At 40.1% G+C, this 72,089-nt stretch overlaps 1 protein-coding gene and 1 long non-coding RNA gene across 2 annotated transcripts; both read right to left on the minus strand.

Moving 5' to 3' along the window:
* Positions 1-216: 216 nt before the first annotated feature.
* On the minus strand, positions 217-10,606 carry LOC110473715 (uncharacterized). Its single transcript, XR_002465915.1, has 3 exons — positions 10,589-10,606; positions 1,743-1,833; positions 217-232 (listed from the first exon to the last, which is right to left on the minus strand). It is a non-coding gene; the product is annotated as an uncharacterized LOC110473715 (long non-coding RNA).
* An 11,311-nt stretch (positions 10,607-21,917) lies between these two features.
* On the minus strand, positions 21,918-41,802 carry TMEM170B (transmembrane protein 170B). Its single transcript, XM_021536525.3, has 3 exons — positions 41,591-41,802; positions 34,096-34,266; positions 21,918-30,150 (listed from the first exon to the last, which is right to left on the minus strand). The coding sequence occupies exons 1-3, from the start codon at positions 41,685-41,687 to the stop codon at positions 30,020-30,022; spliced, it is 399 nt and encodes a 132-aa protein (XP_021392200.1). The 5' UTR covers positions 41,688-41,802; the 3' UTR covers positions 21,918-30,019.
* Between the last annotated feature and the right edge of the window lie 30,287 nt (positions 41,803-72,089).

Here is a 72,089-nt window from a genome sequence, read left to right on the forward strand (position 1 = left end):
GAGGAGAGATTTTTCCACCACACAGAGCCACCCATGACCTAGGGTGAGCTCCGGCAGTACCCATCTAAAGTGATGTTGGGACAGGGTGACATGGGTGTACCTTGGCAGCCACATGGCAGTAAATGATATTACAGCAAAGACATACCACTGGAAAGGACAAAGCACATGGAGTTAAACATCAAACCAAGTTGCTTGTAGCCAGTAGATGCAAATGATTGTCTGAGAGCTCTCCCTGTGCCAAAACAATAATGAGAGATTAAAAGGGATTTGGACATTGTTCCCCTTTCAGTCTCAGCCAGAATCTGAAGAAACAAGCATCACACGTGCACACGTTCAGGTATTTTGAAACAAAAGTGCACACAGAAGATTGAAATTGTGCAACCAGCTCTGTTCTTAGCATCACTGTCAGTAGTTGTGTAAACTACTATGGCTATATAGCTATATATGGCTGTTTTATTTATATTTCACCTATCTTGGACTGTGTTGTTGAATGAGACCATTTTACTTTTATATTCATCTTGTCATGTTTTTGGTTCTAAGAAGATAACATGAGGTTGTTATGCTCAGATCACAGTGATGAATGCTGATATATAAAATTTGCAAAAGGTTAGTTTAAAATAGCTTATTAATTTAATTAGTTAAATACCTGGAAACTATTCTATGGATAGTGTTAACTGTTTAAGCTCTGCTTGGTTCAGTTTTATTGTGCTTCTTAGAGATTCAGGCTATTGATAAGTGTGATCTGCCACCACACTCTGCTTTTTATGGACTTTAAATGCCATGTTGAAAAATTGTGACTTTAAGAGTACTTCAACTTGGGGTTCTTTTTGTTTGTATTCTGCCCAGAGACCCCTTAAGCCCTATGCTGTTCTCAGAAACAAAATTATGTCTAGAATCTCTTTTTCTGCCTTTTGTGCTCTATTTATGAAAAATCAGATTTCCTCATAATTAAGTGACACTAGAACAGTGGACTCTAAACCAAGATGCCACCTGCATTCAGAGAATTAGGGGCTTCCAGCATGGCTACTGCACTCCATAGAAGCAGTCTGGTACTACAACCTCTTCCAAGAGACTGTCTTTTGTTCTTTAACTTCTCCCACTAGCTTATTCCTCAACAGCTTCTCCTACAGAGGAACCTTAAATAGCTCTTCTTGAGCTCTCTAGCTTGAGAAAAAAGGTTGCCAGCTATCCTCAAATCTAGCAGTGATCCTCCACCAAAATTTGTAAAAAGCAATTTGCAAGTTAAAGGTTATTTGTGGGACACACGGGTCTGTTGTTACCCAAATACTTTGTGCTTGTCATGGAGTGGTAACCTCCTTTCTCATAAATGCAACCACAGAAAAAATCACATTCAGTTTAATTAAATTGTAAGATTCATCCTCGTCTCAAGAATTAAAGGTGTTTCAAATATGGTGGCGAAAACAAACTTTTCTAGATCTCAGAGCAAATTAAACCAAGTTCTTGGAATACTCCAAAATTAAGGGAAAAAGATGCAGACAATTCTTTCATACGAGGCTAGAGGTCAGATCTGATATAGCAAGCAGAAAACTTTTGTTCTTTCTGAAAAATAAGGGGGGGGCGATCTGGTTAGGATTCCTCAAAAAATTGTGCTAGAACTGATGTACACAAAACATGGTAATTCTGCTCTTCTCAAGCATCTGTTTTGCTTTTCCAGGTAATGTATTGTTGAGCACAGTATTGATTAACTTTGATTTAATGCAGGTTCTCCTGTGACTACTTACCCATAACAATGAAGATGTTTCTTCCCTAAATGGAAATCAGAAGCAGTAACATTTTAGAGCAGTAGGCATCAAACCCCATGGTGGCTTATACCTGGAATATAACAGTTCAGAATTTAAAATAAAAAATAATGTTCATTCCTATTAAACCAAAACTTAAATATTCCCTTTATTATACCCGCTTTTCTATTTCCCTTCCCAACTTCCATGTTAATAAAGGCTGTAGCTATAATAAAGTCTGGGAAGCTAATGGAGACATAAAGTACCTTCAGAAACAGGTTAGCATGGTAAATATCAACCATATTTCATTTGACTGCATGTAAGAGAAACACTTAGTTTGCCTTTCCCAAGCAATTTTTGTGGCTCTTTAGGAACACAGAAAAGTTTGCATTTTGTTGAAACTGGTACCACTCAAGGAAAGAAATGAGAGTTTTCTAATATAGTGATTTCTAATGCAATTCATCTGTGCCTGCATGACATTCATATTGCAGTGAAAAATGAGTGGCATAGATTAGTTGTACACTGGAGACTTTTTACTAGCCACTTTGTTCCCAAGCTCTGAAAAGGCTTACAATTAAATCTGGCAGACACAAGAAATTACATAACATGAGGCTCACACAACACAGAGCTCCTGAGAAAGGCCAGAACAGCAGGACACAACAGGGGACACAGGAGGTAGGATGCCATCAGAAAATGCCAGTTTGTACAGGGGCACTTGACTGCTGAAATAAAGGTGATGAAAGATCATGCCCACCTTCTACTTCTTCTGGCAATGACCCTGAGTCCTGTTTCATGTTTGTTCAGCTGATTGTTCACTGTTAAACACGCAGAGAGAAGGAGCAGCAATGTAAAGCCTTGGTTGGCATTTTGGAAAGGTCTTTGGTTGGGTTTGTTCCCCCTGCCCCACCCCAAGAACAGTATTTCTATTTCTGTCTCTACCACTTCTACATCTCTAATGGCATCTTTAATGTCAGACACAAAGTAAGAAAGAAGTATAACAGAGAGATTTGGAAGGTACTACAAACCAAACCCTTTTGCTAAATCTGTCTCTGCATTCCCAATTTCTATGAGTATGGGTTGAGACCAACATGAGGTTGAATAAGCATCTAAAAGCCCCATGTTACTTCACAGCCTTTGACCCATGTTTTCAATTTTCTTTCTTTTTATGTGAAAGTGTTCAATGAACCTAAAAGAGCATTTTTATTAGAAATTTTTAAAGTGCTTAAAAAACCACAGTGGTGCGAGGACAGCAGTCGGAACTCTGTGTAATGGATACAAAAATATTTTAACACCAGAGCTGGTGTTATAGACTTACTTTCTATTCCACAACTTGCTCCTGCTTTCTTCCTTTTTGGTCTCCTACATGTTGTACATATTTATGGCAGTCTTCCCATGGTGAGGTTGCAGTGAGAGTGCAGACAGCAGCCCTCACCTGCAACAGAAAATGAGCTTCTAGTTATGCAATGAATATCCTATGCCATTTATAAATGCCAAGTTGTTTTGTTGTGGGTTTGGCTTTTTTTTTGTCGTTGTTGTTTTTGGGGTGGGGGTTTTTGTTTGTTGTTTTGTTTTGTTTTGTTTTGTTTTGTTTTGTTTTGTTTTGTTTTGTTTTGCTTTGTTTTGTTTTGTTTTGTTTTGGGGTTTTTTTTTCTTTTTTTTTTGGTGTTTTTTTGTTGTTGTTTTTATTTGGTTTTTCTTTTCCTGGGATATATGCATTTTGGAAAACATACTTGCTTGCTTAAAATGCTAAGCAGCTTCACAATTTCCTCACATAGGGAGGAAGTATAACTAATAGTCATCTTTTAAAAAGTGACAACTGGCACATGAGTAGCAACTGTGCCTCATGCAGTATAATTGCTGGTATTTCAAAAGGTGACTTTGTAAGCAGGGATGTTTATAAGGCACCCTGCTGTCTGCATGCTATTTGAAATTTGCTGTGAATTTGTGTGATTTTATTTTAAATTTTTGTTTGTTTTGAGATTTTATCTTCTCTGTAAAAGCAACAGTTTGACATTAAAGCAGAGTTTGGCAGACAATTTAACTCTCAAGTAACAAAACTGGTATCATATAGTGTCTGATATCATAATAAAACAAATGAAACATGGAGATAAATTCTGAAAATTATTTTAAAATACCTACTTCTAAAATACTGTCTCCCTGTGAAAAAACAGCTATGCAAGAGAGAAGCATAAAATGAACTTCTACCAAATAATTTTTTTACTGAAATTTCCTCAAGTGATGCATTTAGATTACCTGCTGTCACCTCAAGCAGGTTTATAGGATCATGGACTAAGCCAGGTTAGAAGAAGCCTAAGGAGATCATCCAGTCCAGCCTCCTGACAAAACAGTCAGCTGTGAACATGGGGGTTTCAAAAAACAAATCTCTCAATTCCTTTTCTTTATATCTTAACCACCTCTTAGGACTGGAAGGCAGCCTACTCCTCATCAAGCTTCTGAAAACAATTACATATTAATTTCTGTTTCTTCTTTAGATACAAGGGTATTTATTTTAATATGAAGCCTTTTCCATCGAGCAGTGAACAAGGCAGGGAAAGAAAAGCCTCTCTTGGCAAATAAATACATCAGCACATAGAAGCAAGGATTTGTGGAGACAGTGGAAATGTGGACATCTGACTTGTACCAGTAAACTCCAGGGAAAAGAGGTAAAAAACAGTATTGCCCATCTATAGTTATAGCTTTGCCATATGGAATTACAGCGATGTAAGATCAGACTAAGTGAGCTCATAATCAGGCTTTTCAATCTAGTCAAAGGAGGTGTTGGGGAGAGGTAATGCTGACAAGTAACTAAAGTATAACTGAGGCAGCATCGTGAAAAAGAAGTAGCAGAAGAAATCAGAAAAAATATTTTTGCCCCCCACAAACCTCCCTCAAAACAATAATTTTACTTTCAGGTCTGACTTTGATGCTGTTGTTCACATGCAGTGACCTTGAGTTTAAGCCCAGGACAGCTTAAGCGTTTCCAGGAAAGAAAGTGCCTCAACAACAGAGTAATAAAATGGTAAGGAAGTCCACATCATGTGCTGAGTTCTGAATGTCTGCTCGAGGAGTGAGCTAATGTGCAATGTGACGAAGTAGGAAGCTGCTAACGAGAGACAAGCACCAAACTGGATTGTTCCTGGGGATTCCCAGGTGCCTATCAGATGAAAAAATAATTGCAGAAGGGAAAATGCAAAAAAAATTATAAAAAAGAAGAATATTCTTATGATCTCTTGGTTGTGTAACAGTCTCCATAGCCTCATCTTGAGTCACTTTTCCAAAACTTTGTCAAGTCAATTGTAAATACACCTCCTGAAGAAACAGAATTGCACTGGCAGGGAGAAAGATGTTGTGATCCAAAGGGTCTTTTCTATCTCTAATTACCATGACCTCAGCTGGATATGCCCAAATTCTTTTAGAGATGAATGTGTGTTAACACTTCCATGAGGACATGGGCCCCTGGGGAAGGTGAATGTGTAATTGCTCCAGCAAAGAAACATCATCTAACTAGTCAGGAATGAAAAGTTATTGTACACTGAGCCAGTATTAGACCAGTTGAGAAATTCCTTGTATTATTTTTTTTCCTTTATCATCAACAATTTCCTGATGTGATCCATTTCAACTAGGCTTTCTATACCTCTTAGCAAAGAATCTCCCAGATTTCAAATATTTTTAAATTTCAGAGGAACAGTTTAATTCAGCAGTATATTTTATAATTTTTTTTTTAATTCTATCATTATCAGATAAGCAAAATTTTGTTTTGGGAAGAAATGGCAACGTGTTTCAGATAGTCTCTTCACTGAGTATGCCTCCTCTCTAAAAATCAGTGACTATAGTAATAACTAGAAATGCCTGTACTGCTATTGTTAACACTACCTGAATGAAAAAGAACTTTTCAGGAAACTTTATAAATATTTATATGCTGGAAAGTTTTTAACTAAAAAAAACGCAGGTTTTAGAAAAAAACTTTTTTGTTAAGTTTTAAAATAAGAAAGATTTCCTTTTAAATTGTTACAAATTTTTTCAGCAACATTATAGGCAAGTTTTTTATTTATCTTTCTATTCAACAGTACATTAAAGTGTCATAAGAGATTTTAAAAAATAACAGTAAATGTCAATCATATCCATCTATTTCCTGTGAGGGAAAAGGAAATACCAACATTTTAATGTTGTTTTATTTTAATAAAAAGAAGCACAACTGGTCTGTTTTGATAGCAAGTCCTGAGAACTTATCAGAACAAATGTTACTAATGACTAAAGTGGTGATAGTTGACTGCAATTTAGATTCAGCATTCCCAGAAGAGCTTATTGCATAATCAATTTGAACCTCCATGGTTAAACCAAATCAAAGGATTAACATAAAAATCAGCACAGGAGCATATAACCATGCCAGACGTAGGCACACTTCACCTCTGCTTTCAGTTTTTGAGGCAAAGACCTGGGAATAACACTGAGAGTGGAGCTATTGAGAAAACTGGGGAGGCCTCAGCTTGACGTGGAGCAGCAGCATGGAGCAGGGTGCCCTCTAAGTCTGAAATCAGGGAAAGATGTTGTACTTTAGGCCTTTCTCACCCCAAAAGCTGCCCACCACAACTGATGTAGCACTAGTTTAAAACTTGTTGAGACTGAGAAGATTGGAAAAGCACATACATGTGGACATATGGCTTTTCATATCAGTTTTGTTAGTGCTAAAGATAAATATTTGAAGAGAAAAACACTTTTAAAATTTTCTTTGCTAAAACAATAAAGGAAAAATCTCCTGCTTCTTGCTCCACAGTGATGTGACTTAGTTTGGTCACTAATAGCATTCAAATTGCCTTAAGGGCTATGATGGGAAAAGGCTACATTTAAAATAAGGTTTGAAAGAGGCATGAACTGCTACCCAATCTCTGAGAGAAGTGGAGATCTTTTTATCATCATCATCATCATCATCATCATTACTTTGTTATTGTCTTGAGATTAGCCTTAAAAACAAGAGCTATTTTTGAAACTGAAACATGGGTGAAAAATTCTTGGGTACTGAGCCAAGGTTTCCTAGGGCACTGTTCCTTAGCTGGGTTTTTAAACATTGTAGAAAACAACTTCAAAAAGTTTATTGTTTTTAACTCTTTGGTTTTTTTTTTTTTTTTGTTTTGTTTTGTTTTTTTTTTTAGGTTATAGACATAGTACAATGCTCCTTGACAAGGCTAAACCAGCCCTGGAGATGCTCGAATGCAGCTGGAGGCAGTCAGGGCACCCCCTGCTCCAGCACTGGGGGCTGCTCACCTTTGGGGCACTCAGGGGAGACACAGCCATGCCAGAGGAAGCTGTTTCTGTGCCTCAGAAATCCCCTTGTCCTCCAGGTAGGTGAAAGGGCTGCAATCAGAAACTTGGTTAATCATGCTCTGTTAGGGTCACTAATTAGCAGGGACATTAACCCCACACGTGGAGCCCAGCTAGGACTGCAGTAAATGGGGGAAAACTGCTCCTTTCCTCCCTACAGAGTGGCTTTCCTTAAGAGCAATGCTCTTCTAGAATGCAGCTTGGCTGTGTTTGTTAAAAATACCAGACTGCATGGACTGCACATACAGATCCCTATCAGCAAGGAACTTGAGTGTGTGCCCCATCTTTAACTTGTTAAAAACAACCTGTGTGCAGCTGCATGTGCATTTATCCATCTTGCTGAATTGGAAAGGGTAAGATCTGCAAGAGACTGCTACAATATAAATCAGGTATATATTGCTCCATTTTCTCAAGTAGGAATGTGCTGTTAAAACTTGGAATACCAGTTTAATTAATGTAAGATGAAAGAAATGTTTTTCCATGTTGTTAATGTTGAAAATTCTCATTGATTAAAAATAAATATATTACAATTGACATTTTTTCCTGAGGTAGTTAAGGAAAGAAGAACTTTTCCTGTCAGCAAAGTGTGATTTTTAGGCAGCCATTACTTGGTGGAGAGGAGATAGTGGGTACCTGTTTCCAAAAATGTGACAGCTTCACTGTGTCCTCAACTAAGATAATTGATTAAATGCATATTGGATTAAGGATTACATTCTAGGAGGATCCTGTCAACTGTACAAATGCCTTACAGTATTATCATGTGAGAGCTGCAAGATGGTTTGGCAATGAATTCCTAAAAAAGGATTATTTACTGTTTTCCTCTCAAAACTGAGTTCTTAAAAAAAAATAAAAAGGCAGAATCAAAGAAAACTTGGCACCTGCCCAGCTGTATGTTGGAAATAACTTATGAATTAGCATTTTGTAAAGTACAAACTCAGCCTGTGTTTTGGAAGGGTTTTCTGCGTTGCCCTTTGTTTGTCACTGGGCTGCTCTGCACCTGTTTCATACTGTACATATTTGGAATTTTTCTGTATTCTTCATCATTTCAAAGACAGGAACATAAACAGCTTAGCTTTTCCTGAGATGACTGTGTGTGTGTGTGTGTGTGTGTGTGTGTGTGTGTGTGTGTGTGTGTGTGTGTGTATATGCATCACTGAAACTTCCTAGACTCAAATGCTGTTTTCTCTTGCCAGACTCGCCTGTGGGTCTTCCTGAACAGCAGGCACTTTTTCAATAGCGACTTGGAGATACTGAGGGAGAATAGAAGGTCATTTTCTAAGACAGGATGCCAAGAGGACAGGAATTGAATGGTGCTGGCTGGCCACTAGACGCCATGAAAATCAAGAATGCAGCGTGGTCCCCAGGGAAATAGTTCATGAGCCTGGAGAATATGATAAACCTGCAACCAAAGCCTTCTTAGGCAAGTGCGATAACAATGTGTCACATTCCAGAGGAGTCAAAAACAAAGGTTGCAAAAGTCCTTGCAAAGCAGCACTCCCTCAAGACAACTGTGCTTTCAAGGAAAAGGAAAGATTTGGCAGGTTCTGTCACTTCTGGCTATTTTCTGAAAACAACACCGAACGGTTTAGGATTAGTCTGTCTTGAAGCCTCTGTGTAAGTGACAGCAGAAAAGAGATGTAAGAATCTCTAACCTTTAAGAGGTTAAAAAATTGATATGCATATGCAGCCACACACTGAAAAGAAAGTAAATGCCACAATAAGGAGGTGGTAAACAGATATTTCCACAGTACATTACAAATAATTACCTGTTTTAATATAGTGTTAGCCATCGGCTAGACTAAGCCATCTCTTTAATTGCTTTCTTACCTTTCTCACTTGCATATTGCTCTGCTTTCATAAATAAGTAGTCACTTCATTGTTGCTGATAAATTGAGAGTAAACAGTTCAAGATATGTACTCCTGTTTGCCACTGTTCAGGGACGAGTTTGTGCAAACAGATCATGAAATAACTGCACAGAGGAGATGTTATTTACTATTAATTACTGATGTTGGCTGACTGGCCAAGTCCCATGATCTGTGGGAGAGGGAAACAAGGAATGGGAGACCAAATAAATCACCCTTGCTAAGGTGACAGACAAAATCCTGATGTGTGTATGAAGCACAAAATTCCACAGATAGAGCATAACTTATGGTGTCCTGAGAATCAAGGAAGAAAAGATCAAGTGTGCCCCAGAATTCAGAAAGTAACTACACTGTTCTTTAGTGAATCAGATCAAGCTTACTGCCTCACCCTGCTTTCAAGTTTGAGGTTTGCTGCTCCTCTTTCAGATCTGAAGGTTATCTGAGCTCATATGCTCCTCTGTTCCAGATATTCCTGCCAATAGCAGTACAAACAACACAGATCTTTGTGGTGTTGCTTCATAAAAATTCTTTGATATCATCAAAGATCCCTTCTCCCTAGCAGAGTATCACAGTGCACCTCACAACACACCACTTCAGCAGCAGGATAAAGGCCTTTGTGCCAAGCTCTAGAGACAGAGATGATTAGCTGAATTGCAAAGAAAAAAAAAAGTAGAAAACCTGGAAGAAAAAAAGAAAAAAAATAGCAAAACTGAAGGCTTGAAAGACTGCCAAGATCACAGCTGAGCTGTCTGTAGCAAGGCCGTGTTTTTCACGTGGATCCCCAAAAGCTGTTAAGTCAGGCTAAGGTAGGCACTGACTCCTTACTCTCTAAAGCACACAGCATTCACACATAGGTGAACATGAAACACACATCCACAGCTACATCAGAAAACAACAACAAAGAGAGCCTCTAGAACAGGATCTGCTGTGCACGAGTGTAACACCATACAGCCAGGAAACCAGCAGTGCTCAAAACCAGGTAGATGTCCTGTACAATGACTTCCATTTCTGGCACTGTTTCTTATGGCATTTTTCTGCCTGTCTTACTGTTTATGTAGTGCTCCATTTTCTGACTACAGTTACATGACAACCTCTAACAGCCCTCAGAAGGAACTGTTTGAACCACCATATTTTAAAAAATTAAATAAAGGCTAGCAAGTTACCAGTCATTCGTATCTTGCAAGGACCAAAAATCATCCTCAAGCACTCCAGAAGCTTCTAACTAAGAATAGAGAAAGTGTCAGCTGGAGCATAGGCAGTGCTAATAAGCTCTTTAACAAGTGCAATTTGCCTTCATAACTGTCTTGTAACTGAAGAAAATTCAAAGGTTGCCATTAATTTTACTTTCTCTTCCCAGAAGTGCATTAAAGACAATCAGCTTCACTGGTAATCCACACACTGAAAAAGCTTTCCCTTTCCCCGCTGCCCCCATCTGTGCCTCTGAGGAAACACAGAGCCTTAGAAATTAAGTTTCTAAGAAAGTTGCAATGTCAGTCCTTCACTTTCACAGACCTCCCCTCCCTCCCAGATAATGTCTGCTGGCAGTAGTCTTCCCACTCTGGATAGACAGAAAAAGTTATCCATCAACTGGCCAGAGCATTACAGGGGTTTGGGAAGCCAGGACATATTGTTTCTGCAGCTACAGAGAAAACCATCTTTGTGAGTACCTGAGCTGTGCAACAATCACAGGTTTCCTTTGCTCCATCTCTTCGCTATCCTGGGCAGTTATCCACTTTTCCAACAAAGATCAAATCTCCAGGTGATATTATCTCTCAAAGTCTCACACATACCAGAGATGAGTATGAATCTCAGGTTGGGATTTGTAGCCTGAATTTTCCCCATTGGTATAAATTGCTCACATTTAATCTTCCAGTTTAGGGTCACCTGCAGGGATTAATACATTTGGGAAAAACAAGAATACAAATTAGAACAGTGATTCAAAGCCTGCCAACTAAAAATAGATCAGTTTTCTATGCAGATATCACTTATAGCTGAACATATGTATTCATCACAAATCTATATAAATCCTGGCTCTTATTTTCTGTTTCCTCATACTTAAAACCTCCTACACAATTATTTCCTATATGATTCTTTCCTTCCTACCCACCCCAGCCACTGCCCTTCCTGGTAGTGCGCCAGTTCTGTTATTGTTCAAAGGTGAAAAACAAGACCTATCCCAGGAACTCACTCTGGCAAAGCTTAACCCAAAATGATTAATTTAAGAAGAGGAAAACAGCTCAGTGCAGGGGCCTCTGAGCAGGGCTGGTAGTGCTGATATGGCACAGAGAGCCACGTGCACGGCTCCGCTGTCCATTGCTTCACAGTGGCAGAGGGGACAGTCCTGCAAGGACAGAAAGCCCATCATACTCAAGGAGGCCACAAGTTACATTTAGCAGTAGCTTCCCAGCAAAGTAATAATGAGGTTGCCATGAGGATGATCTGGGGTTTGAGAATGAAATGGGGGGTGAGCCATTAAGTTGTGCAGAGAAGCAGTGCTTCCCTCCCACGTAGCTGGAACGCAGAGCTAATGATTTTATCCATTTATACCTTTTGTGGAACATTTTTATCCATTTATACCATTTGTGGAACAATTTGACTTGGCATCTGTGTTGCCCAGGGGCAATCTACAGCTTCTGCAAAGCCACCTACAAAATTAAGCTGAATAATGAAGTTCTGAATATTTGTACCAACTCTCTGAATATTTGTACCTGCTCTCCCAAGGATTACTGGCATTCCATAAAATTTCACTGTTGAAATTTCACACTTCTCTTTCCAGTTTACAAGATCAATTCCCTGTACTTTGCTTTATTGTATTATTTTTTTTTCTTACTGAGAAAATAACCAGCCACTATATGGAAATGAATTAGCCTTCATTCAAAACATGTTTTGCAAAAGGTTTGATTTCATTCAGTGCCAACCAGAAGACAGACAGTGATCTTATTTATGAGGTCTGGATCTATTGTCCAGGTGTAATTAGCTGATTATTACACTTCCCATTACTGTTATTGTAGATCCTTAGTTCTTTATGTAACCTGATGTTCTTTGATGTTTTTCAGAGCAAGCAAAAGACATTTCTAATTGTTCTAATTGGTCAGGAAATTAAAACTGCCAATATTTTTTTAGCTAATTAGAGTGAAATACTTTGTTTGTTACTCCCAGAACTGACCTGTAACATCTTTGTTGCTTTCTGTCTAAATCACCAACTGCTCGTTTGCTTCCTTTCACCATCCTACATCACTCACCAACTTTTTCCACAGGACATTTCCTCTCACCAGTTATTCATTTGCCCATAACAAAATATATCCTAATGGACGCATTGAGCTTTTTTTCCCTCCAGATATGACATAACAGACTGCTGTTGACAGCAGAAGTCACTTCTGCAGGAATAGAGGTTGCTGCTTCACGTAGGAGAAGAGGAGTAGGGGTGTGCAACAGGGTGTGCACTGCAGGCACGGGTAGGTGGCATGGTGATCAGCTGCTACTTCATGTTCACTGTGTTCTTTAAATAAGAAAAGAAAAAAGGAAAAAGTTTTAGGGCTTTGTCACTGCTGCTTTAGCCAGTAATTAGTGCAATCACTTTTTGTAAGTTGTAAGGGTCTTTAGATAGCTGTCAGCACCATACAGGACCCATCAATTAAGTCTTTCACATGACACATGAGTTTTAGAGGCCTGTTTTAACAGCACTTGTCTACACTTGATCTAGGCTAACCACTCCCATGTAACTTTCTGTAGACCCTCTTCCTTCAGAATTAATTACTTTTCCACCTAAACTTCATAATGTGAAAGTCATCCATAGGAAGCCAGGCCCTACACATCTTACCTTGCAAGCCTCTGGTTTTTGAAGTGTTTTGAGATTGTGCCTATCCATAGGCAATTTGTTTCTGTAGCCATTGCAGCTGGTACACCTCATCATTTTTGAGATCTAGAACTGCTGTCACAAGGCTAAGCATTTAAAACTAAATTGACCCCTTCTTCTGACATTGGGTTGATACCCCTGTGAAGTGTGCTGCAATGAAGAATCATGAGTGAAATGCATTCCCTAATGTATGGTTTGCTTTTACTGCTGCTTCAGTGAAACACGGAGCACTTACTTACAAAGGTCAGTGGCATGAAACATCTATCAAAAGTTTTTCTATGAAAATAAATCAAAACATGCTTAAAATAACAGTATTTCTCCTAAAGGGCTGACAAATACTACTTGGTACTGAGACAGGGAGCACTCTCTCTACCCATCAATCAAGATGCCACAGAAAAAAGCAACAGGACTTCTTCACATTCTCATTCTCTACACCTTCACCACTTCTCTCGTGATATCATTGCTGCAGGAAAATGATGAACACTTCTTACAGGAAGAAAGCTGTTCTACTGCCAAGCCTGTTCATTACATGTCATCCTTCAGACTGTACTAATAGCTTGTTCTGGTGGCATTTGCAATATGAACAGCCATCTGCAAAGCCTAAAATCATCAATATACTCTTAAATATATCCTGCATAATCAAAAAGTTTTGAAATATCCATGTCTGGGTTTGGGGTTTTGTTTGTTTAGGGTTTTAGGCATTATTTGTTTGCTCGCTGTTGTTTTTTTTTTTATTATTTGGTTTGGTTTCTTTTTATTCTAAGTGTCTTTTGGCTTAGAAAAAAAGATATAAGAGATTTTAAGATATGCATATCTACAAAAGTAAATTTAAAACCCTGTACATGTGCTAACTAAAGCTGTGGTAGTGCTCATTGAGATAAGGATTATTGCTAACTTAAGCTGTTATCCAAGAATTGCCATTTTCTAAAATAACTCCGGGTCTCAGAATAAAAGATTGTACTACACCAGTACATCTTTCCCCTTTTCTTCACTCTAGTTGCAACACTAAGTCCTCATGGCAGGAAAGCAAATGAACAACAATATTCTGTAAGATAGACACATTTGCAATAATATTGCTCATCCTCAGCTTGAAATTCCTTATTGCTCCCTGGCAGATTGCCTTTCCTAGAGCACCACAGAACAAGAAGGAGAGGAGATTTTACTGTTGTGCACCCATATGTTTCCCCTCATTCCTAAAATCCAAGGCACATTCTCTGTACTGGTGTCCTTTTGTCTGGCATAAGTCAGTTACTTCTTTCCTATTATATAACTAAATGAGTCATAAATGCATAGAGTCAGACAGATGCTGCATGTCCTTAAAGCACCTGGAAAAATTACTCAGGGGTATCTTGGGAAAAAACAGTAATTTTGCTTGCCCTTAATATAATGGTGGGATTTTTCATTAATTTTAAAAATATATTTCTAAAAGATAGTTATAAGCTGCATAAGTTCTATCTCAAGCTGCATGAACATGAAGTTCTCTTTTCCACAGCTCATTTAAGGAATCCAGCCAAAATAAACCTAGGTGGAAAGGAATATCTGACAGTACTTATACATAGCATCATATTTGTAATATCTACTATCCCAAGCAGTTCAAGTCAAATAATTTTGAATATTTTGCAGCAAGCTTTATTAGAACTGGGGATGGAGGGGAGAGTAATGCAGGAGCATGCTAAGGCAGTTGCAATTTCACATCAGAACATAAATGAAAACATTAAAAAAATGTGTCACCTTAAATAAAACAGAGCATGTCAGAGAGAAGTCTCCGGAAGTATTAGAAGCTCTTTGAAAGAAAAAGAGGCATATAGTCAGCATGTGTGCTGGCAAACATACAACATGTATATGACCCAGCAGACTACTGAAACTTAGAAATCCTTTAAGTGCTCTGTTAAGAGCAGCTGAGTATTATTGTGTGTGATGCAGGACTGAATTACTCCTTCACCCCAGCTTGTGTTGCTCTAATAAATGTATGTACGTATGAGACAGGGCATACATAGAGGATTATTGCTTTGTATCAAAACATCTCAGCTGACTATGACAATGAAAAAAATGGATCCCGTATTTTTTCTTAATCTCATGCTCACTGTAAGGAGTGAGTTACTGGAGGCCAGGGGGACCAGTAGGGAGCAGGAACCAGTGCAGATAGGTAGCCTTTTAGAAGAATCCTGCTGCAAAAACCACATCAAGAACCTGTGAAAGAGAAGGCAAGAGAGTAGCAGCTGTTAGTGAGCAGGAACTATTGAGAAAGAAGCTAGCCTTAAAGCTACTCACACCTGGAATTTATGGCAGGCTACCACTAACCACTGCCTACACACAACTCCCTGTACTGTTTACACAACAGCAGAAACTGTGCAGGCAGTGGGGAGATTTCACAGAATATTCACTGCCACAGAAAGGAGCACCTAAAATTTATACCATATTTGGTTTTTGTTGTTCACTTTGTTTTCATTTTGGTTTTCACTACAGACTAACAATAAGCATTATGACACTCCACCCTGTCCTCCCAAACGGTGGATGCTCTGGTGTTGAGCTCTCAGCATTTATTTTTATATAACCATAGGAGCCAAGCAATTCAACTGTGCCCCCATTAAATTACATGATGTGAAACTGAGCCTGGAAAGAGAAATCTGGCAAATACAGAAGAGAAGCTGGAAAGATCAATTGATATAACCTGGTTGTGATCCATCTGTTATTCATAGGAAGCAATTGGGTAGGAATTGTTGCAATCACTAATACTTTCACACAGGTGCAGCACCATCTGCTTCTGCTCTTTTTGGCATGGGGCTATTAGATGTTCAGTCCTAGCTCCTTGATTTAGGTATAGGATGAAATTGGTACATTGAATCTTTGCAAACCAAGGGAGACCAGTGTCAAACACTTGAAGGAAGATCAGAACAGAGACCTATTAAGAAGCTGGAGACCAGACCTTGCAGACCTGTGGTATAAGATTTGTAATAGCCATTTTATCAAACAGCAGATAAAGCCTCAAATGCCCATTTTTACAGGTGAATAGGGCTCATTGTTTAGCTAACACGAAGACTTCACTAAAGGAGGCTGTCCCCTTCTCTCACCTGGAGAGAAAAGTCAGGGAAACAGGCTCTTGTGCAGACACAGTTGCACATGTCCACCCTGAGTGCTCTGCTGAGGAGCTCTGGGTGTTCAGAGGGTTGGGCTGGGCTCTGCTCTCAGATGAATATTCATGCTCGTCCCTCCTGCACTTCCCGAGCTCAATCTGACCTTTGAGTATGGACTTGTTTTGCAATAGCTCAGACTATTTAGCCTTTTGTTTGCTTGTTTTGTTTTTAAATTAAGGAATGATGTCTTCAAAACTCATAGCCCTACAAGTTTCAGGTTCAAAAGTGGAACTATGTGAACTTAATGGCTCTTCTACCACTTGTAAGTTTGTGTTTTGACATAGAACAATGATCCCTCATGCAATCTCTGGCATTAAATACCTGCTTGCTTTACTCTTTCTGTTTAATTACTGAAGTAATAAATCTCTCCTTTATAGTTTATTTAAAGTACCTTCCAAGCACATGATCCACGCACTACATTGTTTGTGCTTAGAGGCCCCTCAGCAAAAGCAAGAGCATTCAACTACTATTGAATTGTAAAATTACTAGAAAACTCACTCTTAAGACTCATGGCAAAAGGCAGAATATTGCTGTTATTGGCACTGTTGGAAGTTTACAACAGGGACTCAACATTTATTTTTTCAACTGGAAGTTTCCATGGGATATCTAAATGATGTTTATAGCTTAGATTTAACAGAATTCACCGTGTTGAAAGAATTAGTTGGATGACTTCAGTTAGAAGAAGCACTCCAAAGACTCTTTAACCTACTTGAAAAAGAAAAAAAGGGGGGGGGGGGGGGGACTCCAACAAACAGCCCCTACAGCTTTTAAATTTGGAGATTTGAAGTCTTCTTTATCTTATTAACCTACTTGAAATCTGTACTCAGAATCTGACAAAGTTAAATATAAGGAGCTGACTAGCTTACTGATCCAAAAAGGAGTTAATTTGAAATCAAGACGATTGTCATAGGCTGAAGTTCTTATTTGCCCCTTGATGGGTTCCAGGATAATACACTATTATAAAATCAATAAAAATAGTCATAGATCTTCAATATGAAAATGGGTGGCTCAGCTCTGGCAATATGCAATCACTGTGATTATGGGACTGTTTAGGCAGATAAGTGGAAGTATGGAGGGCTTAATGCTTATATGAAGAATTTCAGGCACTTTCCCTCTCTACTGTAAAGCTATTGGAGTTGAAGTTCATTACAGAACTGTTTGGAATCTTTCCCACGGGACATGAAATCCTGTGAAATAGTTCTACTTCGAGTGGGAACTGGTAAGTTTCTCTTGCAGTTGACTGAGATTTTAATGTGATTTTGATGATCTGGCTGTTTTCAGGCTGATCTTCCTCAGACATGCCAGTCAAGGCATTAGTTCTTAGACCAAGACCCTTTCTGTCTGCAAAGTAATTTGACTGCCAAATCCTTGGGAAGTGCTTTGCAAAGATTTAAATGCCAGACTCTGTCTTGGCACTGAAGTGCTTTTTCCTGAAGGATCTCATATCTCAATCTGACCAACTAGAACGCCAAGCAGGACTTCACTTTCCAAAACACACGGTGAAATGAGAGCACTTCATGCAATGGCTGGGCATAGAGAGAGGCAAGCCTAAAGCTGGCCTATGGGATTCGGAGTCCCAGCTTGCACGGGCCAACACAGATGGCAAAACCATCACTCACATTCAGCTCCCAAAAACTCCCCGTTTTACAGGCCCACCTCGTCAGCCTGCAGAGCTGCACTGCATGGAAAGAAAGGAGGTGTTCCAAAGAAAGCACCTGCTGTGGCAAGTCAGATAGAAGTATAGCCTCAAGAAGAGGTTCCCTTCTGTCCCAGTTTGTTGCACTCTCCCACTTTTCCTGTTTCCTTACTACGTCTCACTGGGTAAAATCTTGTACCCTAAATTCCCAAGTCAACACACTACTGTTCTGTTCCTTTATTTGGAAAAACACCCACCACCACCACCAAAACCATATTTCTCTTTTGAGTCGGGTAAAGAGTAATTTAACATTTAAGTGTTTGAGATCTGGATTTTCTCATCTGCTCCTGTATTTTTTAGTTTGAATTTTAGAAACATTTGTGTCATATAGCACAATGTTAAACATGCAACCAGGAATAAAGAATAAATAATCCCTTGAGTACCAGACATCATAAACAAAGATAAAGTTATGAGGAAAACTGTAAGAACGAATAGCTTCAGTCTGCCCTAAGTTTTTAAATGCTAGGACTATTTACCTTTGTAGACATAATACTCAGAAGTAGCATTAAAACAGGATTGTTTCTTTGGTCATTATCGGGAAGTGCAGCGTGGGAGGAAAGGAGGGAGAGAAATCATGGACAGGCCAAGATCACCACCTAGTGACAGAACTTCTGCTTTGCTTAAATACCAGACAAACTCCTGGTGCCAGAGAAACAAATAATCCAACCCTTATACAACAACAGTCCTCTAAAATAAGGATTATATATTGCTTCAGGATTCCGAAAAAATCATAGCGCACAATCTGGTACAGTGAAGTATGTAGCACTGCATAAGTTCTTTTTGTTTGCTTGTTTTGAAAACTATCAAGAAAAATATTTTCTAGTATTTGTGGAAAATCAATGTAGCACTTGTTCTAATATCCCCCAAAGTAACAATTTAGGTAAAAAAATAACTTAAATATTATTGGAACCTGAACAGATTTTTAATTAATTGTTTTGTCAGTAGTTAATAGTGGCGTGAATTTTCTAAACTGGTGGGATCCCAAAAAGCACAGAATAAGTACTACATGAAAGAGGAAGTGTTCTTTCTGCATGAGGGAAACAGCCCTGGCTGTGTACCTTTGTGCAGCACCTGACTCCAAAGGAGAGCAGGGTGAAGTATGAAGATGGGTCTGGAATCTGTCTTTAATTCTTCCAGTGCATTATTATTTTCTTTCATTTCTCACTGTTTTCTTTCTCTTCCTGTACAGAACTGCCATAATTAAAAATGCTAAACTTGAGGCATGATCTTTGATGTGGACATCTACCTTTATATATATAGAATAATAAAACTCTCCTAGCCTTCCAGATGAAACTTGTGCAGCCTCCCATCTTGTTATTGCAGCATCCTGTTCTCCCATTCAGAGAAATACACCTTTCCTTGCTTCCTCTCACACTCTACAAAGATCCCCACCATAATTCAGTGCATCCTGGTCTTGCCCACCCCCGTCTCTTGCCCTGCTTCCTCGCCCTAGCTAAGTTCCATGCTTTTATTTCAAGCTATTCCAAAGCATGTGCCACTCAGGCCACCTAATGGACTAGCAGGGCATTTTCACCCACACCCAGTGAGCCTGTCATGTCACTGTCTACCAGTGACTGACTTCTCAAGCACTGTTATGCTTTATCCATAATCACTCAAGTTACTTAGCTACGTGATAACAGTCTCAATTTTGACTTTTAAAAACACAATTTTCTAAATCCTATCATTTTAGCATGCTGAACAATGCTTTAAGGCCTTTCCCCATCCTGCCTTTAGATGACAGTTTTCTACAGTCTCACACTTAGTTACAGCCTCTGTAGGGTAGATCCTGTGCATGCATACCAGCACAAAAGGACTACAGTCAGGGACCAAGGCTCTAGGCTGTCCTGTGCTAGGAGCAAGGCTGCACACCTCTGTCAGGGTAGTTAGGGAACAACAAATAACCTCTAATGAGGGAGGGTAGCTGGAATTGTGCTAAAAGCAGAAGCTGTGCCCAGCAAGGTTTGGAAATGGAAAGGCATCCATTAGCTGTAACTGCTCCAACGCTAAAGAGAGAACAAATAGTGCAGGCATTAGAAACATTTTTTTAAGGCACTATTTTATTTATTTTTTTGTTTATTTTTAGATAGCACCAGGGACAGTTTAGGCAGCTCTAAAGCAAAATGCAACCACAGTACAAAGGTGCTACTCAGCTGATAGGCACTGCTCAAAGGGGCAGCTTTGTCTGGTTCTGAAACAGTTGTGTTGGGATAAATTCCATGTTAAATAGGAAGCTATAGGCTCAGACTACTGATTACTCTGGCTCCCCTTCCACTGATAACATTTCAAGCTGCTATTCTACAATAATATTTTCAGTCAGCTTTTAACAATTTTAAAAAGCCCTGATAGTGCCAGTATCTATCATGCCTGGAATGTCAGTTATCAGTGTTGTTCTATTATCCATCAACAGAGTTGAGCTGACACATGCCATAATTTATTTGGACAAAAGGAACATACTTGAAATAAAAATCATGTCCTCATGCTGTCTGAAAAATTTAAACTCGTATCCTATTTTACAGTTGAACAAGCTTCACCTACACTGTACTTCTGTGCCCAAGCTTACTAGGAATACTTGAAAAATAACAAATACTTCTAAAAGAAAAGATAGACCCCACCACTACAATGTATAGCCAGAAAGAGAAGCTTAAATAAATAAATATGGAGATACATATATTTGTGTATCTATATTTACATATATGTTTGTAGACATATTATATATGTTAAAATATGTAGAACACTTTAACACAGCTTTATTCTGGTTGCACCCAACCCACCAGGGTAATTACTTCTGGTATTGTGAAGTTGACATATTACTTCTCTCATTGTGTCAGCAAGAGGGAAACTGATTCAAAAACCTTTCTGTGAAGCAATGTAAGATGCAATACTTAACAGCATTTCCTGAAACAAAGCTTCTCAGAAAACAAGAAAATCTGTTTTTTGGGAGAGTATGTGTCTTATAAATAAGCACATCTTATTTTTTAAGAAGGAAAAAAAAAATCAATTGTGAATGAGCCATTGTGGGGTAATGGAAATGGCATTTGGACATTGCTTTTCCTGGGGTGAGGGCTCCAGTTTGGGCACAGAGATGCCTTACCTTGGAGCAGCTCCCAGCTCCTGCTGTCCCCTGGCTCCTGCTGGGGACACAGCCCAGATGTCACAGATGTTCGCAGAGATCCCGGGCAGGCAGCCAGGGAGCAGGGTGGCAGTGGAACATCCCTGCTGTGTCCAGAGGCAGATCCAGAGGGTGCCCAGCTGTTGTGCAGAGGCAGGTACCCCACCCCACAGAGGGTGCAAAATGCAAGTAGCTGCTTGCTTCTGGCAGTTACTCTTAAGCTGATACTTCAGCACAGCATTGCTTTGTGCCTGACACGACTTCCTCCAGAGTTTATAATCAGAAGATTCAGGTATTTTGAATCCTTTCCCTTAGATTGATTTCCCTTTTTGTACCTCCATCACTCACAGTAAAAGCTCATCTTGAAAGCAACTTTAAATTACACATTAAAAAAACCCCAAACCAAAATTTCAAATACATAAAAAAATACGACCAAGAAAACAAAAAACCTCACAACCCACCACTACTTTGAGACAAAGCAACCTAGTTTCATACTCCCTAAAGCCCCTTAAGCACTTCATAAGTCAGCTCCTGCAATGCCATCTCTAAAAGCAGTATTTTCAGTCTCCATGGAAGAAACACACATTTACAAGCGTCTGTTCTCAGACAGGTTATTTAAGAAAATATAAAGCAAATCAAACTTTTTTCCTTTAAAATAAGCAATTAAAAAGTCAAATATCTCCAAGAGATAATGACTAATCATGGTAAATTAGAATTCCTTAAAAATTAAGTACATAGGACAAAAGCAGGAATAACTAACAGCTATATACCTCAGCAGGCCCACAAAAACCTATAAAAACATTTACATCACATTGACTAAGCATATTTTTCCCAAACAGCTTTCCTTTGTCAGCTGGCTTAACCCAATGAACTGTATCAGTCTGGTTCTCATTTCTGCAGCCAATTTGTTTTCTAAACTACATACACCCAGTTGCATAAACAAATCCTTATTATAACCACAGAAGCAGCTGCCTCAGTTTCTGCTGTAACCAGCCATTTACAGATGATTCATTTGCTCCCGAATTTTTTTTCCCCCCCATGCTAAAGTTTAACTGTAAGAAACAGAGGCCATAGCTTATAAAGCTGTGTGTGGAAACAATGGAGAAATAAAGGTATTTCCCACAACCTGTTAACACAGGTACCAGTGAGGAGTTTTTTCTATCTATAAACCACAATTAAGACAACTGCAGGAAGACACCAATGTGGTCTACAAGAAGGTACATCATTTAATTACTAATTTTAGCTTTATTTTATGTGTACATCTGTACATTTCAACCAGATTCACAAAAGGTAAAACTTGTGTTGTCGGAGTATTTCATACAGAGGTTGACACATTGCTTCATGATTACTCAGAAGAACATGCAATAAGCTACAGAAAGTTTATGAAAATATTTTAATAGAAAACTTTAGTTAAATAAAGGAGCATGAGAAACCATGTTTAACTTGTAAATTCTGTTTATAAGCTATTATAAGACATTTCCTACAACCAAAAAAAAAATAAAAGAAATATAAATAATTACTTAAAGATTCTTTAAATCTTACAGTTGGACAACTGTTCCACTGTGTCTACATTCTAAAGAATGCAAGTGGAAATTGTGCAGAAGAATATTTTACTTTAAATAATTGTCCAAATGTTATTGCTGTTTTTCAAAAAAAACCTGAAAGCATGCAATGAAAACTTCAAACTAAACAGACAGCTGAATGGACATATTGAGGTTATTAACACAAAATGCAAAAAGTAACTACAAAAGTTCCTCAAAATGTTGTGGTTTTTTTAATATGTACACAGTGAACTGTACACAAACAGGGAAATAAAAAAGTTGGTTAAAAAAATGAAATATAGTAGTATACATTATTTACAACTTAAATGCCATCTTTTTTGTAACTGGAGCTAAACTGTTACATGAGCATGCAGTACATCCACCACTAAAAACAAGTACCTTTAGCACACTATAAGAGAGTCCTGTACAAAGCATAAGTCAACTAAATGTTAAATCACTCTTCTCCATCATTGTTGTTACTACCTTTGAGCTTAGTAACAATGCCTAGGTCACAACACTTTAGCTTAGGTAACTTCAAAAAGTGAAGATATGAACATCTATTTCTAATACAAGTTCAAAAAATGCACTCTATCAACAAGACAGTTTATGGCAAGACACTAACAATGTTCTATTGTTTAAGTCATGCTTGATGAAAAGCAGTACTGAAGGAGCACAAGTCTGTCAGTGGACTAATGGATATTTTTTAGCTTTGTCATTTTTAAAGATTTTCAAATTCCTGTTTTCGTCTCCTCCTATTTGTTCAGCCAAATCCAAATGGTTATAATACTTGCATTTGTAAAGCTTATAGTACAACTGCTCAAGTTATCAATACAGATTCTAAATACTTTTTCTAACTGTAAAATAGGTATTTATTCTTGATGGTTTCTGGAATCACTTCTGAAGAATTGTGTGCTATTCTAAACATTGGCACAGTCAAAAGTTTAGTTCTGTAGATACCTGATCATCCTCTAAAACACCCAAAATATTAAGAACCTTCAGAATTTCATTATCTGTATAAAATTTAGGCACATTTCAAACAAGTAAAACCTCTAGCCAAGTAATTTTAAAAGATTTTAGATTTTTAGCTCCCATATATCATATATTAATGGATAATCCAAAATAGATTTTACAGTGTTGATACTAAATTTCTCAAGTAAACCTAGAAAGTTAAGTCTCAAATAAAAAGGAATGCCATTTGTATCAATCAAGTATTGTTTATTTTACTGAAAATGTCTATTCAGTATTTACTTTGCCTTAGAGTTGGTGTTTTCCAGTCCACAAAAGGAGTACAAAAGGATATACTATCCATTCCCTTCAACAGCTGTCAAATCCGGCTAGGATTCATACAGTAGCTTCCCAAAGTCTTCAGTAACTACAAGATGAACAATTAGAAGTGACAAAATTTATGCTCCTGAAAGAAAATACTTCTTTAGATCATTTTTTAGAGCCAAATTGTTTTTACACCTGCTACACTGGGAGAATACCCCAAGCAGTAATACATCTTCACAGACTTTGAGATGTCCTTGCGATTACATTAAGAATTAATGCACAGCTTGAATTTCATGTATAACTTCAGGTACAATTGTGGGAAACAGCAGAAACAGAATGCTTCAGGACATAATCTGTCACAATTTTAGGATATCAAACATATGTACTCAGGTTGAATTCTACTTTCTACGAAAATTTCATTTTTCCAAAAGTGTGTGCAGTTACATACACAAATTAATGAACCCAGATGAAGATTTCACTGCTGTAATAGAGGGCAGAATAGTTTTCCCACTGACTTTAAAGGTTGTGATGGTGGTAACCAATATCACCACCAAATATTTGACCATTAGCCCAAAAAAAAATGTTCAGCTCTCTTAAATTCATCTCTACTCAAAGAACATTGATTACTTCAGCTGAGGATTTGAAGTGTCTTTCCACCTTGGGCTGCTCCCAATATAAAGACTAAGAAAAAGTTTTAATTCAAAAGGTCAATATGCTGATGCATGTATGTTAAATTTTGGTAACTCTGAAAAAAGTTAAGCTTTAGCATTTTTGTGTATGTAATAATACATCATAATTTATGAACAACATTCAGAATTCAGTTTTGTCTCAAATTGCTTGGAATTAGATGTGCTATTAGGATGACAACTGTGACCTAGCTCCATGTTTTTCCCCTTAACTGAAATACACATACGATGAAAAAACCTCTTTCTAGAAACAGAAGAGCAACTGAAAAAAATTGTCAGGTTCACAATTGCATTTCTAGGCCTTATAGAGTCACTTTCTGGGGAGAGGGGCTAACTGATTAAGCCACAATTCATTACACCAAGCAGTACTATTGTGTCTATTCATCCGGAATTATACATGTGTGATGTTGGATGGCTGTGCACAAAAACATCCAGTTTAATATGCTCATGATATAAATACTTAGATTTAATGCAGGCAAGGTATTATTAAAATATGTCTAGTGCATGAAATACATACATTAAAACAAAAAAAAAAACAGTTCCTATCGTTATTCAGACTTCATTACAGTTTCTGCTCAAAGGGCATTATATATGTGCCCCCCACAACAGAACTCAAAAATTGTAAGCAAAATAAATAACAATGTACAATATATTGAGAGGGAAATACTATTTTCCTTATCAAAATCAAAACTGTACTTCAAAAACAGAAAGCTACTTTAGACAAGTGTAGACAAGCTTCACATCCTCGTTGAATGTTCAAAACTGGTTAAATCATTGGTTTCTTAAATAAAAGTCAACAGCAAATCATGGCTAGCCACAGCATACAGCTTAGTTTCATAAACTCAAAATTACTCAGAAAATTAAAGACAATAATTATTTGGAAGCTTTTTTCCCAGAAACACAGCTGCAGGTTTTGAATAAAAACAATTTTTTTTGATCTAGGGAATAAGTCAAGCCAACTAGAGTGGTGCAAAATGTTCTTTAGCTGCTTCCCAAGATGAGAACCAAAAGAGCAACCACCTCCAGTATATGTGTACCAATGCACAGCGATTGTGGAAGCTCTACTGAATGCCTGAGTCAGGGTCAGAGAGGTTGTCTCCAAGAGGAATCTCCACATAAGCATCTGCTACTGATCTCCAAACCACGGAAATAACACCAATTAAACAATGTTTGGGTCACTTAAGCTTTGGGTCAATAGAACCTGGTTCTGTGAGTGATTTTGGCGGCCTAGACACTTGTTGGAAGAACAATACAGCAGCCCACATGTTATCCATCACGTTCCTGGAGTATGTAGAGGACATATTTGGAATACAGATGGTTAGATGTACCAGTCAAGGGTGAGGCACTGCTGGCCTTGCTACTCACAAGCCAAGGAAACCTGCTTGGAAACCTGCAAAATCCCAAACAGTGACAGCCTCAGGTGCCATGATCACAGTAGTGGGATTCTGCTGAGCATGCTGAAGGTCAGTGTAAAAACAAACAATTCAGATTTAGAAGAGAAGGCTTCACTACACTCATAGCCCATGGGAAGGGATGCCAAGGAGGATAAAGAAGATAGCGAGTGCTGGGAGTTTTTCACCAGCAGTCTCCTGGAAACACTAAACCAGCTCATCCTCTTTAAGGTCACGAGAGGCAGAGCAAGAGACCTCTTTGGCTTAACTGTGAACCTCTGAATTTGCTCAAACCCAGAAGAGAAGTGTACCAGAGCCAGAAAAGCAGAAAAATACACATTGAGAACTAAAAAGATGCAGAGAGAACTTTAGGAAGTTCAACAAGGACAAGATCTTGCACTTGGCAAAACAGAATCCAGGAGTGCAGCACAGGCTGGGATGGACTTGTCTGAGAAGCAGCTCTGTGGAAAGGGATCTGGGGGTCCTGGTGAACAAGCAGCTCCATGTGAGTGAGCAGTGTACTGTTATGGCAAACAAAGCCAACAGGATCATTGATGTGATGGACTGCATCAACAAGGGCATAACCAGCAGAGATAAAATCCCCATTATCTCACTCAGCCTCATGACAGGCCACACCTGCAATACTTGGGTGCTCTGTGTTCAGCTTTGGTCCCTGACATGCAAAAAACACACAAATCCATGGATAGACTGGAAAGGCTCCAGAAAAAGGCCACAGGGATAATCAAAGGTCTGGGAAGACTGACATATGAGAAAAGGCAAAGAACTAGCTTGATTCTGCCTTGAAGAAAGAAGGCTTAAAGCAGCCTTTATCACCATATTCCAATGTTCAAAGGGTGGCTACAAAGAAGATTCCCTTTTTACAAGCAGTCACATGGAAAAGATGAGGGGTCATGCGTACAAATTACTTTGTGATATTCCAGTTGGACACCGGAATAATGCCATTGGAACAAAATCCACAGGGAAGTACTGGACTCCCCAGCACTGGACATTTTAAAGACTTGGCTGGTCAGGGCACTGGGCTACCTTGTTTAGACCATGCTATTGCCAGGAAAGGTTGGACCAGACCATTGATGAGGTCCCCTCCAACCTGGTATTCTATAATTCTATGATAATACTGATGAATTGAAAATGTGTGCAAAGTTTAAATCTTTGCTAGAAGCAGCTTCTAAATAAACAGTAGTTTTTCCACATTAAATAATATATTCAGTACTCACCCTTCTTCCAAATATTAAACTGTGTCGATGCATTATTTTTCTGCACAATGCAGAATGTGCCCAGTGACACAATGCAGAGACAGGCAGAGCTGATTGAAGATAGTGCTAAAACATCCTGTGTGGACAACACTGCATTGTCCAAGGGTGAACCAGGGTACCATCTGTGCCATTCACTCACACACAAGATATCTTTGTAGCTTAGTTAAAAGGGGCAGGAGGAGGGGAGGCTATCTAAAGTAATTTTATTTCTTATTGGAAAATCTAATTTAGTTGTTAGTGTGTCAGGTATAAAAACACACTCCACAAAGCCACCATTCATTCATATATATATATACACACACACACACACCTAAACCCTAAAGCACCTTATGCTTAACAACGTTGTTTCTAGGGATATGGAATGAAAGTTCCAAGTTTTGCAGACATAAGGCCACTTACAATTTCTTTCACTGTTGGAGTTATTAAGCAGTATGTTCATGCTGTGATTAAAGAACACTTCACAGGCAAACTTTTCATCATTATAAACTCCTCACAGGAAACAGCTGAAAACAAACTTCTGTCAAATAAAGCCTTGTCCCTGTTAGGCCACATAAGCATTACATTATCTGCCTGTCCTTTGTTGCCAGGCAATAATGCTATACAATGCAAAGACAGCTAAGCACATGACAACATCTTAAAAGTGAATACAAGTACCTATGCAATAAAAATTATTTGAAGAAAGGTAGCTTAAAACCTTCAAAGATGCCTCCTTGTCCAAGGGGGAGAGTTACAATGGCAACAACTTCATTGTCACAGTAATTAAAATGAAGAATGAAGTTCATCAGTACAAGCATATGTATCTCATCAGCTAGGAGCAGTCTGCTGTAGTTTAACTTAGTGAAAGACAGCAAGCCATTGAGCAGTGGCAACATAATAGCCTCCTATAAATATAAGGATTGAGATGTTCAAGGAAATTTGGAACCTGTGAGTAAATTTCAGTGTGAGATAAAGGCATGAGACAATCTAAATTAGTGAACATAGTGCTTCGTACTGTGGTTGGTTTTGATCCAGACAAGCATTTCCAGATTGTCAAATATGTTTTAAAGTCTGTTGAACAAGACACTGTATCAAGTAACCAAATTAATTAGAAATAATCAAAATAGAACAAGAATGAAGATGCGAAAATTTTTTTAAATCCTCTCCCCTAAACATACATGTAACAAGGCACATTAGGAGAAATATCTTCAATCACTTTATTATTCAGTTTGACTTAAATACCTGAAACCAGTTTTCTCACAATTTAAGACAATGGGGAGAAGTTTCCATTGCTTGTTACAGATGTCATAATTTCATTGTCTATTAAAGTGCAATGGTTGTGTGCCAAAAATAATAAGCAGAAAGACAAAAAAACAAACAGGAAAGTTTTTGAAGACATTAAAAATCAGTGACAATATATGTATTCAGCCACATTTTTGAAGCAATTAAAAGTAAAAATAACACTGAAAATATTTATAAACCTATATTTTAACTTGTTCCCTGCAAAGCCCATAACTTTGTGTGTTTTCCAAACAAGACTTTGATGTTTTTAAAGAAAACAAATACTATTAGCATTCCTAGTATTTTAAAGAAATGTATATGGAATAAGATAAAGGCAGACGGGTTAATTCATTACATTTTAAAATACTATCATACTGATAAATTGATGCAATCAGTGCAAGCAATGACTGGATTGTAAATTATATTTTAAACATATTCTTTTAGGTGTGCAGTAGGTGCCAGTGTTTGTGACAGTCCTGAAATTCTTTTTGACATCATAACAGCAAAACCTTTGTGTGATCCCTGTCATCATTAAGAGACAACTTGTGAAAAGCATTAAACTGAGAAAATATGTAAAAGATTCCTTATTCTTCACAGAACTTTATGCCCTTTAAATTTTGTATTTCATAAATAATTAGTCATTAGACTTAAAATTTCTCTTTACTGCAAACACTCACATTTATGACAGTTCACATGCACAACACCACTCGGTCCCTTTTAAACTAGAGAAGCACAAACCACTGAAAGCTAAGTATTTGAAAGTTCCAGGTATCTTAATCTTTCCAAAGATACAAAGTGTTCAGAAACAAGGTAGTAAATACATTAGTGCTGCCCCACTTAAGAATTTTTGGAGTATGGTAACTATTTTATTACACTTAATATTTTTGTTCAGTAGAAAACCAATATATCATATTGTTAACCCTTTTCATTTTCCTCATAGGTGTATTCTGAGAGTTTGTTGTATTTGTGTTTTCCTTACAGAATATATGTAGGGGTAAAAGTCCTACCAGTGCTTAATTAAATATAGGAAGTTTATTTGCAATGAGAATCCTTTTTCTGAGGTTTGCAGAAGGGCTGGTAAACATGTGTATGTTTAAGACAAAGTAATTTCAAGGAAAACAACAGTTTAAGATTTTTATGTGCATACACAACAGCTTGTACTTAATAACCTTCATACAGTCACCTTAAACTCCTGATTTCTGACTAGCTAAAGTCACAAAGAAATGTGCCAAGGAACAAAACTGCCACAAGCCATTCTTCACATAGTGCTAATTATATCAGGGTTGTTAAAGCTGCGGTTCTTAAACCCCATCAAAATTAATCTACATTTTGAAAGAGATCTAAAGTTGTTTTGAATGCTGAACAAGAATATTCAGCATTCAGAGAGATTCTTCTAATACACAAAAGTCAGTTACCTCGCTATTTCACCTGAATTCAAGGAGAATTGTGCACATTCACAGAATTCTTCTACATTCCAGAGCTTACCCAGCCACCCGCTCAGAGTTAAACCAAACATCTTCAAGTCTGGCACACGAAGCAACCTTCAGGACGGCCCCTCTGTTTCGTTCCAAGGTGTTAAGGACAGTGATCCCAGCACCAAGCAAGGACCTGCCTGGCAGCTGCTGGAGGTGCTCCGTGTCTGCTTGGCACACGGAGATCCCCCTGGCCCGAGACGGAGGCACGCTAAGGCGCAGTGCAGGAGTGCAGCAGTTCCAACACTAGAGGACAGCCTGCTCATTTGACTGAGCCTCGAGATTTGTAGTGCACTTTCCACATAGCTTCCTTCCTCTTGCACTAGAATTCGAGTCCATAAGCTGATGAATCCACTTTCAGGAAGCTTCTCTTCAGATTAAAGATGTTTTTCTCCCCCCTTTCTACATAAGTTTCAAAGCGTTGCAAGAATTCGTGAAAATGAGATAATTAACGTCAGTACTGTCTGTCCAACGCCAAAGACAAGAGCTTCTAGGGGAGCCATATTCTTTCCTGCTACTCTGTAAATTCCAGCTACTGCAGCACCTAAGAATCACAAGGAAAACAATGATCAAATCACAGGAAAAGCCAAGGTTGAAATATGTGACAAACTATCTACTCTGTCTATGCATCAGCTATTTATAGAGCATTACCAAACACTGCATTACTTCATGACATTACACAATTACCAGCCTTGCTCGTATTTTTCTAGTTATATATATATCCTTCAGGAATTATTTTCCCAATTGAACCAGATCAACTTTTCCATCATCAGTTAGATTTAAGAAAATAAAATCTTGTTGTTTCCCTGTACACATCTTCAAATTTTTTCCCAACATTTTTTGCTTTGTGCCAGTTTGAAAAGGTAGCAAGACAGTCCTCTAAAAATTGACCAAGTCTGAAGAGTGCTTTAATACTGCTTGTATTGGCAGGGAGAAGACAAGAACAATAAAGCTGCTAGTGTCAACAAAACAATTTTAAACACACATTTTCCAGCTTCATTTAATATTTTAGCTGAATAAATTGGTCATAGTAAATGAGTTTCTTTTGACTTAAACTCCTGAATTGTTAACAATTGTTTAGCAAATCCAGCAAAACATGAAAAAGTTTGAAGTATTGCAGTGTTTTCCATAAATGTGTATGAGAGGAAATTTCTAACCAATACAATTAAATTTTGAGCTGCAGCACATAAACTCCAAACTCAACAGATCATTTTTCTTGTACATTTGTGTGCAAATTCACATTTGAAATATAATATCAAGAGGCCAGGATCAACCAAAACCAAACCCAAAATTTAACTGTAGACCTTCAGTATGCATTGTCTCAGATGCTATCTCGTCATAATTAAATGCCTTCAGAGATCACAGAGGCTCTTTCAGGCCCAAAGAGAACTGAAAAGTCATCATAATTTTTTTTAAATAATAAGCAAGAGTTTTAAAAAAAGGAATTTTTTTTTTTGGTCTTGCACAGTCACTAATGGGAATAGTCTGCTCGAATGATCAAAAATCCATTAGTGACACAGAAATACATTGAGTTGCAACAGATTTTCTGAAACTACAGTCAGCACCTGAATCATCTGACATCTTCAAAAAGTAACACTTCAGTTTCACAATAGCTTTGGAAGAGTAGAATTTACTAACCATTTTGGCCATAATGATACTTAAAAACACTCTTAATCATATTATTAGACAATTTCTGGGTTAATTTATTTTTATTGGGTTTTTTGTGGTTTTTTGGTTTATTTTATTTTAAACATATTCTGTAAAGTATATTTCATCTAAAGTATCTCACCAGAAGGCTAGCCTTATGATGGTATTTCATTCAGCTACCTTTCATAAGCTTTTCCATTTGTTTCTTGGCTAGCTGTTGTCAAAATGTGAAAAAAATCCTTTAGATTGAGCCCACACTGACATTAAAATTATTTTTCAGATTGAACTCTCAAAGCAAATTCAAATTGGCCACAAAAGTATATCAGAATTGTCACTAGTAGATCAATAACAGAAATTTGGGGCTTTGAGAAAACACTGAGATACTCTGGGAAGTATTCAGAATAAAACAATAAAAATTTGATAGTTTGCTAATTAGGTATTATTACACAAATAACAGTGTGCAGTACAACCTGTAATCCATAACCCAGCACAACTGGTATTGAGCCAAAAGTATGTACTATAAGCTGCCAACGAGGGAAATGAGAATTTTTCACCAAAAAGGAGTGTGCTGGGGAAGAAGAGGAAGGACAGGTCCTTCTTGATCAAATACAGCTAAAATTCTTGCCTTAAGCTGCCTGGTATTTATATATTTCTCTTTGGCTTGGTGGGGATTTTTTGGTTGTTGCTTTGTGGGTTTCTTTGGTTTTGTTATGGTTTTAGGTTTTTTTGGTTGTTTTTTTCTTTTTTACTGTATTCCCTTCTGATTAATTACCCTTAATTTCCATGACTTTTCAAAACTAAGAAACAGAGAAGTCTCCTGCTTTTCTATATGCTGCTAAAAATGTTCCAGAACATCAGAAAGTTTGAAAGATCTCCCTGAGCAAAATTAAACTCACATTCTGCAATAGTCTATGCTGCCTTCATTCTCCTACACAAAAAAATGCAGAAGACTGGAAATGCAAAGTGGAAATTGAAGTCAGTATGTTATTTCAATTCCTTAAGCACTGGACCAGGCGTATTCAAATAGCTGATATTTCAACTGACATCTCTCAGTTTACAGCATAATAGTTATTAAAAATCCTCTTTAATATTTGATCACCATAATTTGCCTTCAAAAGCTCCCCACAGAATTTCTTTCAGTATGAAACAACTGAGTTCTGGCCAGAAACAAAAAATACTTCAAGGTAAAAGTACTTGCCTAAGCTAATTGCAATACTCTCTGCAAAACCTTTGGGAACAGCATAACAAGTCTACAGTGTAAGCTTGGAGAAGTTCTCAGATGAATATGCACACAAACAGGATTGCTTACGTGCTAAATGTTTTGACCTGCAAAACTGGATGCCAAAAATACAACTGTGTTCCTACTCTTTTTATGCATAGATAGAAGATACAAAGTACTTTCATTTGAGAGACACTGATCCTGAAACCACCCCACCACCACAAAGCTGTGGAAGTCTCTGCTTGGATCTTTCAACACAACATTTCCTATCTCAGTTCTTCAGAAATGTTCCTGCATTGCTGACCTTGTAACAGGCCACTGCCTTTTAATCCTAAGACAAAAATCAGCATAACATATAACATAAGGCAATCAACTGGTTCCAACTTATCTTAGTGAAAAAAAAACACAATGCAATGCAACCCAACCCCCCTGCAAAAACCCAACAAAAAATAGTTATACTGAATTATACTGTGTTAACTAGTGGAAATTCTAAGCTAAGAAATCTGCAGCAATTAAAACAACCTTTTCAGGAAAGTCTTAGTGAAACTTCTCATGACATTTGCATTTTTATTTAGCCTTGCAAAACAGTAATTAGGGAGCTTCCAGCGGCAATAAGGTATAATCTGACACAAATCCTCTATCAATGTGTCCAAAGCTGATAGTGATACCACTATTCTGATAACCCGGCCCGAACACAGGAAAACCAAAATGAAAGGTGGGAAGTTTTGCCTTCAGACTATATGGTGTTTGCTAGATTTATGGTTCCTTACCCTCGGAGACCTTTCAAGTTAGGCAATCTTTTCTGCAACATTGAAGATTTTTGGGGCAGAAATGACTGCTCAGTTAACATAGGAACCATTCAACACATAGACACAGTTTTTAATGCTGAGAACTCCTTACCAGCACTGTTGCAGACAAGCATGTGCTTCTTTCCTGAAAAAATAGCATTCACTATTTTTCCCCCGCAAGAGAAAAATCAGCATGCTCCTACTTGCTTGGGAAAGCTACTGTAGTCTATTTATAAGTTGGATAAACAGAGCTGGATATTATAAAACCAAAGAATGAATAAAGTGTCCTACAGGTTTTTTGACCCATGTGTTATATCTATGCTGATATAGATAATGCAATTTCTTGGGAAAGATGGAAAAGCTGCATCTGATACCAATAACCACGAAGACAGATGAGCAGCATTTCCTCAAAACATTCTTGCAACACCGCTCGTGTCATATTTGGTCAGGTGTAAGCCTTCTCTACACTTTACTACATAACACACTCCTACTTTCTGCAATGTTTTTCTGCAATGTTTTAAACATGAATGTTTTTAACTACAGCTCTGTGAACCTTTGGGCTTTAACAGAAAAAATTGTTGCATCTCTCTGAGGATACAATGTCAAGAAATAAAAAAATGAAAAAATGTATCTTCAGTGGTAGACATTCATCTAATACCATAAGAAACTGTAACAGATGCCATTGCTAAACAGTATTTCAGTTAGAATATCAGCAAAGCTTATTTGTTTTTTTTTTTTTTAGAAGTTAGATGTAAAATAAGAAAGGGGAAAAAACCCTAAAACAACAACAAAACAAACAAAAAAAAACCCGAACAAGAACAAAAGGCAGACTTACTGGTTATCATTGCTCCAGTTACAGAACCCAGAAATCCAATGCTGACCACAATGACAGATATCAGCCTCCCCTGCCTATGCCTCTGCAGCATCACAAACATTAATACTCCCACAGCACCATGGACAAAGAGAGAGGAGAAGAGAGCCCAGAGGAAAACCCAGTACCACATCTCTGAAAGAAAGCAGTCAAATAAAGGGTTAATATTCTTAAGACAAAAACTTTATAAGAAACTTTAAAACATTACAAACAATCAACAGCAAGAGAAAATCAATACTGATTTCCATCTTAAAAGTGACATATGTGACACCATCAGCACATGTTCAAGACTCTTTCCTCACTTCAGCAGTCTGTCATAAAGGATTATCTGTATTATATTAAAAATTATAAAAAGGATTCTGGCAAAAATCTTAATTCAGATATATTTTTACAAGTAGCCATAATTCCTTTAATGGCTTCTTTAAATAGTGTTGATTGCAATTTCATAGTAGGCATTGTAACTGCTTCTGTCAGATGAAATATCCTCTGATACAAAGACTGAAGGAGGAAAAAGTCAAGAACTGGTCTGGGGTTTGTTTGGGTCATGAGCTTTTATTTGGGGCAGGTGTGGATCTTTTGTTGTTTCCCAACCCCCCACCCTCACAAATAAGAGACAACATCAGGTAACATCAGATGGGAAAACTGAGATTAAAAACTTTAGCTTATCTACAACCAGGAGCTGTAATAGGGTGCTCCATCAAATTAACTTCAATAATGCAAATAAAAGCACTATCAGTTTAACAAGAAATTTTAAGACATCTAACTCCCAGCTTCTAATTGCTTAGTACAGAACTTCAGAGAGAGCTAGAGACTATTATTTGAATTACTACAAAGGGTGTCAGATCATGAGAATGTTTGGTGCACAAACAATTCTTTGAAGAATGGCAGACATGATGAGCACCTTCAAAGAAAAGAGCTGAAACCCTGGAGCCATCAATGGAGCTACACAATAACTCAAGAACCTTTCTCACTTAGTGTCAACTTTCTAAAAACTTTCTATAAATCAAGAGGGTGAGTAAATAAAAGAAAAAATCCCTTTTGTTTTTAGTCAAGTACAGTAGGTATGTATCATTACAGAACTTAACAAATTAGGATAGATATTCCATAATCCCATGACACTGCCATTAATTCAGTTTTTGCTGCAGTTCTCCTCAAAAATAGAATAAAAATCCCAGCTTCCTTACAAAGGCAAGACACTTATTGCTTATGAGGCAAGCCTGTATTAATGCAGCTTGACTCGTATCAATTATTTGAGGAAAAAATACATCCCAATTAGTTAACTTAAAAATACTGAGCAGCACAAAACATACTGTGAAAAGATGCTAGGAAGAAAATGTTGCTACACAATAACCACAGCCCTGGGAGTCCATTGTCAGTAGGTTATGTATACAGATAGCATAGATACAGAGTTCAAGCTTTTTTTATTCAGCAGTACTTTGGGAGTAGCTCAGCCCTTTCCATTTCACACAGGCATAAATGGCAACACTATGTTTGCCCAAGGACAAACAGCTCCTCTAAATCATGATAGCCAAAAGGGTCTTTTAAGAGAGCAGCAAGGAAAGTTGTTGGCAAATCTACATCCAATTAATACTTCAACTGCAGTTCAAGGTGCAGCTATTCCTTCTGAGTGCCTGGGTATATATGTTCTCATCCTGAAAGTGGCTTGGAGCAGCTCTCCTCAGATCCTCCATCCCTTCACCCCTGGCCCCAAAATGGGCATCAAAAATCTTGGCAAAAGGATCATGACCATGGTACTGTTCCACTAAATGAATCTCATCATTCTCAGAAGCTACTGTGACAGAACAGTGGCAGGAGTGTCAAGCAGTAACTCCACAAATGCCCTCACTAAAATGAAGAAAGACTGGCTGACCTAATCTGTGGGAGGGGAACCTCTCCTGCTGTCCTAACAGGCCTGGTCCATTACTAGCACAGCCTGGGTGTTTCCATTGTTTTATTCAAGTGGAAGCACATAAACAAGAGGATTAACCAAAGATCTACCAATATAGAACATGGCAGCCCTGCCAGACCTACAGTTGGACAACAGAGAAACAAACCTTAGGATCTATTAACCAATCTGGACCAAGAAAGTCTGTGGGAATCTGACACTGTCATATCCTGTAATTTCTACAGGATTTCTTAGGCACTGCATCACCGTTTAGGAAATTGGTGTTTGTAGGTATTGTCAACCTTCATCAGGTAGAAAAGACAAATGACTTCCAGTCTTAGGAAAGCTCACTAGGATGATTGTATTTTTAGAAGAAAATGAAAGCTTATGGGAAGGCTAACTACTCTCCTGTAACTAAGAAACCAAAAATATTTACAAACTCTTACACAACAAAATAGCTCCACAGTGAACAACTATCTTCGGTCTTATTTACATTCCCAATAAGGCTCAAGGAAAATTTGTATCACCCCTCACTTTATATTTAGGGCAGGAGGCTTGAGAATAGAACCAGCACCAGTGTCCTGTTGGCTAAAGAAGCATAAACTTCAGTTCTTTCACTTTCTCCTCCTACTCCCTAAAAGCAGCAGGCATATTGAAAAGGAAATTAGAGAACATCCAGAAATATCCTTTGTTTGACACAAAAGCATCTGGAGCTTTGTTAAACTATGACCTCCCTTCTTTAAAATATCATGTATGTCTTAAAACATCATGTAGGAGCATGAAACAGGACAAATCACTTCCAAGCACCTTTCCTAGGAAAGGCCAGAAGTTATAATTTCTTATCCTCTTTTATTTACTCTTTCTATACCTGATAGCTCACCCCAGTAATTTCTTCTGCTCATAGGACGAGTAATGAAGCCAACCAAGTAAGTTGTTTAACAGGGATGAACAAGGTAAGGAGAGAGAGACAGCCCTTCAAGCAAATCAGAGGAGACCTTAAGCTCCATTCACCTAGAGGACAACATAAACACTCTTACCCTGATACGGTGAGGGCAGAGAATTACTCATGTTCTGTAAAATTCAGTATCATCTAACCCCTGAATCATGAAGAGAGATGACTCTCAAAAGCAGTATCTGAGAGTAACACTGAAAGACACAAAGAATTGGATGGGAATAACCCTGAGAGATGCCACTAAAGAATAGAGAAAGAATGTGCACCTCTGAACACAAATGGTCAAGACTTCACTTGCTCAAAAATGACTGAGTAGTTTGATTGCTGAATTGAGTTGCAACACCTCTAAGAAAGAGGAAGCGAGACTGAAGTGTTTCAGCTATTTATGTCCTATACACTGACTGATCCTTTAAGCAGCATAAATTTATATATTGCTACTCTGACAAGAAAAAGCACAGTCCAATTTCAGTCTTTGTGCAGCTATTTAATTAGCCGGCTCTTTTGACAACATGAGCTGCATAGAGTACTTCACTGTTATGGAGGTAATGATTTACCTGTATCTGTCAGGGAGATTCAAATACTCACCTAGCCTCAGTTTATTTAGTCATGCCCTCAAAGAGCATCCCTAAAGAAGTATGAATAGAATACAAAAAAAAAAGTTTTAACAAAACACTTGCAACTTCTTTTGCTTGACCCTAAGAAAATTTCAGAGTTTACTTTTAGTGTATCCAAATTACTTGAAGTCACCAAAACACAACATACATGTATGAAAACTCCACAGCTCCTAGAGAAATACAGGAACTAGGGAAAGCCCAGTAGTTTACAAGCACAGTGACATTCAGTATACAACGAAGATGTCACAGCTCTCTTCTAATAGGAACAACTGAGATACATTTTTCATGTTTAAAATTCTTAGTGCTTAAACTGAAAAGAAGATTTAAGACAGTGTTTATGTTCCTTTCCTCTGGTTTGCCTCAGTTAGGGATTTTTGTCCTGCCAGAAAAGCTGCAAAACTCAAATACCTTGCAATTAATGCCCAATCACACCAGTTTTAGAGCACTTTGTTAATTTTTATATTTACATCTATCAGATATCATACTTATGTACTACAGATACACAGCTTCATTAAACATGGAGTATCTCCTTAGTCCTTAATCTTCAGTACTTTTCGTCTAAGTTCTAAGCTTGTTTTGCCAGATGAATAATGATTGCCTACAACATGTCATAAATCAAAAGTGATTATTCCAAAATGTCTCTCTCTTTCTCTCTCCATTCTAAACCCAGTACCCAGCCTACTACTATTAGTTACAGAGGTAAATCAAGCAATCAGCACCTGTACTAAGAATACAAAAATACACATTGAAGTCAACAAGGTTGCTCATGTCAAATTTAGAATTATCAAAAAACCAGTAACATTAGATTCCTGTAGCTTATAAACTCAAAGCACTCGAATGAAGTGACAGCATACGATAACTGCAAATGTAACTCAGCTCTTTACATGCTACATTTTTTTCTTCAGCACCAGGTCCTGTCCTTAATTATTGTATTAACTAGTACTTTCAAAGTTATCAAAAATACAGCCAAATTCTTGTTTGGAGATGCTAACATTTTTGCTGCATTAAGTGGGGAAAAAAGCACTTAGCTGGGGACCATGTAAATCTCAAATTACAGACTAGTCCTCTCAAATAACAGGATAGGGGGCAAAGAAAATCCAGACAATCTGGGACAAAAGAGCACAGGATGGAGCTTAGAAGCTTCTATTAGTAGAAATATTGCCAAGTCCCTTATTGTGAAAACAGCTTTTAAGCAATTTTTAGTTTACTGGATACTAATAATGGGAATTTTTTTCTCCTTTTCCAGTTCAAATTCAGCTGCTATCTGATTTGTTCTAGTAAACCCTGATCTAGCACTAACTGTAAAACACAAGCTGTTCATATAAAGGTGTTCTTGGGATATACTGGAGGGTGTAACAGAGTGAGACAAAAGCCACGCCACTTTTCCCATGATTCCTAAAGCCTTACTTCCACCTCCCAAGAGAGGTCAGGAAGACAGGAAGCACGCACAGCATGGTGATGGGCCTATGTTCAGCTAAAAGGAACAACACCAGCAGCTTTATCTGTTGCAAGGTGTGATGTGTATTTGGCAGCAATGAACTTGTCTGTGGTCTCCTGGGTATTTGAGGCCACAAATTAAATACGGGTTTTTCTTTTTTTATGTTGAACCTGATTCACCTGGACAGTATAAAAATAATCTTTCAGTTTCTCATTGACAGGAAAAAGAGCCCACCAAAACTAAACTATGAAGTATTCCTGACTATATGAAGCATTCCTGGCTTAGGCTGGAGTTCATATCAGGACCCTGTTGAAAAATTCAGAAAATTAACATATTTTTAGAAGGAAGCTGGTAACATTTTGCAACATGTTTGTGAAAACATAATCAATATAGTTTATCTAAAGGAGATAATTCTTCACTTGTGCAACTTGAAAGTCTAGTCCAGACCACAACATTAAGTCTGAAAGTAGACACAAAGCAGTCTGGAATATTCATGGAACATGGCATATTAATGATTTTCTTTTCCCAGTATTCTGGAGAAGTTTCTCCTTATACATAACAGAGGCAAAAGGGAAAGGATTAAGTAGTCAAAGAAGATAAACTCATTCACAAACCTATTTTCTTGGCAGGGAAAAGAACAGAATTTCTGGTCTTGAAGAAAGTTTACTTCAATAAGAAGTAAGGAAGGACTTATGTAACTAGTTCAGCTTTTTGTTAATATCAATGATTATATCAATATATATTCTAACCTGTGGAAAAGATTTTTAAGTCCAGTGCAAGTTTTGGACTGCTAACAGTCCATAAGAGCATTCAGCTCAACAGGTTATGGCTGTAAGACCAGCCATGTTTTTAAACATAAATTTAGAAACTCTAATTACAACTGGCACTGACACATTCTCCAAGAACATTACAATTGCTAAAAAATTATTTTTCATATTTTTTAAGTTAAAAATAAAAGACATTCCACATAAAAAATACCTTATGCAAGTCCTTATCTTATTGCACAAGCACTTAGAAACGAGCTGATTTTAACTCTTAGCACTGAATTTCATAGAAACGCCTATGCTGAATGATCTAATAAGAACAATTTTACTGAGGATGTCTGGCACAAAGCAAAGTGAAGTCCATTGTGAACGTTTTCCTTTAAGTGTACAAATTTTTAAAGTAGATATGTTAAAGTAATTGCTCAGGAAGTGAGCTGTATTTAGTGTACCACCACACTAATACCTGGAAACTCTAATTATGAGACAAACTACAAAGTTCATAGATAAAAAAGATTAACCTTTTAATATTATCTAAGATGCATCCTGAAAGTTAAAAGAACAAGAAAGACAATCACTTTCTGTTTGCTACAGCTCCAACTTCAGCTACACTTCTATTTCCATCACACTTCCTCTACCTCTGAAACATTAAAAAAGAAAATAGAATATATCAACCATTACTATAGAGTGCAAAAAGGTGACATAATATTCTTTCATAAATACTAGACTATTTCCATAACTGTTTAAAACCTATCCCTAAGGAACGTTTTCCACTAATCTGTCACCACCTAATACACCCCTACAACTGAGCAGAAAGAATTCACCCAATTACATCTCTGCTATTGACACCCAATCCCTGCTTGTTCAGAGCTGGAAGCTTATGCTTTTCTTTACACAAGGACAGAATAACAGAAGATACCCCTCTCCACCATATGCTTTGGGTCTCACAGTAGTCCACACCCATTTTTCAGCCTGAGACTGAGCAGAAAAAAGCCAGCTCTTACCAAAAGCCAGCCAAAGCTCCCTTCTCCTAACAGGGGATGAGGACCTGACTCTACTTTGGTTCACAGAATTTTTTCGTAACAGCTCAGCCTTTAAGAATCCCAGATGCTTAAGATTACAACTACTTGTCAGAAAACAACTGCCACCTCATTCACTCCCACAGGTCTTATTATCCACAGGTATACTCGGAGGTAGCGGGGGAGAGTCTCTGATTCTCCACATTCAATTTTATGGTTTTCTAGTTGTTGGGTTTTTTTGGTGTTTTTTTTTTGTTTGTTTGTTTGTTTGTTTTATTGCTCTCTGTCAAATGCCAAGGAGGATATATCTACAAGGGGAAAAAATAAAATAAAAAAACAACCACCTCCACAAACATACTCCAGCCTTCCATATATTTTTATACACTCACACACACACAGGTACCCATCACTTCACTCGCATAAACACACCCTATGCTAATAGCCTTCTTTTATTCTACATGGGCACAGAAAAGTGAGCGAGCACATCCCACACGCTCGCGTCCTTCGCACGGGCAGGCATCCCAGACACCGGGCACACACCCAGCCCAACCAACACCTCACACAGACCCCTCCCGATTCCCTACCCCACAGCAGGCGTACACACACACACACACACACACACGATATATCTGCTCACAGAACACGCACGGAGGCACCCGGGGAGACTGGGGAACACAAGCACCAGCCCTCCCTGCGCAGCACACGGAGACCACCGCCGCCCCCACGCCCTCCATTGTGCCCAGCCCCGGGCGCACCCTCGCAGCCGCCCGGCCCCGCACTGCCCCGTTACCCGTGAGGCTGCGGAGGACGGTGCCGTGAGCCCACAGGCTCAGCACTTGCTGCACCGACAGGTTGATCATGGAGTTGTCCCCCGCTTCCACCTTCATGGTGCCGCCGCCGGACCGCGGGGCGGGAGGGAGGCGGCGGCGAGGAGCGAGAGGGCGGGGAGGCGGCCACGGGAGCTCCGCGCCGCGGTGGAGACATCGAGGACGGAGTGCGGGCGGCGGCGGCCGGGGGAGCCGGGCGATCGCGGGGGAGGAGGGGAGCCGGCCGCTGGCGCTTCCCCGCCGCTCAGGGGCAGGGCCGGGCGGCGGAGCCCATCATCATCACCATCATTATCTCCGCCTCCTCTACCAGCAGTGGCCGCCGCCGCCTCGCCGGCGGCATCGTCACCCCGGTCACCGGCATCACCTGGAGCGAGGGCGGGGCGGCCGCGGGCCGTCCCTCAGGCGGGCGGCTCCATGCGGGAGAGCGGCGGCAGCGGGGAGGCTCCCGGCGGCGGCGGCTGCCGGCGGGGAGGGAGCGGGGCCGCGGGAGCGGGACCGCCGGGAGCGGCGGGCGGCCCCGCGCAGGCGCGGCGGGAGGAGCCGGGGGGCGCGGGCTCCTCCCTCCAACCGGGGAACCAGAGCTGGGAATCGCCGTTTGAGTCAAAGCGGGCGGGAAACACTGGCGATGTTGTGGACCCCCCAGAGAAACTTGCGTTAGCAAGAAGTGTCTCAAATAAAATCTACGTACACCTGTGGGTCGATTTAAAGGGGAAAATAAAGTGATAACATTCCACGGTGTTAAAGCTGGTGTTTAAGTTGATGCCGCTGAGTGCGTTTAAACATCGGAGAAGAGCAAAATGCAGGTTCTGCTCTGTTCTGTTCTGTTCTGTTCTGTTCTGTTCTGTTCTGTTCTGTTCTGTTCTGTTCTGTTCTGTTCTGATGAGAGCAGTGTTTTCAGCTCGCCGCTCACGGCCTCAGCACACGGAGCTCCAGAGAGCGCGGGCGGACGCACCTCCGCGGCTGCCGCGGCGGCTCTGGGGACCAGCCCCGGCGGAGCAGGACGGGACAGGGCCAAAGAAGCGGTGCGCACAGCGGGAGTGCCGCTCGGGGGTGCCGGGGCTGCTGGAGCTCAGGTGGCAGCGGAGAAGCTGTCATCCCGAGCTGTCATCCCGAGGCAACATCCAGGCAACGCTGCGTGACGTCCCTGCCTGTCCCTTTGAACCTCGTAGCTCCGCCGTCAGTGTTGCCGAAGATTAAAGCCACAGAAAGTTAGAAAACGTCAGAAATCGTCAGCGAATCTTTATTCTGTGCCTTTGCTTTCTTTATGTTATAAAAGAACAGAGCCTTTAAGCTGTACGCGTCTTCTCTCAAAGCACGGGATGCACGGTGCTTACCGATGTAAAAGCCAGCAATCATCCCCCATCCATTCTTAAATATGCATCCCTAGGCCACATTTAGTGCCCACACTTCCTCGCTGGCATTTCTTCAACAGTGCTTGCTACAGTATCTTGTAAACATCATTTTATGTCAGCATCCTTTGATGGAAAGGGTTGGAGAGGTAAAGCAATTAGTAATAAAATTTGCAATTTATAGATGAAGGGTCATGACAGATAAATCAACTCATATCCTGCTTGATGCCAATGACCTGTTTTTTTTTCAGATAGATTTTTGCAGGATGTCTGATTCAGGGGAGTGCTTCCAAAGCCTTTTGCAGCTCACAGTGCTTGGCATTTCTACAAGTAGGTATCAAGCCAGGCAATGAGAAGCTCACAGGGAACAGCTCCCTAGGGGGCTCGATGTTTCACTGGTTAAGCATGGGATCACTGATGGAGAAATAACTCAGCTGCTGGGCCAGGTCCCTGTTCCATGACCAAGGGAAGGTCTTCTCTCTTCCTCTTCTTGTAACCCCACCACTTCACAGCTGTGTAATTCAGGCTTTACAGAAAACAGTTCCCTTCATTATACAGTAATGATTCATTTTTAGGGCAGAATTATTCTGTACTTGGAATAGGGCTCAGTGAGAAAATAGCATATAATTTAAGTTTGAATGTGAAACGTACAATTAATTATTTAGGAACAGTTTTTCTGGTTTATTCTTTTTAACTTCTGTATGCCAAACTTTGAGAAAACAAACATTTTTTAAATATCCTTAAATAAAATCCCCACCCCTAAATTTATTTTTGTTGTAGACCAGTGTCCCAAGAACAAGGCACACTCTGCAGGACACTATGGTGTAATCAAACTTACAGTAAAAAGGAAGACTACTTTTGGTGACCATTTTGTCTCATAAATCTCCTATGAGAACTTACTGGCAGATGCCATCAAGACTATCTGATAGGCCAGAGGCATGCATGGAAACATGCATGTATCTGTAAGCAATGCTGCATTGGTGCCCAGTGACCTTTCAACCTGCACAGGGATGATTTTTTGTGTTCCACACAAGGAAGAATGCACTGGGAATACTGGCTTTGAAACACTCATGTCCAGAACTTGCTAGAACCCCTTCCTCGAGCTTTTACAGTAGAAGTACAGGGAACACATTCATGTAGAGGTCGAGTGAGTATCTCTGTAGTTTGCAGATTCTTGCAATATTTGCTCTCTCCTCCCAGGGAGGGCTGATCATTCTGCAGCAGTGCACGGACAGCAGGAACACAGAGCTGCTCCTCTAAGTCCTAGGAGAACAAACCAGCTTTCTTCCCAACAGAGGTCCACCAAAACCACAGTCCAGCTTCCACTGAAACTACATCTAAGGAGGCTAAAATGGTTGTCAAACCTCAGGCATGCAACATCTAAATTAACTGAGCATTTTCTATCAAATACCGCCAACACACTTGGATAGTGTACAAGTGGTAAAGGGATGGGCACTCATCTTAAAAATGGCCATAATTAATGTAATATATTCAACTTAATCCTCAGTCCATCATCCAGCAGGTGAGCTGGATACAAATTTGAATACAAATTCATCATGTGAACACAAAGCTAACTGGATGATTCAGGAAAATATTGCTAAAGTATTGACTTGAAAGCAAAAAAAAAAAAAGTGGGGGGGATGGTACACGGCAGTGACAGTTGCCAGTAGCACAACACTGAGAAGATGTCATTGTGGAGTACAGAGTGCCTTGAATGAGACAGCAGAAACAACCAAAATTCACTCTTCCAAACTGTAGGAGCGGGGAACTGCAGCAAGCTGTGTCCTCAGCAAGACGTCCCACATGGGTGGTATTACCACAGAAGTCCTGAGTGTATCAGCTCCCTGCAAGGATTATTATGGGCTCTGTAGTCAGCAATGTACAGAGCAACAGCAATGATGGCAAGGGACCCAGCAGGGCTTAGGCTTCTGCTGAAACTGTGATTCAGGGGAAGAATAAACCACATGTGCTTGAGTAAGGCAAGCAAAGGTGGTGAGGGCTGAAAACATCTCAGGGAGGAGAAACCACAAGGGACAGCACAGTTATGATAAGTAAAACAGGAAAGAAAAAAAAGAAGAAGAAAGAAGAAGAAGGAGGAGGACATAATCTCAGAATTTCATCAGATAAGGTAGATGCATACCATAAATTATTAATGATTAAAAAAACCTTTTACAAGGGCCTGGTAAAACCACTTTAATTGTTGTGGCACCCTGAGCATGGGGAGGACAGGCACAGCAGAGAACGTGGGGATGGATCAGGAAAGGTGACTGTGTCAGAGGGCTTGATGGTAGGGTGCCAGAGGGAGGGCTGGCAGGCTGGGGTACAACCAGTTCTGATAACCCTCTGCAGAGCAGGGATCAGGACAAGGCTTGGAACTGCAGGGAAAACAGCAGGGGAGGGGAGAGAAACTTACAAAAAAACCTTCCCAATTTGTGTAGAAATCCCAAGCTTCCACTCCTGTGTGGTATTCCAGGGGTCAGGACACAACTCAAAAAGTGCCTGACAGCCAGCCCTGAGCCACCACAAATGCCTGAGAGACTCCAGGCCTCCTTTACACATGCAAACCCACCAGTGAAAGGGTCCATGGGGAAAACCTGAAAGCTTATGCAGGAACTGATCTTCATCCCAGATGAGCTCATTTTCCTTCCCCCATTCCCCTATTCCCTCACAGCAGCTGGGAGATTTGGGAGCTTCCCCATGCTGCATGTGTGCAAAGCACTGCAAGGAGACAGCTGTAAACTCTGACTTCAGCCAAAGGAAATTAGTTTTACAGGTGTAAAAGTAGGGTCAGCTTAGTTTCTCTGCCCTGCAAAAGATCAGAATACATAAGTTGTTATTAACTTCTGGTATTGTTTTCAGAAGCTGAAGAAATAATGATAAATTTAATTGGAGGGCCCTTGGCTGAATGATTTTCCACATGCAAAGGTAATGCTCTTCAAAATGAACTGATTTCTTAAGTCACATCTTTTTAGAGAAACAGACAAGACTGAATATGTTCTATTGCCATGTTCTGAAACAAATATTTTATTTTCCATGGTGAATACGGCTTTTCATCATAGTAAAACATCAAAATCCAAATAGCAACCCCTTTTGGTCTCCTTGAAGAACAGAATTCTCACTTGAGATTTTCTAGCCAGAGCTGGCCATGTAGATTGACTGGCACTGCAGCTAAAGATCTGTTTTAACTGAATGGATAATCCCAGCACTGCTCATATGTGCAGACACTTTTCCCTCAGTTCAAAGGGGTTTTTTGGCCTTTGACCCAAGTCACTGACAAGATGTTACAAGTACAGATAATAAATTAATTTCTCTGACGTTAGCAATAGTTTTCTTCCTACTTGTCCCTTTTCTAGACCACCAATTTATGCACAGCAGTCGCTACTCAATCAGAAGAATTGGCAGTCACAGCTAGTTGTGGCTGGAGAAGTGGGTCTTTCAGACATCCTTGGCCTCCTAATCGCAGCTCTCAAAAGGCTGAAACGCGATCTCAGCCTCTAACCTCGATGACGGATGAAGATGCCGGGGCAGCCCTGTAGGAGAGGAAGGAAGTAAGGTAACACCACGGGCTAAATACCGCAACTCTCCCCAGCATGAAAGCGGCGTCGCAGGTCGATGTGAGCGGTCAGAAATCATCCCGAGCCGGCTGCCAGGGCGGCAGAGGGAGGCAGAGGCGCACGGGAGACTTTCCCCACGCACCGGCAGATGGAGCGCGGCGGTGCCGAGGCTGCTCCGCACAGCCGGAGCGCTCCAGGGCTTCCTTGGCAATGCTGCTGCAAGAACACAACTTAGAAACGGCAGTCAGATTTTTTTTTAATTAAAACTTTAGAGGGAAAAAGAATAAAAATCCTGCTTGGTCTGTTTAGAGAATATCCCTCTGTAAAATACATTGATTTTCAGCCAATGGTTTGCATGTATTGAAATGTCTGAAGGGTTGGACCCACCATGAAATAGAAAAGTCCCACTGACTACTCTAAAAAGATTTGTCAAGTACAGTCGTAAGTAAAACTACCTAGACTTGTATCTATGTTTTTTTTAACATTTAAATCTGCACTGCTTAAAAGATCAACTCACCTATTTTTTTTAAACAATACCATTATTCAGAAAAATAAAGCTTTCTCCTACTCTCTCTCTGCACACACTCACAGACACATGCACACACGTGTGCATTCACATGCATGCAGCAGTTTAAAGTAAGGATTACTGTTAATATCTACTATGCCATTACTTATAAAAGAATTTTATTACTCCTTGTGAACTCCACAGGAATCCTTTCTTATGACTAAGAATGTTATCGGGGTTCTTGTGAATTCTAAATTATCGTTTGTGTTTTCATTTATAAGTTGACTCAAAGCAGGCAATTATCATTAACATTATCATTAGGAGACATTTGGAACAGTCTAGCAGGGACAACCATATTTCAAGACATGGATGAAACCAGTTTCACTGTTCCTTCAGAAGATAAAGTGAGGGACAACTTTTGTTCTTTGTTCTCTTCATTGTCATGTTCAAAAAGGTTGTTTGGCTAAAATGCAAAAAAACTTGCTTCCAGCAATACTTATTTCTTTCAGAATAGCCCTCCCTCCTTCAATTATTTTTTAAATAACATACCGGACTCTCACAGTCCATGTCAACAATTTGATGTGTGGTAGCCACATCAGGTTTCTCATATGCTTAGGTCATTAGCTATCAAAAACATTGTCAAGCTATTATGTTTTGAAATATTCTATTTTTAGATTGTTTTGGAGTTGCTGGAAGTTTGATAGAGAAACCTGCTCCTTCATTAAACTAATTCTTGTTTAACCCTCACATATGCATGTCATGGTCCAGATAGTACATAGGCATTTAAGTTTAGCTTCTGCATATAGCCCTAAACTCTGGCTCATCTGATTTGCAATACATTTGCATTTTTTTTCTGATTTAGAACTGAAGAAAACTCTGCTTCAAAATATGTGAGTTTAGTTGAAATACCTGTAACTTCAAGCTTCACAATTGAAGCTGTATCTGCTCATATCCTCACACTGAGCTCCTCCTCTCCCCTTGTTTGCCTCTCAATTGATGCATTCTTGAGCAGGCAGGAGAGGACACATCAGCATCACAGAGCAGGATATTTCCTCAAAACTTCTAGTCTTCCCCCTCTTAGCAGTGCTTTTTGATACAACAAACCTGCAAAACCACAAATATTTCAGTTCCTAAGCAGGTCCTACTCCCCCTGACACAGCACCCTCTAAAGAAACCTGGAAATGCCTAATTGATTTCAGTGGACTCCAGTTCTCAATGGGGGAATTATCTGATCTTATCGTGTCTCCTTTTCATCTGACAACTATAATTATGTTTAGCAGAATTGTTACAGGTGTTTCTAGAGATTCAGCTGCCTTAGGGCAGAAACAATTCTGTTCTGCCAGTAAGGGCCATATATTTTTGTTCCTCTTTAGTGTAGGCCAGTTCTAACAAGTTTTACCCACTTATTTGATTACCCCAGTATGTTTTCAGCACTGGTTTATTTACCCTAACTTCCATTTTATCAGTACAGTCTACTGCAGAGAAGGTCTTTGAGGGCATCTCCCTCATTTTTTAAAAAAACACCTGTGTTGTCAACATTTTTTTTAAGACTGCTGATTCCTTCAACCCTACCACAATCCCATGAAATTCAAAATATGACCCATGGTTTTAATTTATGGGTTAATTAGAAATTTTTGGCACCACCACAAGCATAGATGAGTTCCGACTGTTGTGAGAGTCCCATTTGAATTCCTGGAATTTTCAAACTATTTAAAGAAGCCTTTGACTTCCTGTCATCCCCTTTAGATTTTCCTCTCCTAGTTCGCAGTTCAAGCTGATCATATAAATATGTCACAGAACTATGCTTTCAAAAATACCTCCCTCTGCAGTGCTGAGCAAAACTCAAGGGAGACATAAAGAGAAAAAAAAAAAATCAGCTCATTCCTAGAGCAAGGGAGTCCCATTGCTGGAAAAGAAAACCAAAATCATGTGTAACTATGGATAATTGTAACAATTTTGGATCAGGTCTTGATACTGCATAAAATTCTGCAGGTATGATCCAACAGGACACCAAATATTTTCTTGTTGTTTGTACTTCCTTGAATATTCCCCAACTCTTGAGTAACATTATTTCTATAGAAAATAAAGAGTCAGCAGCATCACTCATGCTGACAGGTGAGTCACAGGACCAGAATCACTTCGGGCAGTATCACGCTCTGTGAACAGCCCTCTTATCACCAGTGGCCTTGCATAGTGCTCAAACACAAAGAAGTCTCCTAATTCTATTTGTAACCCATTTGGTATTTGGTTTCTACAATTGGAAAAATGAGGTAACCTTACTTGCAGGGTTTAATTAATGGACAGTTTAAAATGCACTGAAAAATTCAGACAAACAGAAGTCAGAAGTATTGCCAGAGAGAAATACTTTCAAGGTGGCTTTGTTTTTGTTCTGGCTACCTGCCCACAGAGCTTTGCATGCAATTTATTGCCACCAGGAGGAGAAATATTTGATTTTATAGAGTTGTAAGCTCTATCTGATAAAAAAACTTAGGTGGGGAGAGGGAAAAAAAGGTGAAGTACTTCATTGTCAGTATTTTTCCAGACGCACTCTTCCAGTTCCCTCTAAAATGGGCTGTCATGATACTCAGTAGTCTTAAGAACAGGGTGAAAGAGTCAGGTGAGGATGGGAAGTGTGTTCTCTCACTCAAAGAATGAACTATGTCTGGGCTACAATGCCCTCTTTGATCGAATCTAAGAAATCTCCTTCTTACAGGATGGTAAAATTTTGCCACTTTAGCTGTGCGGAGCACAGATAGCTGATGGAGACTTGACCCGAGAGGGCCACACGTGCAGCATCCTCTTGCTGCCCTGGGTCTGGCAGCAGCCTGGCCACATTTGCACGGAGCTGTGCCCAACAGGAGGAGCCCTGCCTTCTGCATTTCATTCTCCTGCACTGACAGTTCAAGGATTCATTCAGGCTGAACTACATGAAAGTAATGTGCACCTGCCTGCATGGGAGTGCCTTAGGTCAGGGGCTTTTGCAAACAAATGTACTTAATGCAGGCCAGGCTCCCTGTCCAAAGCCCTAATTAGAGGTGTAGATCACAATCGGTGTGAAGATGCCCACAGATGCGCTGACCCTGAAAATGACCATCCTCCTACTCTTCCCCGAAAACAGCACTGACAAAGCCATGCAGAGATTATTCTGAGACTAGAATAATAAACAGATTGGTCTGAAAACAAATACACCTGTAGGAAGGGAAACAAATGAGCAGTTAAAGTGGCATCACTCTGAAAATGTTTGTAGATGGAACTGGACATGAGTATGTTCTAATTCCTTGCTTCCTGTGGCAGTAGTGGAAGAGAAAGAAGTAAAACAAAATTACTACTGCTAGGAAAGGTGGGATCTGACCCAAAGCAGCAACAAATGAAATGGTAATATTCCCACTTTACACAATGTTAGCTTTTGACTACACCAGCTGCTATCACTGTGCTCTAAAAATATTTCAAGTCCAGGTAAGATGATAAAGATCATCTCACAAAGATTTTCCTCACCTTATGCTTGCTTGGAAAGTATCAGAATCAATACAGCAGAATTTGTGCATTCAGGTAGCAGTTATCACAGAAATTATAACACAAGATAAATGCATAATGTGAACAAACTTCCCAAAGACATCAGAATTTAAATAGGTTTTCTAGTCATATGCACTGAATAATGCACCCACTTTTAAACAATCTACAACTCAAGGAAAACAACAGAAAAATCAGAAGAATCTTACAAAAGGGAAAAGGGCCACAGCAAATTTAAGACTATTGCTATTTTACCTGTCCTTACTCTGATCAGGAAAAAAAGTTGACTGGTTTCAGATAGCCATTAGATGTCCTGTCCTTAGATAATCTCTGAGAGCTGAGAGGGCGGGAATTAATGTACACAAATACAGCACACTTGAAAAATATTAACTAAAGCTGGGAATAAACTATTTCTCGAATGGAGGTCTCGGACCTGATTAACAAAGAGAAAAACTGAAGCAGATACTTTCCAAGGGAAATGTATACAACAGAACTATTCCAGGCTTTTACGACTTGATTTTTAAAACTGGCCAAGAAGAGATTTAATTCTGTTTACTTAAACAACTTAGAAAAATGTCCCAGTGCTCTACTACTTTGTCAGACAGATTCCAGAGCAGAGGATTAGCTAACTGTTTGGTCTCGAAGTGTGCACACACACGTACTGCCTCACATCTGAAAGGGGAACTTGGTCAGTTTGCAAAACGAGGAGAAATGCATGTTGGCCCAAGTTCTCTGTTTCTGTCAGCCTCTATGGTGAAGCGGCACAGTGGGTGAGGACACCAGGGAAAAGGTTTTAAGCGCTGGTTTCCACTTCCCACTACAAAGGAAAATTTAGCCTTTCTGTTTCTACTCGATCATGTAGGAGCAAACAAATGCAGCTTCTGTAAAACCCATGACGGTGCTGCAAGTACTCACAGCATCAGAATTACAAATGTGTTAGTAACTAAAGCCTCCTAACTAGGGGCTGAACCCCTGGGACAGCACGAACCCTGGCACGTAGCCTCCCAGACAGACTGTCTGTCTGGGGAGGAAGCTGGAGAGAGTGGCTGCAGCCTTCTTGCAGCCAGAGCTACCAGAGGAGACCAGAGCTGCTCAGGATCCGGGGGTGCTGGCTGAGCAGAGCTGTGCTGCCAGGCTGCAATGGTTCAGCAGTGCCCACCGGCAACCCCCGGAGGGCTGCCCAGGACTCACAGCTGCCCTCCCTTCACCCACCCTCCTTTCCAGCCTGCAGGGCGCTGTACTGGAAATGTGATACCTGCAAGGCTTGCTCAGGGAAAGGTGCTCACTGAAGGTGTACCTTAAAGTTGCTGTCTGCCTTCCTTGCTGTTCAGATGGAATCCTCCCTGCAACTCCTCTCTCACCTTCAACTCTTCTGCTTGTACATGTTCAGAGGCAAACCACTCTGTCCAGCAGCATCTATAAGCATGCAGGGGATTGTAGAGACTAGAGTTACAGCCCTTGCTTTAAAGCAAAGTTAAAACATCTTTTAGTTATAAAATTCCTAGCTTATTCCTAGAGTTTTATAGTTGGAAGGTGCTTTGATCACTTTTGACTCTTTTCAGCTGTATTACTCTTATTTTGACCAATGCAAATACAATCTGGTTTTTGTGCCACGGGACTTCCTGATTATATTAAATTTTGATAGTGCAGTTTTGTAAGGATTTCTATGAAAAGAAGAAATAAGTGCAAAATCACATTTCCAAACTGAGCTGAGATCTCATTGGCAAATGGTGTACAGGCAAGACCAGATGCCTCACAGTGGTGAATTGCACCTAATGCCCTTTTGTAATATACCACAATGTGGCAAAAGCTTATCACATTCAGAGTAATTTTGTAACAGAACAAAATGTTAGTTAGACGTTAAAAGACCCAGAAAAGAGGAGCAGGCAAAGGTAAATGGGCTGGTGCATGGCATGTCTTTCACCACAGACCTCACAGCTGCTACAAGATGCTGGAAGAAGTTTTGTAGCCTCTGGTGCATGAGATTGCAGGGATGGGATTTAACAGAGCAGATAATCCTTTTGTGTCTACCCTCCATGGAAGTCTTTTTGCTAAGCAGGAAGTTATCCTGATGTTGGATCCAGTGGTTTGCAATGTCAGCATTAAAAGCTCTCTCTGATATTCATGGAGTGAATCATTAATACAATGAAAATACAAAAGATTCCAAAAGAAGGTATGGTGCAAGGCCAGGTTCTGACACCCCATTTGCTTTACCCTGTTACAGGCTTCAGTATTGATAGTAATGCCATGTCATTTGTGAAAAACAAAATTGTCCAACAGAGCTTCCCCTGCCATGGCATTAAAGAGGAGATAGTGATCCTTAGTGCTTAAACTTTTGTTTCAATACAAATTTTCCATTCTAGGATGCTAATTGGAAAAGTCCAATAACCAGAAAACCTAACAAAAGGTCAGGGAGTGTTGTACAACCACTTGGACAAATAAGTTACAGTAGCTGTTCTTATTTACTGCAGAACACAGCTGGATTTTGTCTTCCATTTCAGGTAAATGATACCAAATTTTACATTAAAGTGTCAGCAGCTTTACATGTAGCCAGGTAAGGAATGCAAAAAGGTCAGCTTCAGGGAGGCATATTTGAATAGTGTAGTCATATTCAGGCTGAGTTTTTACCAGGTTTTTGCAATGAGGTATGATAATATAAACCTAAAGATTGAAATTCCACACCAGAGTGAGTAGTCCAAAAACACACTGCTCTGACAGTGTTCCAAATAAGTTAAAGCTTAGATGGTGCATAAGTATTGCCTGGGCTTTAGTTAGGCTATACATTTAAGGCTGAAATGTCACCCTTGATGAAAACAGAAACAACAACCAAAAAAGCACATTTCAGAAATCACTCAATTTATCATACTGCTTTCTGTTGCAGTGCCTACTGGGTTTCACTATCAGGCTTCTTTCAATATGCTGAGGATCATGGAGGTCTCAGTGCCAAATTAAAAGGTTGCCTTTGAGATAACATCAGCTGTGCATCACATGTGAAGGGTGAGATCTTTGCGTAATTAACACCACAATTATTATCACCAACACATTAAATGTAGTCCAAAACATGTCTTCATGTGACTCACATAATAACACCAGAAGCCTAGAAAAAGCCTGTGAGTGACTATAACCTGCTGCTTTCAGTGTTTTAAAGCCAATCCCCTGGATTTACTCTGATTTCCTTTCTGATTCTTATACTATATCACTGGGCACAGCCATTTGCTCCCTTTACATCTAACCTCCATAACATTCATCTGCAACTCATTTTGACTCCTCTGCTGACTCAGCCATAGGCTGAAGTGGAAGGAAAATTCAAATATCAAGGCATTATATATACATATATATATATATATATATATATATATATATATATATATATATGTATATATCACATCACACACACAGACACACAGATACACACAAACACACACACACACACACACACACACACACACACACATATATATATAACCTTTTTTTTTTAGCTGGAGGTGTATAGCAAGTCTGGAGACACACATATTGTCTTTGTGCATCATTTTTCCTAGTCATAAGGAAGAGATCCTCCATATGCCACTATAGGCTTTGGCTGAAAGACAATTTTATTTCACTTTTTGATTTAGTTAGCAAAGACAACAAGGGGATTGAGCTTATGAGAATCTCTTCAGGTACAATAACCAAACATTGACAGACATGTGAGTAATTCAGCATTGACTTTATGGCCAGCATAACAAATGACATTGGAGAATTAATGTTTCATTGCCCAAGAGCCCACTTATAGATGCAGCTGTAATTAACCACTGCCTGCTGTGATGCCCAGCAGTAGTGGTGAAGGAGACATAATATGCATTGAGTGCTGTTTAGTTTTCAAAGCAGTATTTTAGCTGAGAATGCTACGCTGTAAGTTCCCTGGGAGCCATCAGTTGAATCTGATTTCACAGACAAGAAACACGAGAGCCTAGAAACATTTGATCTACCGGATATTGCTGGCGCTGCTTACTGCTGCCTTCTAAGAACACAGACACACAGACCTCTGTCACGTACCTCTCCTCAGGGCACAAATCGTTTTCTGCCTTGCTTAGGAGGAGGTTACTCTAATGAAAATGCAGATATACCTTACATTTATTCAGGAGGTCGACAAAGCTTTTGCATATTCTTTGTCAACAATGTAAGATATGATCTGCAATCCTCCCCCGCTCCCAATTTATACCTCAGGACAATTAGAATATTCATTAGCGGTAAGTGTTGGTTAATCGACACAGTATCTGTGACAAGGTGTTGATTAATCGACACAATATCTGTGACAAGGCACTGAAGTTGTAAAAGACTAGTCTGTGCACAGAAACTAGTAATTGAGGACAGTCAGGCACATTTTCTTCCTGCAGGGCAATGAAATTTTGCTGAATGTTTACTTGTCTAAGCTTTCATTCACGTCTGTAGCTTCTGTCTCCTGAATAAAGGAAAAGAGAAGGTTCACAGAGATCTTATCAGGAAGGCAGGAAGCAGAGGTTTTAGATATCCCAATATGATATGTTTTACTTCTGAAAATATGGCAACAAGGATCAGAACAATGTTCTGGAAAGTAACATGATCTTTCAAAAATTAACAGCACATCTGTAAGCAGAAATCAAAGGCCCATGCCCTCCTAAGGGCTTCTCCTCAAAGTTCCTAGATCTACTTTCTGTGTCTTTGAATGGCCTATTACTGCACTATCAGCTACTGGTTTTTTGTGTCTGTATCCAGAAAAACCAGTCAGGTTCTTCAATACAGCATCTGCTGCTGCACATGGAGGTGGTCAGGGGCCTTTCTCATGCCAGGGGAAGTTATCCAGCATGCAGCACCACAGATAGGTGCACTTATGGAGAGAGAGGCTGGGATGTGTCAGCACAGACACAGGAGCAAGAGAACAGTAGTCTCTTTAAATGAGACTTGCTGACACAGAAAATGCTTCAGGTAACTGCATCCTACAACTTTCGTATTTCTAGAAAAGAAAATGAAAAAATAAAATATATGTCTATGTTCAAGGGGAAACTCTACGCTCAGATATCTGGACTCTTTATCTAGATTTTCCCTCCTTTCATCCCTGTTCCTGTAAAGGCCCCTCTATGCCACCGATAGTTAGGAACCTCTCACATGTTGCTCAGCAGAAAAGTAGAAAAAATGTTTTAGAATTACTTCATTAACTGTTTTATTAACCAGCACTTCAGTTATGCTCTATGATGTGCCAGCATAATTGCTGGGTGTTGAGGAGGTTATTGTGCATTTCAGCTTGTTTCTTTTACACAGTTGTTGCTGTGGATCATCATACTCCTGGCAAACAATTATTAATTGTTTGTTCATGGTTTAACCCAGCTGAATTCAAACAAGGCTGACAGAGTGAACATATTCATGAGAAGAAGGCTTTTAAGTTTACTAGCTTGTGTTCACCATCACCGCCCCCCTCTTTTGACTAAGTCACTGGTAAAATATGAGCAAGGTGCATGTTGACACATTTACACCAGAAAGAGAGGGCCTTGCTTCTGTCCTATATATATTTGTTCCAAGCACTGCCATGCTCTGTGCCTCTTGTCCATGCCTGAACTGCGCTGGGACTACTTCAGAAACTGGATTTAACCTAAGTGCAGCTCATGGTGTCTGGTCCAAAGGAGGCATCTAAGGAAGTACCTCCAATATATCCACTCAAAAAATGAGCTGTATGGAGCACCAAATTACTGGTTTTAGTTTTCCTAGTCTTTGCTTCTGATTGATAGTTGTAGTTTTCAACTATGTTTTAGGTTGATGCAAGAAGGAATACCCCTTGCTAGCCTAATGAGTAGCTAGAAAACATAAATCATATTTAATGCTAATTACATCACACTTCCTTAGTCTAGGCCATCAGCACCTGCCACTTTTTATATTAAAAAAGGCAAAGGAACCTAAGCTGACCATAAGCCATGGGTGGAGATGAGAGGGAGGGAGTGTTAAACTGGCCTACATCTGTGATTTCCATCATGGACAGCGTCACTCAACACTTACAGGGAAAAGAAACCAGCAATGCAACCAGGCCACCATGAAGTTTGAAGAACTCTAGAATGCATCAGGATGTCCAAGAAAAGGTTTCTCTGTCCTTGCTGTTCTTACTCTTGCCATCAAAGTGTAAATGTGCATCCAAAAGCATTCGCATAGAAGGGACTGGTGAAAGAGATGGGGCTAATAGAAAACAATGCAAACAAATACAAAGCACATTTGGTGGTTGAAGGTGTTACATCATTCATCTTCCTCCCAGGAGAGGGAAAAATAAGAGCCTAACCCTCCCTTAGGCACTTATTTTCAATGTCCTTTGCACTCACCTATGTTCTTAAAAATCCTGTGCAGCCTGTGTTGGCTGGCAAATGCTAGCCTAGAAAAGCATCAGCTCTCACCTTTCTTATAGCAACCTAGAGTCCTTTCTGCTGCTCTATCCTTAATAAAACATCAGGAAAATTAGAGTCATCATTCTTAGCATCCCAAGACTTACTGATGTCAAGTGCCCCCTACTTCATGGTTATAAATTTGCTATTCTATTACCTTTTATTTTGCTACTTCATCATCTGGACTTCATTGTGGCATTGTGTTCTTTCAAATGAGCCCTGATAGGAGGATTTTAATCTGAGAAGTAAGGATATGCTTCAGTGTATTTCCAGACTGCAAAGTTTAAGAGGATGTGCACAGCACAACTGACTCTTGTTGAAGGTTAAAGCAAGGTACCAAATGAAGGCTACAGAGAGGTGAAATATTTAGTTTTGGCTAACCCAACTCTACTTCTTGCCGCATTCTGCTGCTCTGTGTGTCATACTTGATTGTGGTCTATCCCTGCTCTTTCTACTGGCAGATGATGCTTCTCACCAAGAAGTGATAAAGGAGATTTTTCTCCTTTAAAGTGTATTGCAAACAATAATGAACTCTGATGTGCAGATGTCAGCGCATTACTTGAGATCTTCTCTTGCATAATTTAAGCAATAAGGTTGGTGGGGGTTTATGCTGGCTTTGAGAAACTGGATTTTTTTTTATTATCTGCTTATTATGAGAGGTTTCAATCCAGCCAGAAGGCTTTGTTCAAACACTACCTGTTGCATGTGAGGCACGACAGTTTGCACCAACAGAACCCAGCTCTACTAGGAGCAGCTTCAGAAGATTGCAGCTTTGAAGTGCAAAGCCTCAGCCAAAGCCACTTCTGCAAATTACATAACCCTTGATTTCAGAACTGTCAGAAAATGTTCTTCCCCCCTTCACAGGTAGCAACTGTTATTACACATTGTACCATTTAACATCTTCTAGCAAACCCTTGAACAAACTCTCTTGGAATTTTTGTAGCTCTACTGCCTTAGAATTACATAATGCAGGCTGATATTGGGTAACACTAATCTGAGTGATCCGGCTCTCCCAATTTTTTTAAGTAATCAGAAATACATAAGAAATCTTACCAAACTTTTCAGATGTATGCCAACATAGCAAAGAAATTATGTAGCTTTAGATAGAAGTCTGCTTTGTATGTCAGTCTTTCAGACTCCTTTTGCCATTCTTAGTAATGTACTCTTTTCATAACACTTCTACTTTTCTGTTTGTTTCCTCCACCCCCAATTCCAGTTGCTGAAATCAAACAATTAAGTCATAATCACTGCAGGTGTCCCCCTTTCCTAACTCCCTTCAAGCAGAATGTAAAGACCTTGAACACCAAAACATGCTGGAAACACTAGGATTTAACAGGCGAAACTTCTCACAGAGGCACAACAATTTCATGGTGATGGGTTTCCATTTTAGCCAAGTGGGACTGCTGCAAAGAAATATTTTATGGCAGGATTTTCCTGGGGCTTCCTTTCCTCAAAGGAAGAAAAAGCCAATTCACTTTAAAAAAAAAAAAAAAAAAAGGTACAAAATCCAAATACCTTCCCAGAGCAGGTCAAAGAGCATGGATACCCAAGGCTCTCTTACTCATAATTCAGGTTTATCCCACAGTGAACCAGAGATGAAGTCTCCATGAAATGCATAGGAATTTCTCCTGTAAGCTGAGGTGGCTTTCACAGCATCAAACACTAATACACAGGAGTATTATCCGAACAACAGCAATTAAGATATCAGTGTCTTGGGAAACATGGTAACAAGAATGATTTCCCAGCTGACCTTATTGAATGTGTACAAACCACTGGGAGCCATCCAAAATTGCTTTGCTAAAATAAAGTTTCGTCAACCCTTACACACTTTCCCCCCACACTTCAAAAACTTCTGTCAGCTGTAGTAACTCATGAATTTTGTTGTAAGTAAAGGCAGAGGCTTTCCCTTGCAAGGCACTTTACCTAAGATATGGTAGCCTTAGGACATCATCAGACATCATATGTCCAGGAGGAAAGACTCCTGGGGTTGGGTAGCTCTAACCCAACACTAACAGCACAAAAAGGTCAAACCCAAGCATTACTGCTCCTTTTGGGAGGAAAGCACACAGCATGACTCTGTTTCCCAGTCAAGGCAATTGTTTGCCACCCTCAAGAATGCTCTCTCAGGTCAGGACAGCACACGCCCCCTCCTCACAGAGGGCAGCACCCCAGTGCAGGAATTGTGATCAGCTCCCTTTACAGAGTCGTCCTCTGCTCTGCCAAGGTGACTGAGGTGGCTGATTTGATCTGGAAAGTGTCCTCCTTACTTTGAAGGCAATGGAGAGGCCTTTTAAAAATCATTATGTTTTTCTTTCTTCAGTCCAGTCTTGACTTACGAGTCATTAAAAATTACCTTGATTTGAAGCAGGAATTTTTCCAATGTCTTTGATTTCCTCCCTCAAAAGCCTGCTCTGTTCCTTCAGGGCTGCATACAGCCTCAGAGGGCCTTCTGTTTTCAGGAGGGTTCACACTGGCTGAGCACATGAAAAGCAGCCTTGATGGTGGGTGGCTTTCTGCTGTGAAGTGTGACACCGACCTCCACCTTCCCCTGGCACTCACACCTGCTCCATATAATTCACATCACGCTCCTAAAAATGAGTTCAGAAAACCCTTTGATACAAGTTCATCAAGGTCTCACTCAACCAGGGCAATACATTAAATTTTCTCACAAGAGGCCAGTGTGCTTAGCACAATGGGCTGCAGCTTTGCACCAGCGGGTTTCAGCTGAGAAGCAAATAGGTGTGACAAACTGGGCACAATGTGAGAACCGCATCAAATACAGACAGCTCCTGAACAATAAACAGGAACCTTATAAAGCTCTTTTTTGTGCCCTACTGAACGCACACATATTCAGAGCATGCTGGTGCATCTTGGCCAAAAATAAACACAAAATGAAATAAAATAACTAAAAACTGATACCCCCCCCAAATAAAAACAACAAAAACAACAAGCACAACAAGAAGAGACAGGTTCTGGAGTGATCCTTCTTCCAATAAAGTCAGCAGGAGTTTTGTTGTGTGCATCAAAGCTCTCACAAACTGGCTTCCTCCCCACCATGTTAGTTGATCAAAATATCATTGAGAGAGAGCAGGTTGGTTTGTGTAGAAAGGTGAAAGAAGATAGGCCAAAATGAAAGAGAGAAAGAAGGTGTTAAATTGTCCCAGAAGTTGTTTCACCAACATAATATCAACATACAATGAATACTGAGGCAGGGTGACAGGAGTCTGACCCATATGTTCTATGAATATAAAATAAGGCAATTACATAGATATTTAGAGACACCTGAAGTGCCATCTGAAAGTGATGCCAGTAGTAATTTGAAAAAGGGTACAATTTTTTTTCAGAATCTGGTGTAAGACGGCAGATTTCTGTATGTTTTCCAGAGAAGATGATTCAATGCCCTAAACCATTGAACCAGTGAACCATAAATTAGGAATCATAACCATGACTCATCTCTTATATTTGCAATATAGTTTGCCTCTGGACTTGTAACTTGTTTCCCATTCTAGAAGATGTTCCCCTTGTTCAATTAGCAGACGTGGATCACTGCATGGTCTCATCTATTGTGCAATTAAGAATTATTTCTAACTGTTTCTGTCTAAAAAGACTCAAATTAAAACAAGCAAATCTTAACCTTGGAGTTCTTAGCTTTCAAGCTTTCACTGTTCCTTTAATAAATTAGCTATGATTTCTTAGGAGCTGGGGAAAAGGGACAAGGGACTCCCACCACACATTCATTAAATGATTGTTGAATATTTTTACCACTTTTCTGCCTTTTGTTTTCATGGCTCTACCTCTATGCAGTGCCTTTGCTCTCATAATTTAGACACCCTCCCACCGATTCTGAGTCCCATTTCTCATCTTTCCCAGCAGCTTCCAAATTCAGATTTCAAGGGGATCACGAATTTTCTCCTCATATTCTCTTTTGATTCCTCTTTCTCTCCTGTACTAGCAGTGCCTCAGCCCTTCAGTCTGGACTTTTTCAAATAAATAAACCTATTTCTAAAACCGAGACCACGGCATCTCATTCAGCAGGGAATGTGGCCTCCCCTGCCACAGAGAACTTTTAGCCAAAAAGAAGATCTGGTGAAATTTATCATTGCTCCTCAACTCAGCCAGACAGAATGCAGAATTTGGGCAGCCTTTGCAGTAACTGCTGCCACTTGTTAACCCTGCCTGCAGTTACAGGAGTCAATGAGAAGTGAGCTGGTTTTACCCAGGCAGTTTTCCACTGACGTAAGGGAACACACACAGCTGGCTGAAAGGAGCCCCTTCCCTTGATGGACATTCAGTAATGGATTTGCTACACCTAAAGCAAAGTTTTATTTCAACACTTGTTTTTAAAAAGCAGCAACCAGTTGTCCACACCCCAGTGATCTGTGTAATTGACTTCATGACATATCACAATGTTTACAAGAAAGTGGCAGATGGCAATTATTGGTTTTTTCTTTTTTTTTTTTTTTAACTAAAAAAAGGGGTAGGTATATATATAATGATTATGCTCAAGGTATTCCTGTTGAAAACAACTTTTATTTAGTAAAGGATATTAAAACTTGTTTAAAAAACATGTCCTCCATGAGATGAAGGGCAGACAGAGTTAACAAGTTCACGTGCTATTTTACTTAAAACACTGAGTAATAAGAGGTTGTGTGTTTAAAAAAAAATCCATTCCCAACATAATTTGTAATCTTTTCCTGGGGAGAGGACATAAACACTCTGAGGAAAGTGGCATGGTTCTGAGGAGAGGGCATTTCTCCAGTGCAGAAGGGCTAGGCTTGGAAAAAGGAAAGACTGGTTCTTCATAAAAAACTGCTGCTCAATCTCAAAGTGAGAGAGAATTAAGGGCAGCCACACCATGCAGGTTTATGCTCATTTTCACCAAACCAGAAGATACAGAGGAGGCAGGTCACAATTGCAAGTACCCATGAAGGATGGAGATTTTGAGGTCACACTTGGGCATTCAAAAGGACAAACTCCTGAGAGGGAAGTAACTGTCTTAGTAAATGCAGAGTGAAATTGCACAGTGTGAAATTTGCCCTATGCTTGCCCTGGCTCTGCAGGTTAGTTACAGTGCCCTGCTTGAGGGACTGCATTTTCTTAGCAGGTTGAACTAAAAATACTAAAGGCACCTTTCTAGTGGCCAAGATGTGGTCAAGATCTTCTAAGCAGTGTTTTGCCATGTACATGTGACACACTATGTAAATCACACGGACCTTGGGTGTGCAGTCCCCCACTTGTTCTCTCATGATGCAGATGGCTCTGCTCTTTGCCAGTCACTGGTTCATCTCTTTCTTCCTTCAGCCTCACTGGACAGAAGCACTTAAACCCTTTCAGGTTGTTCCCAGTTCTCCCAGCCCAGATTCCCCTTCCCTGTCTCACAGCAGCTGGGGAAGGTAGGCAGACTCTCCAGTGATGTCTCAAGGAAGTACAACACGCTCATCTTGGTGACAACCAAGGGTTTCAGCAACTGTTGTCAATGACTGCTTGTCCACAGATATGTAAGAATGGTGCAGGTTCGGAGAAAGTATTTGTACTTGCTCCAGAGGCAGATGGTTTAGCAATAGTGGTCAGAAAATTTTATATTAAAAAAAACAGTGGAAAACATATATTATTAATAACTACTTGAGTAAGACTTGAAGAAGAAACTGCTAGAAGTTGATTAGCATGACCCTTTAGATGGCAAGACGTTAATGGAATGTTTTCTACCTTGAGGATTCAAAATTAAATTACTATTCCAGGCCGGGCTACATCTTGCAACACCGGATGAGCATGTCCTGCCATGAAATCAGTGAAAGTAATTCAGAAAGCTGGAAGCAGAGAAGATGGCAACAGGAAGATTAGCCTTTTATTTTCCTTTAAATGATGGAGATGCAAGTATGAAGTGTATGAAGATGTAAATGAAGTATGACACTGTGTTTTACTCTCCTTTTTAAAGTGTATTTCCTTTCTGTCATGAGGCTGGTGCTTGCTGCCAGTGCTGGTCTGCAGCGGGACACGGCTGTCTCAAAACATTGCTCAGCTAAATCTCAAGGACCTTTAGAGGCTGTGCGCTCTGTATGTAGAAAGGACTCAAACATTGCATCTGAATCAATATAAGTGCTTATGAAGATTCAGTAAACTTTGTTCCTTTCTAAACAGAACAATTCACTGAATACTAGTTAGATAAATAAACCTCACAATCCTCGGAGTAAGACCTGCCGCCTGCAGTGACTGTTCAGCCACCACCCAGGCAGAGTCAGCCTTCCATGGCTGTCTCTACCCTGATAATTACACATGTAATTACTTTGAACCAGGAAGAGTTGTAACAAAGAGAGGACCAGGTCAGGATACGCTCTAGTTGGCTGCTTAGGATGTTCCCTGAGGAAGTGAAAGCCACCAATTCAAATGTCCTTGAGCAGTAAAGAAATACCAATGGTTTTGGCTCCCCTTTCAGAAATGGGTGGCTAAAAAGCTGCCACCACCATTTCGTGCAGCTCTGCCCAGGTAGAGCTCTGTGATAATTGCTTAAGGCTTGGAGTCAGGTTTTCAGGTCCCCTAGTGCAGCATGGAGGTTCTGGGGATGTTTTTAGACAGAAGTATCTCAAACTGACATTAGGAAACCTGAATCCTTTAGGAGAAAAGCCCTTTGCTTACCACTACATTTTCTCTGGTAACATAGATGCCACACCTGTTTCCCCCAGGTAAGACAGATGCTGCTAAAGTAGGGCCTGAATAAAACCGAAAACATGTTAATTTCCTTGATTTGACTTTTAGAAAATAAAAAATGGAGAGAACCTGCACTGCTTCTATTTCTTTTTTGAAATAGCACTGCATTCATCAGTTAGCAAAATTCTATTTTCCAATTTTGCAGACTAGTAATCACTTGAATTGCCAAAAAAAGCTTTTTACTCCAATGGATGACTCTGAGACAAAGGCTGTGCTGTGCTCACCTGGGTTGCTAGTGAGCAGCAAGTGGATGCCAAGTACATGAGAGAAGCAGTGATTTGCTGGCAGAAGTGTAAACACAGCAGGAGAGACTGGGATACTCTTGATATTTAAAAAAAAAAAAAATACAAGCACTTTTGATATTACCTTAAAGGAAAAAGTGACAGTGGGAGTTGACAGGGAACAGACTGTCTGCTCCAACACTTCAGCGGCACTGAGGGAGAAGAAAACCAGAAGCTGGAAAAGCACCCAGCCTGTATCTGACATGCCTAATGACAACTATTCATCATGTTTCAAAGTTGGACATCTGGATTCTTGCTCTTTGCCACCATCCCAGGAACTCCTTCTGTGAAGCTTTGGTGGCTTTTCACAGCTGCCAGGACAGCATGAGGATGTGAGGTTGACAGGACCACAGGAGCTGTGAGTGAAGGAGCAGCTCTGCTGCAGCACTCCCTGCCCATGTCTGGGGCAGTAGGCGTGCAGTTACTCACCTGCTATCACTTGGAGACCAAAGGCCACTGTCTTGACCCATGCCTGGCAGGTGTTACCTTGGTGTTTGCTGTTGGAGGAGACTCGGGAGTGGAACTGGTGCTTAAGAAGTTGAAAAGAATTTCCAAAAAACCTAAAACCAAACCCACCCCCCAAAAACAAGAAAAAAACCCCACTTGCTCCATCTAAGTTCATTTATTCATCAATTTACATAAATGGAAATAATAACATCGAAATTATTTACCAAAAGTCTAGTGTGCTCTTTTACTATTATAAAAATATTTTAGATGTCACTGTATAAAAATAGCCCATGACATCAGCTCTGTTTTGCCTCAGCTCTGGAAAAAGCTGTGGAATACATGGGACATATGTGGGGTTGGAGGTATTTTTAGGTTGCCTTTTGGGGACTGTTGGGAATAAAATTTGTACTAGATCTATCTCATTCATTCAGGGAACAAGATTCCCTACAAGAGAAGGGGAGAAAGCAAAAGCAGCTATTTTCTCTCCCAACACCATGCTTTAAACACTTCCCCTGCATTGCCAAATAGAGAGAGAGGAGCAGCAGGTCCCTCTGGAAGAGCTAATTCATGCTTTCCCTCAGCTGACCTTTAAAAGAGCCCAGAAAGACTAAACAAGGCTGGAAGAATCCAGATTCTGAGGCTAAACAGCATAAACTGTCCAAGAAGCCCCAAGAGCCACATGTTGCCAGCACCCCCACTGAGACAACAGTGTTAGCTGCAAATAGCCTGCACCAGCTTTTGTATCTCCTCCTCCTCTTCCTCACCTTCTCCTCTCCCAGAGAACCAAACTGTGTGTGACCTTTTGGGAGCTATTTTCCATCACATTCCTGCGCCTTAAGAGATTCAGATTTTCACATTTTTATCTACACCTGCAGTAATGAGGAACTTGGACATTCTGAATTTGAAGCCATTCAATTCTAAAGCCATGAAACAACCAGACTGAATAAAACTTGCAGTGACATTTTCTTTAAGGAAAAAAAAACAAAACGTATTGAGTCATTACATTACATGATTTGTGATGTAATCAACAGCACACAGCACAAGCCTGTTTCATTAGTGAGCAAACAACAATACTAATAAAGAGACATCTTGTTAAAGCACTAATCTCCCATTGAGGGTCAGCTGTGAGGTTTCATGGAAGATGTCACTCTGGGTACCAGCAGAAATCACAGTGTGTTCACATGCAAGGTTTGAAATCAATTTATGGGAAAGCAAGAGCAGGTTGCAACTGCATTTCTGTTCCCTGCAGGAGGCTTCAAAATAATAAGGGATGCTCTGAAAATTCTGTGTTTTTTTCAGATTATAGGTTAGAAATATTATTAATATAGGACCTAGAGGAGAAAGGCAAATTACTAAGGAAAGAGCTGCCACAAGTTAGCAGATTATTGTACTAAGGAAGAGACCATAAACCAGACGCCCTCTGTATATTTTATTACAGTTACCTTTCGCATGCAGTGCTTAGCTCATGAGCTTACGTGCCGGGCACCCTGTCTGCAGCGGGAGCACTTGTGCGTGCACAGCAGATAAGAGCTGCTCTCTGTGCTGCCCTGTTATCAGGCCAGAAGCCCACGCTGCCTGCCCTGACTCACACTCCAGCAGAGGCCAGGCGTGGGGTGGTGGAGCCGTGGCCCCCCACTCCGAGCTGTGGGTTGGGTGTTTAGCTCTGTTTGCCATATCCCAATGGTGAAAGGCCTCGTGGAGCGTGACTGCCAATGGGTAAGTGGTGTCAAGGGCAGCAAAGAGCCCCAGAACAGCCTGTTCCGTAAACCATCAGCAAATACCTGCAAATGAGGGAGGAGAAGTCTGGGATTCCCTGGGAATGACTCACAAACACTAAAACCTGCCCAAGTTTAGCACGCAGTTTTCCAAGCTGAAGGAGTGTAGCAAGGTGAAACACTGAAAGTTTGCAAAGGCAACTCATTCCTGGCTCTTTCACAGAGAGGTCCCAAAGTACTTTGCCAAGTAGGTCGATATCATTACACTCCCTTTTTAAGTAGGGTGACAGAGGCTGGCCTGAGGAGAGGCATCCTGCAAGCAAGAAGTGTGGCCAAGGGCAGAACAAAAGTCTTCTTTGTCACTCACCAGTGACCTTCCAGTCTAAAAATCCAGATATTCTCTTTTGTTGGGATGGGGAAGGAAGGAGGTTTTCTCAAGTTCAGATTTGTGCTTTGAATTAATAATGCTGTAAATGTATTTAATCTAATTGCTCAAATTTAAATTTTTCCCCTTATCAAATACATACTAAAAAAACCAACAACACTGTAAGAGAATCTGTTTAAACCAAAGCCAGTCCCACTCTAATTAGTTCTTAGGGCCATGGAGCAGTGACCCAACACTTGATATTTAAATGGCCCCATCCTCCCTATTACCAAAATTCTGAATAAAATTAATATGATTCATACTTCTGACACAACAGCACTGAGTACAGGGGTTTGCAGAAGCCAGAGGAGACATTGGAAGAATCCATCTGTTCTCATTCCCCAGTGAAACACTGGTTTGTGAGCCTACAGGTTAATGGAAGCATAACAACATACAGCAGAGCCATGAGGGAGAAGACAGGAGCTGTGATGGGGCAAATGATCACAGCCTGAGCTCCAGGGAATATCCTATACCCTGCCCCACAGTTAACTCCTCTTCTCCCACCCAGACCTGTTCTCTGGGACAGACTCCTCCAAGACCACTGTCACTGAGGAAAACGGAGAAAAATGCTATTAAGATGCTTGAAAGGTGAAGGATGGGTCTACTGTATTTGTCCTCCTCAGCTGCTGAAAGCAGGAACACAGAATAATTAAACTCCATGTGATGTGCCAGCAAAATGTTTAAATGTGACTGCTTTGTTTCTCTGCGTCCTTATTACAGAATCCCCTGGTGGTGATGGTGGGAGATTGCCATGCACAAGCAAGGTGCTCCATAATTTCCACGTTCCTTTGAAATAGGTCTTTCTCAGGACTTCACTGCTTCTCCAACAGGTGTTACCTCATTTGATGCCCGAAGTTTTCTAATTTAGTTTACTGATTCCATCTCCTCCACCTACATTAGACAAATTTCCCATCAAGCACTGATAATGCAATAGAAAAATCTCACTGTGCTGCCCCTAGGAGAGCTTTTGATTTGCCATCAGCCTTGTGAATACTTTTACTCTGAGTTTCCTGGGAAGCAGTATCAACTACATCCAGTGCAGCATTAACTACATGATAAGATTCCTTCCCTTACAAAGATTAAGAGGAATATTTCTTTCTAATTGAAAACTGAAGTTTTTAGAAGGAGTCTCTGAAAAAAAGCCATCTGAAAGATACTTGCTCCTCTAAGTCTTGCTCATGTGAACAGCACCATGGTGTGTTTACAGGGTGAAAACTTTTCTCTGCCACATCAAGCCCATCTTGCTCTCAAGCAAGGGAGAGGAAGAAGGGTCTTGTGTACTCTGTATGCTTTGTGCACCCACTAGTCAAGTACTGCCTAAAAAATAAATAGTGAAGTTCTTCCTTCGGTCAGCTTCCCTGAGGTTAAATATATTTGTGCAGCATAGAAATCAGTGGTCTTTTACACAGAGTTTATTACACAAAGTAGGAGAGACACAGGTTTTATACAGTTAAAGTCACATTTATGCTCTTAGAAAAGCTGACTGTTCTTCCAGAGAAAATTGTTAACATTAGAAAACAAACAACCCCTCCTTTAAAAAGACAACTCCTCTTTTAAATTACAATGAACTACTGTGGGGTTTTATACACCTGGCCATTACCAGTTGTCTCAGCTGTATTTATCTAAACTCTGTTTATGATTATACACAATATATAACATATATTGTAGCACACCAATAAAACTAGATACGAGTCACACCTTAGACAATGCAGAGTTCAAGGACTTCACATTCATCCGTTGCTTTTATTGATAATTGTGGTGAACTAGGCCAGTCAACTTCAGCCCTCAGCAGGAATGGAAAAACACCAGCACGGCAATCCAGATGCTAGTAATCATCAGCTTTTGGGGTAAGACCATCCAAAAAGGAGGCAAAGCAGTCCTGGGAAGGGCCACTAGTGCTTTCACCTAATGCTTTCACTCTGCACTCCAAATGTTGTAAAAAAGAATCTCTACATTTACAGACTCCCTTGCCCTGTGCCTGGCTCCCTTCCAGCTGGGGAAGCACATGAATACAGCAGCTGGAGACATGAGAAGGCTCAAAGAAAAGAGGTTAACTAGTGACTGTTTAAACTATTTTTTTTTTTATAGCTTGAAGCAAGCCCTTGCTAAGGGCCTGAAACCAGGAAGTGCAGAACTTTTAAGAGTTTATTTTGCATAATTCTCAGCCTAGAGTACTTATTCTCTGTCACAGAATGCAGGAAGGAGAGGGTCTTCTGCTAGACTGACAAGGAACCTTACCACTCCACTAATTTCCAAAGGTTCTGCTGTGGTTCTTCCTTTAGGCCACCCCAGGATAATGGGGTTCTCAACAACACCTGCAGACAGGACACAAAGCTGCCTCCCTGGGCTGCTTGGCATTGCTGCCCCCTGCACTAATTCCCTGCAACTTCGTGGGCAGCTGTGCAGTGCTGCCAGCCTCTGGAAACCACCTCCCTTTTCAGTGCCTAGCAAAGGGTTTTCTTTGGAAATTATGGTCATCATCATTATCTGGCAGTTTAAGAAAAGGTGGAAAGTCAGAAAGTTCCTTATTGCTCTCTGATAAATATCTGACAACAATTAAAAACTGTGTTCTGCAACAACCCAGGGCAGGGAAGTAGCATTTCCCTGTCCTCCAGGGCTTAGAAGTACAGGCATGCCCAGCCTAGTGACATGCTAAGCAAACATGGAATATCCGGCCCTTGTTGGAGGGTTTAAAGGTATGTGTTTCTCACAGGGCTCCCCTCTCCACAACCTCAGGGCTGTTTTGGAGGAGATAAACACACAACACAACTTCGAGGTGTTTCTGAAATCCACCCCCTGCCACCCTGAGTCACTGAGAAAAGTAGTTTGAAAATCTAGAGTCAAGCTACAGGAGGTGAGTGTTTGGTGCAGCACACAGGACATACCTAGGAGCTCGGCCTGCTGTATTTCTTTGTGACACTGCAAAGAAAATGGGATCCCTCTGTTTTCCCAAGCCTCACACCTCCAACAGCCTCAGTTTCCCCCCTTGACTACTCACCCAGAAGAGCAGCAGGGCAGGGCAGGTTCAGCTGTTCTCCCCCAGGCTCTGGGATGGGGAGCAGTGCCTGTACTTAGACCTATGTCAGAGCTTTTGATCACAGAAGTCCTCCAAATCCCTGACCAAAGCATAACCAGCTATCAGTAACAACAACAAAATAATCGGGGTTTGTGCCATGTGCAGTCAGAACTGATATCCTATTCTATTATGTTATGAACATGTTTGATTTAAAAAAGGAATTACTTCAAATGTTATCAGAAATATCTTCTCTTCATCTCCCTGTGCAAGTGGTGATAAGAAACACCACGCTGACGTTTGCTATCACTGCTTTTTTACATATCTTTTAGCAAAGACAATGACAAATTGGATTTTCAATTCCTCCTATTTTGTTTAGATTCAACTTAATAGTTGCTAAAGTTTCATGTAATGGAGTCCACAAACACATTCTCTCACTGAATTTGTAGATTGTTTGTAAGAGGCTGAAAATAATAATAAATCCAAGAGTGTTCTTTATTCAGAATGATTTCCCTAAAACTTTCTAAGGAGTGCTCAAGCTGTACATAGTTTGTATGTCAGTATTCAGAGTACAGGGCAGACTGGCTAAGTCTGGATGGCCTGATGGATCACATGGAATCATTTCTGAAAAAAACATTTATACATCTCAGCTGCATGTGGCAAAGGAGAGCCCCATTAAGCAGGTCATAACAGCTATACCAAAGTTACAAGGATGAAAAATAATAAAATAGAGAACAGAGTAACACAGGTCTATGAAATACATTTGAATCTGCAGTTCCTCTAACCCTTTCCATTTCAGGGAGGAAAAAATACACTCATTGTCAATAAATCTGCACATTTGGAGGCATTTTAGTGCATGCCTAAATGCAAGTCTATGCTAATGGGACATCATTTGGCTTACAAAACTGAGGACTTAAAAGTTAAGAAATGGCAATAGGAGGATTACCTTTGCAATCTGAGATATCTCCTCTCACATGTGCAGGCATGCAGACACCTAAGCATGAGATTGCTTGTAGCTATAGCTCTCCCAGGCCTAGCAGGGATACAGAATCTGTCTCATGTGGTCTCTGTCCTTCAAAGTACAAGGCCAGCAGAGGAAATCACACTTTGCTATCGGCTGGGAACAGGATGGAGTAAATCCTAACCAAGAAAAAAGCTTATGGGTAGAAGCAATATTTTTCATTAGCCCAGTTAGGATAGTTAAGAAAAGAAGAAAACCCTCTAGGCAGACAAGTGCTTTTACAGGTCCAAACCAGAATCAGCTCAATATTTCCAATAAAGCTGCAAGCATGTGCTCTGGGAAAAAACAAACCAAACAAACAAAACCAAAACCAACGGAAAATCCCCCTCTCCAACCCCAGGATCTGAGCTCCACAGAGGCAATGGCCACCTAAGCAGACAATACAAATCCCTGCAGATGGGTGCTTGTCTGTCACAAGGTTGAGACCTGCTTTTCCCCAAGATGTGTTTCATATCCTGGAGGGGCCCCTTCTCCCTGGCAATCACTCACTGTGGCTGCAGAGGTAGGGCAAAAGCAGGCTTCCCAACTGCTTTGGGTGAGAGAAGAGTAATGGCACAAGCCATGGAGGATGGAGGCAGCACAGGGCAGGAGCTAAATTCCTCTGCACCCATGACAAGCTCCACTGCCAGCCCACATGGTAGATTATATTCATCCAGGTCTGGGTCTCCCCTCCCCATCTAAATCACCTTCAGCCAGCCTGAGGCATCACTGTGCTCCAGCTGCCCATCAGCATTTTGGCCCTTGCTCTCACTCATCTATCTTCCAAGAAAAGTTATTTTTCTTGTATGCTTCCTCATGGTGCTGGCTGAAAGGTCTAAGGATTGTGGGAGCTGCATTATGGCAAAAAACCCAACAGATAAATGGAAGGGATAAATTGGAACACTATGAAAGCAGTAGGCTAGATACACCAAGATTCCAAGGTGGGTCTGTTAGTAATTTGGAACGCATTTCTCCTTTAGGAAAGCCAGTACCAGGAGCTGCAGATCGTAGGTGAATCATCAGGTGGCTGTCCTGGCAGCCTTGCTGATGTTTTTCTGAGATCGGAATATGCACATAGCAATTCTTTTCTCCTTATCTAGTCCTCAAAATTTCTTGTAAGTATGCATGCTTGCAAGTCACCCCAGGTTAGCTTTGTCAGAACAACAACCAATCACACAGGCCTGGCTTTTCGGAACCCTTGAAGGTTGAGAGCCATTAAGTTGACATGTTTTTCTCCATGTGATTCCCCTGGTATGGCTTTGTGGTGGCCTGATGTCATACCTAACCACCAAAGACCATGATCTAATCTACCATAACTGTTAAAAAAATATAGTGTCCAACACATTGGTTTCCAAACCTCACAGGGAAAATATTTATGCCATAAATCTTCTCAGCTTTTCAAAGAGAAGGGCCCTGAAAGATGACATTTAAAATACCATATGGTATACTTGGTGTGTAGGAACATTAAATGGGTGAATTAGCTTTTAAAATTATTATTATTTTACAAAAGCATTTGATACTTCTATAGAATATAGAAAATATTCTAGAGACATGAAAGAACGTTCCTTTCGAAGTCCAG

This window comes from Lonchura striata, chromosome 1, assembly GCF_046129695.1.
Source record: "Lonchura striata isolate bLonStr1 chromosome 1, bLonStr1.mat, whole genome shotgun sequence".
NCBI classification, from domain to species: domain Eukaryota; kingdom Metazoa; phylum Chordata; class Aves; order Passeriformes; family Estrildidae; genus Lonchura; species Lonchura striata.

Coding starts and splice junctions, on each gene's coding strand:
- TMEM170B (XM_021536525.3), bottom strand. CDS start 41,687: ATGAAGGTGGAAGCGGGGGACAACTCCATGATCAACCTGTCGGTGCAG. Junction 34,267..41,590: donor CGTCCTCCGCAGCCTCACGG/GTAACGGGGCAG, acceptor GCTTTCTTTCAG/AGATGTGGTACTGGGTTTTC. Junction 30,151..34,095: donor AACTGGAGCAATGATAACCA/GTAAGTCTGCCT, acceptor TGTGATTCTTAG/GTGCTGCAGTAGCTGGAATT.